Raw genomic sequence first — 62,939 nt, forward strand, 5'->3', positions numbered from 1 at the left:
GTTCAGATTTCTTATTTCTTTAAGGAATTAAATGACAGTGTTGAAAAGAAAACAGAACAAGAGGCAATTGACTTTCAAAACAAACAAACAAACAAATGAAAAAAAAAAACCAGCCAAGCGATCACAACCCAACAGAGTATGTGAATTAGTGAGAGCAGCCCCCAGAGTAGAATGCCTATTAGCTAGGCTTCATCACTCATATTCTAGTCATGGAAAATTTCTATTTTCAAAAATTTCCACCACTGTTTACTATTGTTATGGCTTTGCTTAATTCAGTGTATCTTTGCCTGGATCTCTTTGTGGTTATTTGTTTTCCTTTCTTCTAGGTAAGCAACCAGGGCTAGAATGGTTAGGGCACATTGTTAGGCACATATATGGCTATATGTAAAGGAACACCAACAGACTTCTGACCTTATTGTGTCAATTTACACCTTTATCACAAAGGTTCTCTCTTCCTGGGTTCTCCAAAGACATTTACAAGGTCAGCTTTGAAATTGGAGCTAATCTGTTGAGTGATTCATTACAGTATATTACTGTTGTACTTTATTTTTAACATTTTTGTGACTGTGGTATTTGTGTGGGCGCTAGTATTTGTGAATACAGATATATACACACATGGAAGCTGAAGAACCATATCAAATATCTTCCTCATTTTCTCTCCACCCATTTTATAAATTTTAAATAATTTATTTTACAGTACAAGTCTTTTCTATGCACAAATTTTTGTGCACCATATGTATACTTGTGGAAGTCAGACTAAGGAGTCATATCTCCTGGGAATACAGTTAAGAATGTTTGTGAATCACCCAGTGTGAGTGCTGGAAACTGAACAGGGATACTCTAGAAAAGCAGCAAGTAGTCTTACACACTGGACATCTACCCAGGCCTAGCACCACATTTTTTTAAACAAAAGCTTTCTCACTGACCTGGAGCTCAATAATTTGGTTCAATGTCCAGGGCGTTCCAGGAATTTGTCTCTATCGCACTGGTTCTGATATTTTAGGCCTGGACAGCAGCACTAGCCTTTTCCCATAGCAGCTAGAGATCCAAATTCAGGTCCTAATTACCTTACCTTATCATACCTCTCTCCTTTCTTCTTCCATTGTCCATCTAAATAGGCCCATTTCTATCACACACTTACATACACACAAAAACACACACACACAAACATATGTGCATGTGCATTGTATAAATGACATACACTCAATCTAGAATCCATATATATATTTGCTACTTGGCTTATTTTACTTAACATGATTATCTAGAGTGTCACTCAATGTTATTACTTTCATTCTTCATTGTTGAATAAAAATAAGTTGTGTAAATAAGCCACATTGTCGTTATTCATTCATTGATCTGTTGATAATCATGTACGCTGATTCCCTATTTTGTCTATTGTGAATAAGGTTACAATAAACAGGAATGTATGTGTAGGTACCTCTGAAGTGTGACGACTTAGCAGGAAGATGGTATGACTGTGAAATCAGGCTTAGCTGTGAGGTCAGCTTTTCATGATCCTACAAACATGATTTTGATAATGACACTATTACACTGCCAAGAAAAGTTTCTGAGGATAATTGGATTATCTAAATGTATTGTTACTGATGTGTATGTGCATGTGCCTGTTTATCAATATGAATACCATTTGCATGCAGTGCCCATGGATGTCAAAAGAGGGCACTGATCCCCTGGGACTGAAAATACAAGTGATTATGAGCCAGCTGCTGTGGGTGCTGCTGGGGAGTGAAGCTGGCTCCTCTAAAAGGTCATCACGTGCTCTTAATCTCTTAATGTCTTAATCTGAGACATCACTTCAGTCCCCTGTTTTCCCAGAAACACTATTAATTCTTCAAGTATTTCATACATTATAGTGTATTTTGAACATTTTGTCTCCCTCCCATCACCTCTCAAATCCAACCCAACCTTCAAACCCAGCCAACTCTGTGTCCTGTTTTTAACCCATCCAGACACAGTAGTGCCGACTCTATACAATCAGGTTTGTGGCCAGCCACTCACTAGAGCATATCAGACCTATCATGGGACAACACATGAAGAAAGCTAACTCTCCTTCTCCCAACAGCCATCACTTACCAATAGCTCCTTAGTTAGGCATGGATCTTCATGCCCACCAGGCCCCTACAGGCTGTGATTTGGTCTGGCTTGAGATTAATGGGTGTAGTTCATGCTGTCACAATTGTTGTGAGTTTACTGGAGCAACATGTCTCTTATGTTTAGGAAAGAGTTTCCTTCTAGTCATCTACTATCTCTGGATCTTATACTCTTTCTACTGGCGGGCCCCCCACCCCCCAATGGTTACAAAAACTGGGTCCCATTGCAGAGAACCCAGGTTAGATTCCTAGTATATACATAGCAGTTTACAGCCATAGATGAGTCCATTTACAGGGGGATCTGGCACACTCTTGAGGATTTGAGAGCCAACAGCCATGAGCATGAGACACAGGCATACATGCAGACAAGCCACCCACACTAAAAAATCAGGTACAATAAAAATAAACAAGTGGGCCTAGGCAGAGCCTTCTAAAAACCTAACCTAAAAGTGCGTTGATACCCTGGTCAGATTTCCCATCGCAGGTCATTTGCAGTGTGAGTACAGCCAAAGGCCTGACCCCCACACACACCAGAGTCCACTACTTTCTTCCTGCTGGCTCCAGCACTTTCATGTTTCCCAGGAAGCTTCACTTACATTTCTGCACTAATAGGGCCGAGCCTCGGTTGGTGGGCAGGTCCAACAGGTGCAGAGGAGAGCTCAGTGAGAAGTAATAGTTCCCCCACTGACACAGATATCAGGCTGTGTGCAAACATCAACACTCTGGGACAATTTCGCTGAAAACCTCCTTCTGTGGAGGACATATCTGGTCTGCATCCCCTGCAAGGGCAAGTGCTGTAGGCCTACTTCTTGTGGTCCATGCTGTGCACTATGACAGATGTGGTGTCACTACACGGGGATGACTTTCAACTGAGTGCCCAACCAGCCCAGCACCCTGGCATTACCTGGAATTACCCTGACCGAGTAATTATTTTTCTGTCATTTGTGAGCTGTAAAACTCACCAAATCAGACACCTGTCACCTACTGCCCGTGACTTCACCTCTGGATACGCAGCATGACTGCTTTGTACAGCAGTGTGTGTGTGTGTGTGTGTGTGTGTGTGTGTGTGGTCTCTGTAGGTGTCACCACAAGCAGGGAAATGCTCAGTAAAGAGGTGAGAATAAAAACTCACCTTTTTGAGATCCACTTTGTCAGCTGGGATCAAACTTCAGGGGACCAGGGGTCAAGTAGATTGTTGCCAGCACATTCAACACGGTATAAGTAGGAAAAGAGTTTCCTGGTGTACCACAATCTCCAGTCCACAAGAAGCATAATTACACCAAAATGCCACCCAGGGCACATGTCATTTCTTCCAAGAAGATGGGTTCTGAGGCTAGGCTGTCTGTGCTAGCTTTAGGGCTTCAGGAAGGATCCCTCATGGTCTGAGCCACACAGATAGCTTAGAGGTCATTTATGCTATTATTTATATACAGTCCTGGTTGTGGCAGCATGGGTGAGCCTGTGCCTCCGCAGGTAGTATAACAGTCATTTAGACAATTAGGTATCTCCGGTCCTGGTTGTGGGAGCTGGGGGGGGGAGCACCTTGTTGTACAGATAGCAAAAGGGTCATTTAGAATACTAGGTATCTCCAGTCCTGGTTGTGGGAGCTAGGGGGGAGCCCCTGGTTGTACAGATAGCAAAAGGGTCCTTTAGAATACTAGGTATCTCCAGTCCTGGTTGTGGGAGATGTGGAGGCCCAACACATAACTCAGACGACCAGGCTTTTTATCACTTCCGGTTTCCAGCTTTTTGGACCCAAGGACAGGTTTTTACATCTTTTCCATTGAAACCATAGCCCTGCTTGCTTAATATTCCTGGTTTCCCTGGAGACCTGTGGGTGAAGTACCTTGGTGCTGCCAGCAGAGTGGGACACTGTGATAGGAGTGGTGGTGCGACAAGGGAGGCAGACACACATCTATGTACACATTTAGACTCTGCACAACGTAATAGTAAGGGTCACAGGGTATGTTCCTATGCATCATCAGGGTGGATAGTGAACAACCACAACAACATCAACTACAACAACAAATATCTGAGCTCAAACTCGTAAGAAACAAATATGCACCAGGGAGATATGGCTCAGCAGGTGAAAAGCTTGCTGAACAGCCCTGAGACTCTGAGTACAGATGCCCAGAAAACTTTTAAAACTCTCACCACAGGGGCTTTAGACACGGGTCAGTAGTTAAGAGCACTTGGTGCTCTTGCAGAAGACCTGAGTTCAAATCACTGTACCCAACAGGTGGCCCACAGGAACTCTACCTCTAAGGGTCTGACACCCTCTGTGGGCATCTGAATGCATGGGCACAGACAGACACAAGCAGATCCACATAAATAAAATAACCAAAATAAAACTTTAAAGAAAAATCTCAGCACAGCAGTGAGTGTGTGTAGCAGGAGTACTAGGAGGCAGAGACAGGTGGATCCCTAGAACCCAATGATCTAACACCCTAGCCCAGTTGATGAGCATCATGTTCAGAGAGAGAGAGAGGGAGGGGGAGGGGAGGGGGAGGGGGAGAGAGAGAGACTGTTTCATAAAATAAACCAGATATCAGAAGTATCTCTGCCCCCTACATGCAAAGGTACATGTGTGCAATCACACACACACACACAGCTGTGCCTATACACATGAAGGCATATACATAAGTACCACACACAAAAGGAATATTTATACACACACACACATACACACACAGCGAGAGATAAACAGAGAGACAAAGACAGAGACAGAGAGAAAGAGAAATAAAATAGAATTCAACACTGGAGAAACACTATGGACAGTATCCATATATGGTAAAGATAGGCAGAATATTTCAAGTAGGAGACATTCAAAGCTGGTAATAATACAACATTATATTATGATTATTAATTATTATTAAAGAAATAATAGTAAAGGCCCACAGGGTCACAGGTAGTTTGCACAAAGGGGGAAGTTCTTCTAGATAATGCAAACTTTAGACAGTAAAATGATCCCAGCAGGGAAGCCCTCATTCAGTCTGGAGGAATGCAATTCCACTTGGAGAAAATGGGGGAGGCTGAACACAGCCTGTTTTCAATGCTTCTACACAACGGGACACAATGAGACAAGTGGCCTGGACTACACTGGCCTCATGCAGGAACACAGGTGACAGCACACCTCCACATGGCATGGGGCCATGTCTGTCTGAGAAGGGGTGAAACGTCAGGGATGTCAGAAAGAGAATGCAATTAAATGACTCATGCCAACAAGTCTGAAACTATTTCATGTTTATTAAATCAAACGTTCCCAAGTAAGGATTTCCCAGGGTATCCATACAGGAAATCACAGGACGCGAGCTTTAACTGTACACGAGACCTCATATATAATATCCCTGATGATCCCATACTACATGTGCGATAAATTCCACAAACAAAACATTCTCAGTAAAGTTTTTCTGATGCCTCAGAGATGTGAACAAGGAATTGATAATCACTACAATAACAGTGTCATGTCACCATAGATTTAGAAAATATCATCAAGTCATTTCATGGTGGTTGAGCTTCTTTCTTCCAGGTGTTACGAGATTAGCAGGGATAGAAGTGATGATTGAACACCATCCTTTGCTTCCTGCTTGTTTACGTGAACCTTGGTGGTATTAAACATCTAATTAATATTTGTGTGTATATATACGACATATATTTTAGGAAAGAAATTTAATGCTCAAATTAATCCTAATACTCCATTTAAAAATATTCTACTTACAGTTTCTTCAGTAACTGTCTTTTCCAAGTAGTCCATTAGTTTTCTGGCTTCCTCAATAATAGCTTTTCGGCGACAACACTTAATGGCCTGTAGATTCTAAAACCAAAAGCCATGTTTAATTAGAAGCCATCCCTGGTCATCTTGGTTCACAGTTGTGAACAGTTACAGTTTAAAATCAGTATGTATTACAATAAATGGAATGGTCAGTAATTAATCTAAAGTAAAAATACACTGTATACTACATGAAAATCAGAGCATCCACCACAGAAGTATGGAACTGCATTGCTGAGTACAATATTGCTACAAATGGAGATACAGAAATTTGTGTGATCATGATGAGAAATGTTTATGACCATGACGGAAGGTTCAACAATGAATGGATTAGGACACACTACATCAAACCTGTTGCACTAAGCAGAGTACCTTGGTGAAATGTACCTGTAATTCCATCACTCCAAAATAGTGGCAGGAGGATCAGTGCAAGTTCAAGTAAAGCCACTGCATAGTGAGCTCCAGGCTAGCCAGGGCCACAGAGAGAGAGATACTTGCTATAAACAAACTCTTGTGACATGTGGTATAGAAAAATGATAAAACTATTTAATTATTTCTTTCATATTTCAATAACTTTAAGTGAACGCAGAACCAGAAACAGCCCAAAACTTTAGCATTAGAACTGATGACCAACTTGCTGAGCTATGCAAGTGAAATGAATCTTAATGCCTATGGCGCAGTAGAAAGACTAATATTTTGGTAGGAAAACAAAAGAAGAGACTGGAGAAGCATGACTGTATGGTGATGCTATACTGTGCAATCTGGATATAATAACAAAATCTTATAGGCAGAATAGGAAATGCGTACACATTGGAGTGGGTGTGGGGAGGAAGGGGAAAAGGAAGAAAATATGAAGAAGTTAAAGATGATGACAGAGGAGAAGGAAGAGAAAGGAAGAGGAGGGAGGAACAGAAAGTTGGAGGAAGACAGGGGCGGGGGAGATGTCTGAGCAGTCTGCAGTATTACCATACACAGAGAATGGAGAGTACTCAGGAAGTGCAGCCCTGACTGAGGATTAGACTAACAGCTACCTCAAACCTGCAGTGTGATTTTGAAAAGCTTCCCCCCACAAGGACTACAGCCTGATACCCACGACTCAGAAGCACTTCAAATTGGCTGCTCTGCATACATGTATCCCAGTGTACACCAACTATTACAGAACATGGAATAAATTCTTTCAACGCGGCTGTTTGGACCTATATCAATTAGCCTGGATGAAGGAAATTCAACAGGAACACAAGGCATTAAACAACAACCCAGAAAATGAATCTGAGCGTACAACAGCTAATTAATTCCAGAATAACTATATAAATGTACTTGGCCAAGTTCAATGAGGCTGAGAAGAATTGGATAGGATGCATTGAAAACAGTAGCTAATTCTCAATATACTGTTATCTTCACTTACAGTTTTGCTTCATCATGCTGATGGGCCTTGTCTTACCATTGTAATTGTCCACAGGAAAAAATATAATTACAGTTCAATAATGCAGAAAGCACAAGGAGTCAAGAAACAAAGGGCATATAGACTTCCTACATTGATTTGTCACTGTCCAAAAGAAATCTGATTATGGGAGAAAGCCATGCTATAAAAATCAGAACTTCCCCCAAAACAGTAAGTATAACTTTGGGCAATGTTACCAATGTACCAACTCCTGCTTTGAAAGGAACCCACAACCATGAATGTATCCTTAAAGGAGACGCTCATTTAGTAGTTAGGTTTACCTGACATGGTAACACTATCAAAGAAAGAAGAAGTTTAAAGGTATGAACACTATCAATGAACCCCAGTATGGAAGGAAAGAGAGCCAGTGTTTTTATTTGCCCTCACAAGAAGATGACCAACACACCTTCAAGTGTCGATCACATAACTCCTTAAATTCTTCTATTTTCTGCATATGAATACTTTGAAATTGTTGAAAAAGCTTTTGTTGCTCATCAAGTATATCCTACAAACATAAAGCAATACGGGACATTTCATGAAAATGGCAGCTTAGCAAAAATAATTCAATATTTCATCTAGACACGATATTTTGAAACAAGTATTTTTGACATTTTGACATTTGATTCGCTTCATATGAGGGGAATGCTAGGGCAGTGAGGCAGGAGTGGGTGGGTGGGTGAGCACTATCATAGAAGCAGGGGGGGGGGCATTTTGGCCTTTCCAGAAAGACTAGAGCACACAGTGCCACACTAACAGGGTTATATTCTTTAAGACTGACTTCAGATACTGCCCTGTACCAATATAAGGATACACATCTAAAACAAATCTTTGACAAAATTCTTTCAGATACATATGGACTTCTTCTCTTCTTCCACTTCCAAGAAACTAAGGCACAGATGTAAATTATTTTTTCTGAGTTAGCATAACTAGCAAGAAACTGGAAGGTGACTGCGATCCACTTGGTGGGATTCCAGAGTCCACGCTCCTGACCTGAGCTGGGCTGGACAGCATCTCCATACCCCTCAGTAGTTCCCCTTCTGCTTCCCCACCTTTGGAAGTCAGAATCCCCAGGGAGCAGCTCCATCCTCCACCAGGAAGAAAGTGCCCCCAGAGACAGCACTGAGTCCAGTTACCAGTCCCCCAAAGCCCATTCTCATCTCCAGGCTAAAGGTGACCCTGTCACCACCGCAGGTCCATCCATCACTGCATGGGAACCTTTCCCTCTTCTCCTCTGGGACAGGGCCGGTCTGAACTCCAACCACACTGGCAGCTAAGTCTCCACCTGCTTCTCCACAGCCCCATGAACTGCTCTCACTCCGCATCCCTGATCACTGTGTCAGAAGGCTATGTGGGGCCCTCCTACTCTTTGGCATCTCCACTGTGTCGATCCTGAAGGGTCCCCTCTCAGGATACAATCCCATACCTCCTCCTGCACTCTGCAGACAGTACCTGCTCATCCCCCCATGCCTGTACCATGCGGGCTCCTAACCCATCATTACCCTTGTCATCTTCCCACAGAAGGGAGATAAAAAACCAAGTCAGGGAGGATGGCCAGTCTCTCCCCTCCACATCAACCACCCTCCTTGTCTCCCAGAGCTCATGTGCTGCCCCTTCCCTCCAGACCTGCTGCAGGAAGCCTGTGTTGCTACCTCTGATGCTGAGGAAATGGACTCCTTTAAAGGTAAGCCTGATACTCACAGAGAGTTTTCCAGCCTGTTTCTTGATTTGGTCTACATCTATATTCCACATCATAACCAAAGTCAAAAACTGATGAGAATAGTCCTTATAAAGTTCCTGCCTGTAGAAGACAACGGTGAACACTGTGATATTCCTTCTCGACATGAAGAAAGCCCATCCAAACCAAGCATGACTGACGTGCCCTCACTAAAGCTTCAGAGGGAAGACTGGGAAAGGGCATCTAAAATATTCTGACAGGGAAATGGAAAATGAGGTGGATCATGTGGTTTTACACTAACAGTTTCTGTTTCCTGTTGGATTAGAAGGAAGTCACTTCAAATACCTTAGGTTTATAAATCTTAGGGAGAAGTGTAATTAATTAGTATCTGAGTAACATTCCACAAGTATTCATCTTCCTGAGAAGCACAGCTTCTCCTTTATTTTCTCCTGCTGAAGAATTGGTTCTGTGAGGATGCATACCCATGACCATCAGAGAATTCTGCAGAGGTTTACCCACTCTTCCTCACTTTAAGGCAGGGCATACTTTTGCATATTTGTAATTTACTAAAGGGTCAACTCTGTTCCATAAATGTATAGATTATTCTTCTACAAGATTCATCTCTTTTTTTCCATATGATTGAGTATCTGCTATATGGAATGTGTTTTGAGATACTCAATGTTAACCTGGACATCACATTCAAGGGTCAGACACAAATTCTTTATGGTGAATAAGTTCAAATATATTAAATTGACTAGACCAAAAAAAAAAAAAAAAAAGGTCATCCTTACTGACAGCTAAGCAATACAGTTTACTCTGGCTATAATGTGGCAGTATAAGCTAAAAGGAGTACCCAAGCCGTACGAAGTTTTGACCAGAGGCTCCAACAAACAGAAAATATCAGCTAGTCCTTAGCAACTGGTTTATTCCTAAGTACTAAGAAATGTATAAAATAGGAAAGCCCAGAGTCTTACCTTCGCTCATGCTGGACTTTCAAGAAGTGGTCAACATTCCACTCAATGTTTTGGACAGTTTTATTTACACTCACCCCATACTTTCTCTTCCTTTCATTTAGAGTTTTCTTACTGGGCCCTGTATTGAAAATCCTTATAAATATTTATTGTTCAGTTAATAAGGTAAATACTACTGCACTCCTGTTAGAAAAATCTTTGGTACCAACATATAGCCACCCTTTAAAAAACCAAGGGTATTCCACTCCTTCTTGTTAGTGGAAATTTATAGCAGCTACCACTGTAATTTGAAAACCTGATACTTGTACTTTAAATGTATAACACAGTTAGAGAGATTTTCCAAAATGTACAAAAATATTTTCAAAAGTATTGCTTGATTTCTCTACAAGAAATCATTTAAAGCCTCAATTTAATCAATGCACAAAGTATCCTCCAGTTCAAGGACACATTAAGCAGAACTGTTGGGCTGATTTATGAAAAATATGAGAGCATTCCATTTACATAGTCTTCAAATGTTCACAGATTACTGCAGGGTGAAAAGAAATGCTGTATTGAACGTAGTCATTGAGGTTTTTAGAAAAACATAACAGAAATCTAGACATTTGAACTGTTTAAGGAACAAAATGAACTGACTCATGGATAACTCTATTGCCAACCTGAGGACGGAAACCAGAACCTTGAGTATAGTAGGCAAGTGCTTTCCTACTTAGCTAAAACCCTGTATAAATCCTGGACAATTTCTAAATTGAGGTCTATCATATCAAAAACTCTAGATTAGTTCTGAGTTTGACCTTTACCACAGATCATCTGACATAGCAGGTCAGAGCCAGACTCATTCTGATTATACAGTGCTCACATATTAACATTTGACTTTAACTCTGCATGCACTGTGTGTGCTATTTATACAATGTAAGCAAACAGTAGTGAGCTGTTTCAGAGTCCTTGGTCCTCACTACCCCACCACACAACAAAGAAATGAGATAAGCACTTACAATGACTGACATTTAAAAAGTAAGAAACAAACAAACAAACAAACAGATTTTGTCACTTACTTTTGACAAAATCTGGAATATAGATAATTTCACCCAGTTTTCTAAGATTTCACAGTATATAAATAAACAAAACAAAACAAACAAACAAAACAAACCGCACCACTTTTGGCCATGATGATACATGACTTTAACCCAGCACTTACAGGGCAGAGGCAGATGGATCCCTGTGAATCAATAGGCCAGCCTGGTCTGATACTGAGTTAGCTAGGGCTACATGGTGAGACCCTGTCTCAAAAGCAAAGCAAAGCAAAGCAAAGCAAAGCAAAGCAAAACAAAGCAACTGCCACCATTTGTAAGTACAATACTCCTCACCTTGCATGCACAATCAAAATCTCTCAAGTGAATTAGTAAAGAGCACTGAAACAGGGCGTATATAAGAACAAGTTATGAAACTCACTCCTATTACCTACTGATGAATAATGCTTCCTGGTATCGAAGCACTTTAGTTTTAAACAACTTTCTAAAACTACTAATGGGTCCTAAAGATACACCAGGATATTTTTTTTGCCATCATTTTCTGTATTTTTAGCCTGAAAGCATTCCTACTGGCTTTGAATTCAATGTAGATAATATACCATGTTTCTTGTGGAAAGGAGTGTCCTCTGTCTCAGAATTTACACGGAATATGTGTTACAGGAGCATTAGTGTGCTTTTCTGAAGTACGTTACCAACAATGAAAATTCCCTTCACATCACCTGGCTTTGGTCCACCTGTTCCATGGGAAGAACTGCTTTCCCCACAAGTTTCAAGGGCCAGATTGTTTCCTGCATTGAATAGAAAAAAACAAATTACTTTCAAGTTATGTCTGCCATTTTGATCATCGTACATGAAGAAATTATGTGCACTAAGGGGTTTGTGCTAAATGTATATATACATCAAAGTTTTTAGAACACATATAAACTGAATCATGTTTGTGTATGTGAGAAACAATGGGACACTGGGGACAATTATGGAAAAGACCTCCAGTTTCTAGTCATTATAAACCATGCCCTTACTATGAGACATGTTGGCACAGGCCAGGAGAGGCTCTATGATCCTTGCAGCTCCACTAAGGGTAAGAACACCACTTGGGAACTATAAGTCCCACAAACACATTCTGAAAATAGTTTTCATGTATGAAATGTCATGTGATTCTCAAGAAATTACCTGTGCTCCACCTAAATGCATCAGACTATACTTTGGGGACAGGGCAGAAATGATCTTGCAAGCATCCTGACGTTTTGTGTTTTGTGACAAGGTCTCACATAGTCTAGGTTGGTCTTGAAATTGCCATGTAGGTGAAAATGACCCTGGGCTTCTGATCTTCTTGATTCCACCTCCTGAGGATTAGAGGCTTAGACTACCACATGTGGTCTTATACAGTGCTGGGAGCTTCTTGCATATTAGGGAACTGATCTCCACTCTTGGGGCCTACTCCCTCACCCCCACCCTCACCCTGTGGTATTTTACCTGGGTTATTTTCATGAAGCTGCTGTGAATCGTCAGATGGCAGAGCAGGAGTCACCTTTGGTTGCTTGGGAGGTCTGCCCTTGATTTTGGAAGCCATGACTATAGTCTCCCTGCACTAGACAGGAATCCTGAACATTGTATGTGCAAAGACATATTAAAGATACAAGAAGCTAATGAAAGCCACAGGAACAGGCATCAGGTTTCCACAGGGTTGGGCCTGAGTGTCCCTTTCTATTTGTCCTGGAGGAACGAACTGGAAGGGATGGAAAAAGAAAAACAAACAAACAACACCCCCCCCCCAAGTGCCTCCAGTCCCACCCCTTATGTTCCATCCTTCCCGTGCCAAGCTTAAAATTGGGGCTTACTCTACTCTCCCACCCCCAAACCCTAGTCGCCTCTGCTCCTCACTGCTCAGGTGACACAGGCCAGGGCCCCACCCCCTCTCTCCAGATATTTGTTGCTAGTACCTGGTCAGAAACAGGGTCACTGTATGAAAATGACCTGTTCTTACCTGTAGGCGGCACTTCCGTTTGAGAGCTGTACTCACCAAGTAGATTCCAGGTGCACCTCAGGGCACCCAGCGATCCATGAAAGCTAGTGACAGGCAAAGGGTTACGAATTGTAGGTACACACTTCACCTACCACCCTCCACACTGTCCTGCTCAGTCCTCCCGGGACCGTTGGCCCTCGGGTCCTTTCCCAACCACCCTTGGGGGCTCGTCCAGTCCTAGGTTGAAGTGAGAGTCCAGAACATCACTTCACAGGTTAGCCTGGTTCTCACCTCCTCCCTCAACAGCCTTGAATCAACTCTAGCCTCACTTGGATTACCCGGGGGCTCCTTTAGAACCTTTACAACGGCCTTGAATCAACCCTTAGCCTCCTCACTTTGATGAACACAGGGTCCTTTACCACAGCGTCCCTTTGTTCCTTCGTTCCTTCGTTCGGGTTAGTACTTCCCTTCCGCGTCACCTTCCTCTGACACTGCCTCACCACAATCTCCTCAGAACCCTTTACCTCCCAGGAAAAAGCCCCTTCTTGGTTAGGCCCTGCCTTCCGGCGCATATGCCTCTCTGATTGGCTGGGACAGTGCGCATGCCCTTGAGGCTGACTTGACTTCGCCTGCTTAACCCCAGCCCCCAGTTGAGGTATTAGGCGCTATTGCTGTAGTCTTACACGCCTATTGCCCACCAGATTTTCTGTAACAAGTCTTCACAGACTCTCAGTTTGGCACATGATCCAAGGACAAGGAACACAACAAGACTAGCCCACGGCCCACGCTTCCTTCTCTATTGATAAATGGGACAGTACCTGTCTCCTGCATCCTCCTTTAAACCACACTTCCTGCCAGAGGAATAGCTTTACCGCTTAGCCCTCCTGTCTTAAAAGTCCCTTTCCTGAGGTGGAGAGATGACCCAGTAGTTAAGAGCACTTGTAGATCTTATATAGGTTGCGAATTCAGTTCCCAGAACCCACATAGCAGCTCACAACCATCTGTAACTCCAGTTGCAGGAGATCCACGCCCCTTCTAGCCTCTTCAGGCTTCTGCATACATGTGGTGCACACACATTTGCTCAGGTTTATATAAAATAAATACTTTTTAAAACGTAAGAAAGACAAAACACTGGTTTGTGTGTTTATAAAAAGGTAAAGGGGGGGATGTTCTATTGAGGCGTGGCAAGGTATCGGGGGAAAGTGGTGCTTCAGTGGGTCCATGCTGAGGCATCCCTTACCCCTGGAGGGACCAGCCACACGATGGTATAGTATAGAATACAGTTTATTCAGGGCATGGGAAAGGGAGAGGGAGAGGGAGAGGGAGAGGGAGAGGGAGAGGGAGAGGGAGAGGGAGAGGGAGAGGGAGAGAGAGACAGAGAGAGAGAGAGAGAGAGAGAGAGAGAGAGAGAGAGAGAGAGAGTATGTGTGTTTGTGTGTGTGTGTGTGTGTGTGTGTGTGTGTGTGTGAGAGAGAGAGAGAGAGAGAGAGAGAGAGAGAAGGAGGAGGAAGAGGAGGAGGAGGAGGAGGAGGAGGTGGTGGTAGTGGTGGTGAGGGAAGTGGAGGCCAGTCATGAGCACATGGAGAAAGAGCAGGTAAGGAAATGGGGACGAGGGAGCAGAAAGGGAAGAGCAAGAGAAAGAGTAGCAAGAGCAAGAGAGCAAAAAGAGGCAAGCAGTCCCTTTTATAATGGGTCAGGCCTACCTGGCTCCTGCCAGGTAACTGTGGAGTAGAGCACACCTGGATGTTGCCAGGTAACTGGGGGCTGAGCTTGCACAGAATGCTAACACTGGTTACTTGTGGGAAGGTTCGAACAGACTTGCCTGAGTCAGTATATCAGATTGCATCCTTTCTGTAACCTCTAATAATATTGAGTTGATATCTTCTGTTATGATTGTTACCCACTTGTTCTTCCTTTATAGTAAAAGGTCAATGTGGATGAATTGACTCGTCTTCAATTTAAGAAGCTATGTGCCCACCCAATGGCTAATTTTCAAAATATATAAAGAATGAAAAAAGTAGATATCAAGAAAACAGACAACTCAATGGTACAGATCTAATCAGAGAATTCTCACTAGAGGAAACTCAAATGGCTGAGAAATGCTTAAATGTTCAATATCCTTAACCATCAGGGAAGTACAAGTCAAAACAACCCCGAAATTCCATTTTATATTCATCAGAATGGCTAAGACCAGAAACACAAGTGACCGCTCATGCTGGTGAGACTGTGGAGACCAGTCAGATTGTTGCCAGCACATTCAAATGGTATAAGTAGGAAAAGTGTTTCCTGGTGTACTACAATCTCCAGTGCACAAGGAAGCATAATTACTCCAAAATGCCACCCAGGGCACATGTCATTTCTTCCAAGGAGATGGGTTCTGAGGCTAGGCTGTCTGTGCTAGCTTTAGGGCTTCAGGAAGGATCCCTCATGGTCTGAGCCACACAGATAGCTTAGAGGTCATTTATGCTATTATTTATATACAGTCCTGGTTGTGGCAGCATGGGTGAGCCTGCGCCTCTGCAGGTAGTATAACAGTCATTTAGACAATTAGGTATCTCCAGTCCTGGTTGTGGGAGCTGGGGTAGGGGGGAGCCCCTGGTTGTACAGATAGCAAAAGGGTCATTTAGAATACTAGGTATCTCCAGTCCTGGTTGTGGGAGCTAGGGGGGAGCCCCTGGTTGTACAGATAGCAAAAGGGTCATTTAGAATACTAGCTATCTCCAGTCATGGTTGTGGGAGAGGTGGAGGCCCAACACATAACTCAGACGACCAGGCTTTTTTATCACTTCCGGTTTCCAGCTTTTCGGACCCAAGGATAGGTTTTTACATCTTTTCCATTGAATCCATAAACCTGCTTGCTTAATATTCCTGGTTTCCCTGGAGACCTGTGGGTGAAGTACCTTGGTGCTGCCAGCAGAGTAGGACACTGTGATAGGAGTGGTGGTGCGCCCAGGGAGGAAGACACACATCTATGTACACATTTAGATGCTGCACAATGTATTAGTAAGGGTCACAGGGTATGTTCCTATGCATCATCAGGGTGGATAGTGAACAACCACAACAACATCAACTACAACAACAAATATCTGAGCTCAAACTCATAAGAAACAAATATGCACCAGGGAGATATGGCTCAGCAGGTGAAAAGCTTGCTGAACAGCCATGAGACTCTGAGTACAGATGCCCAGAAACCTTTTAAAACCCTCAGCACAGGGGCTTTAGACACGGGTCAGTAGTTAAGAGCACTTGGTGCTCTTCCAGAAGATCTGAGTTCAAATCGCTGTCCCCATCAGGTGGCCCATAGGAATTCTACCTCTAAGGGTCTGACACCCTCTGTGGGCATCTGAATGCATGGGCACAGACAGACACAAGCAGATCCACATAAATAAAATAACCAAAATAAAACTTTAAAGAAAAATCTCAGCACAGCAGTGATTGTGTGTACCAGCAGCACTAGGAGGTAGAGACAGGAGGATCCCTAGAACCCAATGATCTAATACCGTACGCAAAATGATGAGCACCATGTTGGAGAGGGAGAGGGAGAGGGAGAGGGAGAGGGAGAGGGAGAGGGAGAGGGAGAGGGAGAGGGAGAGGGAGAGGGAGAGGGAGAGGGAGAGGGAGAGGGAGAGGGAGAGGGAGAGGGAGAGGGACTGTTTCATAAAATAAACCAGGTATCAGAAGTATCTCTGGCCCCTACATGCAAAGGTACATGTGTGCAATCACACACACAGCTCTGCCTATACACATGAAGGCATATACATAAGTACCACACACAAAAAGCAATATTTATATATACAGAGAGAGACAGATACAGACACAGAGAGACAGAGAGAGACAGAGAAATAAAATAGAATTCAACACTGGAGAAACACTATGGACAGTATCCATATATGGTAAAGATAGGCAGAATATTTCAAGTAGGAGACATTCAAAGCTGGTAATAATACAACATTATATTATGATTATTAATGATTATTAAAGAAATAATACTAAAGGTCCAAAGGGCCACAGGTAGTTTGCAGAAAGGGGGAAGTTCTTCTAGATAATGCAAATTTTAGACAGTAAAATGATTCCAACAGGGAAGCCCTCATTCAATCTGGAGGAATGCAATTCCACTTGGAGAAAATGGGGGAGGCTGAACACAGCCTGTTTTCAATGCTTCTACACAACGGGACACAATGAGACAAGTGGCCTGGACTACACTGGCCCCATGCAGGAACACAGGTGACAGCACACCTCCACATGGCATGGGGCTATGTCTGTCTGAGAAGGGGTGAAACGTCAGGGATGTCAGAAAGAGAATGCAATTAAATGACTCATGCCAACAAGTCTGAAACTATTTCATGTTTATTAAATCAAACGTTCCCAAGTAAGGATTACCCAGGGTATCCATACAGGAAATCACAGGACGCGAGCTTTAACTGTACACGAGACCTCATATATAATATCCCTGATGATCCCATACTACATGGCCGATAAATTCCACAAACAAAACATTCTAAGTTACTCCTATCCATACAAGTGAGGGATTAATAAATGATGGCGAATTAAGCTGTATTCATGTTCAGAATCACCTCTTAGTGTGACAGATTCATTTAATTGAAAGACCTTGTAAATGTTGTCTGCAAATGGCATTTCCACTGATTCAAGCCACGTTACTCACATCTTTCTTACTCGGGAGGTTTGATGAATTCTACTACTTTAACTATTAAGAGCACACTGCCTTTGGAGGCTGAAGGTCAGTTTCATAGGCTCCATCACTGAACACATTTCAGAGCAGAATGTCAAAGAAAGCCTGTATCTTCTCTAATTATTTATCTGGACACGACAACAATAGCCCACTTGTGTGCCTTCCAATTTGGGGAGATGATGTTCAGGTATGATAATCTACTGTATCAACACCAATGTGTGCTAACCAGTAATTGCGATGCTACCAAGGAAAGCCTGCCATCTCTACCCGAGGGCTGGAGTTCCCTACAGACATATTTGCACTGCTGTCACACAAATCCCAGGGTTTATTTGGATTTTAACAGAACGGGGCATCTTCAGGAACAGGAGGAAGACAGGAGAAGATCCAGGCACCGAAGCTGCAATCATCAGCACTAGCAGCTTCACCCAGATGATTATACTGCTCCCCTCATATCGGCTTTTGTGCTCCAAAGTTTTATGAGAATAACACATCCAGGAGAGACTGTGGAGGAGCAGCAGTGTTTTGCTGGTTCTGTTAAGTAATGAAAATATTAAATGGACGTAAAATAAATAGCACTCAAGGTTGGCCTTATCCCCATTTTCTATGGAAAGGCTAGGTACTTACATGCAGCATCAGAAGTTTGATTTCCAAGGTGGCTATGAGACGTCTCAGCTCTTCAGCGATGGAATTTCCCCGAGAATCCCTCAGTACCTCCAGTTTCTGAAGCAAAAAACATGTGAGGAAATCAGCCCTGGTCATCTTGTCTTTCAAATGGGAACATCAACATTCTAAAGAAAGCAAGTGTGGTAAAAAAAAAAAAAAAACATGGTTTAATTACTCCAAAAATTACTCCAGAAGCAGCGAGCACGCACCCTGTACAAGAAGAAGATCAAAACATCCACCAAAGTGACACCGACTTTGCCACTTCTCAACCCACTGCTGAATGGTCAAATTGTGAGGGATCAGCTATAGGGGTGGCCCAGGGGAAGGGTGCTTGCCTACCATGTCTGAGAGTCTGGGATAACTCTCCATGCACAGCACAAATGAAAGCCCATGAAGCCAAATGCAAACAGAGCATGAAGCATGAGCCCATTCATTGCCACTCGCCCACTTCTTAGCAAGATGGAATAGCTTGTCCCGTACTATGACCACTGTGCACCAGGAATTTAAAACTCAAGGTTTCCACCTCCACATTCCCTTTAGCACTGAGTGAAACAGCACACACTACAACTACAGTCTTGCTAAATACTGTGGAGGCATTATAAAACTTGGCAGGACCTCTTCCATAATCTTGTTCAGTGACCACAGAAACTGGAACAACACAGAGATCTTAACATTGGAATGGCTGAGCAAGTTTCTAGGCTACTGAGTACTTAAAGAATGATATTTCAGCAGGAACACACACTGGCCCCTAATCCCCGCCCCGTGTGTGTGTGTGTGTGTGTGTGTGTGTGTGTGTGTGTGTGTGTGTGTGTGTGTGTGTGTGTGCTGGGGTAGGGTTTTTTTGTAGGAGACAGGCATTATGAAAGCAAGGATGAATTCTGTCAACTTGGTTGTTTTGGGTCATCTGAATTACTCTGGATGAACAAAATTTTAACTGCAACTTGAACAAGCCAATTCACATTGAGTCTGAAACAAAAGTAGAGCGTCCAGTATTTAATTGTCTTGTAGAGAGCTACAAACCTGAAGACAGCATAGGACAATCAACATGCCTAGCAAGAACTTAGAGAGACTATTATGGAGGACAACTCTCAATTCACAATCTCTCTGTCTTCCACTTACTTTCTTACTGAGCGCTATACCTGGGAGCTGTCTTATGGTTCTAATTGGCCATATGAAGCCATGTTTCAGTCCTACAATGATAGGAAATGTAAATGGACTGAGCAAGGGAAGTAAGTACAAATATTCTTGTCACTAGTCTGCTTAAAGATGGAACGAGAGGGTCTGGGACGACAGCTGCAGTGTGTAAAAGTAATTCTTGGGGGGTAAGAATGCAGCAGTAGTGGAGGAGCTTGCTCCATAAGCATAAAAGGCCAACGTAAGCCCTTCAGCATAAATACTAAAAGTCAGGCATGGTGACACATCGACCTGTGGCAGCAAAGGAACTGCTGAGCAGCCAGCCAGCATAGCCATAGTTCCAGGTCCAGGGAGTCATACTGTTTCAAAAGGGTATCATGGGAGTCCCGCACAGTGGTGCACACCTGTAATCCCAGCACTCAGGAAGCAGAGGCAGGCAGGTAGATCTCTGTGAGTTTGAGTCCAGAGTGGTCGACATAGTGAGTTCAGGACAGCCAGAGCTACACAGTGAGACCCTGTGTCAAAATTAAAACCAAACAAACAAAAAGCTAGAGGTAAGAAAAAAAAAGATATGATGAAGTGTGTCTGTAAGAGTTGTCTTCCGACATCTACACACCCATGCACAGACAAGTACGCATGTGTGCATGTGTGCACATACATACCCAATGAAAAAATGTACTGTGAGTCAAGATGGGATGAGCTGAAGAGCATTAGTGCCCTGTACAATATGAACAGCTCCAGATGAAATGACCAAGGCAGCAAGTCCTGCTTTGAATGATTCTCCTAACCATGAGTGAATGCTAAAATTAAACTGACTTTGTACTTAGGATTACATGGAGCATGAGGAAATGGTGGGAGGTGTTTGCAGGTAACTTTCATAAGCTGTTATCCAAAGCACAGAAAGAATACCAGGATATTCAGTGTCCCCTGTAGAGGTTGTTCAACATACCTCCAAGTATTTTTCACACAGTGATTTAAATTCCTCCATTCTGTTCTTCTGGAGAGTGAGAGTTTCATGAATAAACTTCTGTTGCTCCATAAACATATTCTACAAACAAAGGCAGTGTAAGATGTAAGAACAAGTGAGGGGGGGGACAGGAAACTCATAAAAGGCAATTTTTTATTTTATTTATGCAAAAGAGATGGAGTGAAAAACATTTACAATTGTTTTCAATTAAAACAGTGACCACATTTACAGGAGTAACCTAATAGTAGAAAAATAACCTTCATTATGTGAAGCTCACTCATTGAATGGGAAGGGTTCCTATTTAACACTACTCAAAACACTGCTAGTAGTTCCTGTAGTCTTGATAACCTACCTACTAGAGGCCTTCAAATCTGCTGGACTCTCTGTATTTTTAGAACCTACCTTGAGTTATCCCCATCATTTGTCACTCCTCCACATAGGGACCCACTCCACTTTGGCCTTTCCAGTAAGAGTAGAGCACACAGTGCCACACTAACAGGGTTATATTCTTTAAGACTGACTTCAGATACTGCCCTGTACCAATATAAGGATACACATCTAAAACAAATCTTTGACAAAATTCTTTCAGATACATATGGACTTCTTCTCTCCTTCCACTTCCAAGAAACTAAGGCACAGATGTAAATTATTTTTTCTGAGTTAGCATAACTAGCAAGAAACTGGACGGTGACTGCGATCCACTTGGTGGGATTCCAGAGTCCACGCTCCTGACCTGAGCTGGGCTGGACAGCATCTCCATACCCCTCAGTAGTTCCCCTTCTGCTTCCCTACCTTTGGAAGTCAGAATTCCCAGGGAGCAGCTCCATCCTCCACCAGGAAGAAAGAGCCCCCAGAGACAGCACTGAGTCCAGTTACCAGTCCCCCAAAGCCCATTCTCATCTCCAGGCAAAAGGTGACCCTGTCACCATCCCAGGTCCATCCATCACTGCATGGGAACCTTTCCCTCTTCTCCTCTGGGACAGGGCCGGTCTGAACTCCAACCACACTGGCAGCTAAGTCTCCACCTGCTTCTCCACAGCCCCATGAACTGCTCTCACTCCGCATCCCTGATCACTGTGTCAGAAGGCTATGTGGGGCCCTCCTACTCTTTGGCATCTGCACTGTGTCGATCCTGAAGGGTCCCCCCTCAGGATACAATCCCATACCTCCTCCTGCACTCTGCAGACAGAACCTGCTCATCCCCCCAGGCCTGTACCATGCGGTCTCCTAACCCATCATTACCCTTGTCATCTTCCCACAGAAGGGAGATAAAAAACCAAGTCAGGAAGGATGGCGAGTCTCTCCCCTCCACATCAACCACCCTCCTTGTCTCCCAGAGCTCATGTGCTGTCCCTTCCCTGCAGACCTGCTGCAGGAAGCCTGTGTTGCTACATCTGATGCTGACAAAATGGACTCCTTTAAAGGTAAGCCTGATACTCACAGAGAGTGTTTCGGCCTGTTTCTTGAGTTTGTATGCATCCGAAGTTAACTTCCTACTCAAATTTGTAAACTGAAGAGAATAGTCCTGACAAAGTTTCTGCCTGTAAAAGACAACAGTGAACACTGTGATATTCCTTCTCGACATGAAGAAAGCCCATTCAAACACAGCACGACTGACCTTCCTTCACTAAATGCAAGGCTGAGAAAGGAGATCTAAAATATTCTGACAGGGAAATGGAAAATGAGGTGGATTAGTTCCTACCAGGCTAATAGCATGTGTTCCTCCTTGGCCGAGACAGGAGTCACTTCACAGCTCTTAGTGCTAGAAAACTCAGGATTGTCTTAGTAGCATTCCACAAGTATTAGTCTCTCTGATGAGCACAACCCCTGCTTTATTTTCCCATTATAAAGATAGGTCCAATGAGGATGCACACCCTCGACCATCAGAGAATTCTGTGGACACCTACCCACTCTTCATCACTGTACCTGTGAGGATTTCAGCATACCTGCATGGTGAACCGGGCTCCTCCGGAAACCTGTACCTTATTGGAGGCTAGAGATTTTCATCTCATTTCACACTGAAGAGATGAAGGACTCCAGGATGGATGATTCGAGGATTTCAAGCTCAATTCACCAGCACTTTCACACAATGCCCACACCTTACTTACTGTTACACTGATTCAACTGCCCTGTGTCAAAACATCTTAGTTCATCCTTAGGAAATGCAGATGACTGACTTCAGTACAACGGGAGGGTATAAGACAAAAGAAAGTCTGTCCTACAGAAAAACCAAGGCAAGTTCACTTGCCAACAAAGCTTCTAGCCAGTGGGGCCACTGGCTATTCCCCCTTCATTGTGCTCACAAACCAACTGTCAACAGCTCTGAGATCAAAGTGACAAGAAGCAACACCCCTACCTCTGTTCACACTGGGTTTTCAGAACATCCTTAATTTTGACCTCCATGGCACTGAAAGATGAGGTCATGATCCTTGAGAATTTTTCTCTGTTTTCCTGAAGAACTTTGTTAGGTGGCTCTGTAAGGGGACATAATCTTGTAGGCATTACTGTGAAGGTCCCTCAAGGGTACTGGAAAGACACTTGCTATCAATAGGTGGAGATGATCTGACGATGCAATGGTTATTTGCCTCCTTTCTTTCCGTTAAGAATTTCAGTGGCTCTGACCTGACCATGAAATTGGACAGTTGGACTTCAGTGTCTAGATATTACATACAAAACATAACAGAGGGGCCTTAACAAGACTTACAAAAAGGGTATCAAGTCACTGTGTGATTTCTTTACTAGATGTCATTTATAAAGTATGAATGTAATCAATGTACTAAGAATGTTCCAGTCCTAGAACATGCTAGGAGGAACTGTTGGGCTGCTTGATGCAAAGTACAAATGTCCACTTACAACAATCTCCAATGGCTCAGAGATCACTGGACAGTGAGATGAAAAATATAGTAACCATTGTAGCACTTGAGGCTATTTGACAAATTTGATAAGGTAGACATCCTGAATTTTTCTGGGGGGGGGGTTTGAGACAGGGTTTCTCTGTGTAGCCCTGGATGTCCTGGAACTCACTCTGTAGACCGGGCTGGCCTTGAACTCAGAAATCCACCTGTCTCTCCCTCCTGAATGCTATGATTAAAGGCTTGGGCCACCACGCCCGGCTACATCCTGAATAATTGAAAGGGAAAACTTGACTCATGGAAAACTCTGTGGTATTGGGGATGGAACCCAGAGGCCTGAACAATATGAGGCAATGGCCTCCACATGACTACAGCCCTATCCTGAGGTTCAGGATAGTTTCTAGATGTAACTCAACATCAGAAAAGCCTGCAGACCTCCCAGCTGTTTCTCAGGTTGATAAGTTTTGTTTAACAGTTCATGTGACTAACCTCTGACAGCAATTTAATGCAGGACTCAACTGATCATACTAGAGCCACAGGCTAACAGCACTGACTTCAGCTTTCCACTTCATGTGCTATCTCTTTGCATTGTAAATTGTGGGCAGCTATTTAACCAGGATTGGCCCTCTTCAAGCATTGCCGCCCCCAACCAAATATAGAAGAACAGGACTAGAATACAAATGAGAGAAGTAAAATGTGGTATCAAAAACAGATGCATCACTTGTGTGAATCAAAAACTGGGAGACGGATACTTTCATCCAATTTGTAAATATCTCACAGAGAGTAGGCATGGATCGTCCCACTGCAGGTGCCAGGATCTTCACATGGACAATTAAGGTGAAGTAGAGACTTGGTGAGTAATAAACACTATTTCCACATTGTGTGTTTGAGAACAAGGCAGTAAGCCCACTTCTCTTCTCTGCCAAGTGACAACTCCCTTGCCTTGCAGTTCTTTGGCTCAAACAATTTTCTCAAATTCGAATTGTCTCCCAGAACATACCTTCGAATTCTTGGACCAAGTCCTGTTTTTCCTTCCTGCAAAGAAATCACATAAACTCTTTAATTCAATGTATACCAAAGGCCAACTTTGTTGCATGAGCAGGGAAGTAGAGTGTGCCCCACACAGCCTCTATAAAGTTCACAGTTCAAGAGCAAACACTGATTCTTCTCGATTTCTCTGTATGCAACAGAAATGCATGTGTATAAGTGTGCAGCCATCAGAGGTAGTAATGTATATGTGTGTATGTGTGTATGTGTGGAGGGGTTCCTCCTCTACCAATTTCCAGCTTATTCCTGTCAGACAAGTTCTGTGACAGAACTTGTATTTTGCTGGTAGCATGAGATTTTCATTTTGTAACACACTGAACATCTGATGTACTGCAGGACAAATGTGTTGGAGCCTTTAAACTCAATGCATCCAGGACATTCCTGTGATTCACACACCTTACCCACCACTGCATTTGTTTGTTTGTTTGTTTGTTTGTTTATCTCTCAGTTTATTTTTGGTAGGTTGGCATGCAGAAAGAAGCTCTCTGCCACACCTCAGCCCTCAGTTCTGGGCTTCAAAGGTGTTAAGTGGCCACGTGTGGCCTTTTCTGTTGGGGCTGAATATGACCTCAGATTCTCATGTTTATACATAGAGCACCCTTTCACTGAGCCACCTTTCCAGCCTGACTTTTCTAAACATTGTTTATGAGTGGGCAAAAGGAAAGAAAGAAAGAAAGAGAGAGAGAGAGAGAGAGAGAGAGAGAGAGAGAGAGAGAGAGAGAGAGAGAAAGAGGGAGGGAGGGATGGAGGGAGGGAGAGAGAAGGAAGGAAGAAAAGAAAGAGAAATAGAGAGAAAAAGAGAAAGAGAGAAAGAGAAATAGAGAGAAAGAGAGAGAGAGAAAGAAACAAACAAAAAAGGTGATCACCTGGCCTGTTGCCTCTCTGTTCCTGAGGAAATAATGTCCTCCCTACCAGCATCAAGGACTTCTCTGTTAGCTGTATTTAAAGACAAAGATGAAAAATGTTTTGAGACAAAGTGAGCTTCTCCCATCATCTCCCATTGAAAACTGACTCACTGTGGGGTTTCTAGAGCCAATAGCCACCTACAGTAACTTTCACTTTTAAAAGAAGTCATGCACACACACTCCCATTCTTACGCATGCATGCATGCAAGCACACACAAGCACGTGCAGGCAGAGAGTGAGTGACAGTGGGCACAAAAAGCATGGGGAGAGACAGAGAGAGAGAGAGAGAATATTAATATCACACAGAAGTACAGACACACACAAAATTCATTAGGCTTGAGTGATTCTTGGACCAGATGTTGGAGGCATATGCACTGTCCTTCCACATGTGACCCATGTGTTCCCAGAGAGGCACACTGCATATTGCCTGCAGAGAACTGTCTTATGAGCCTTGCAGGATTCTTGTGTGGTGGGAATTTCAGGTGGGGAAAGCTAAAGCCACAAACAAGCTTGAGTAGCAGTTAATTGCATCTGAACCTCCCCCCACTAGTCCAAGAAGGAAATGTCCACACACCACCACATCCACTCAGTGTGCCACCTGCCAAGGGATTTTAGGATGTCTGCTGGGGGTGGACACAGCCTTCTGGCAGCCCCTCTGGTTTGTTTGTTTGTGGGTTTTTTCATGATGTTGTTTTGGTTTTGTTGTTGTCTTCTGTTTTTTTCCCTGCTGCGACTGCACCTGGGTTCTGGCTGTCATCTGAGGAGAGATTTGGATCCATCCTTGAGTGCCTGCCAGCAGTGTCAGTGGCCTTCCTTTCCCTGCTTGACATAGCTAGAATCTTCTTGTGTTAGATAGGAGTCCTGGAAGTAGAGATACCGGGAAGAATTGGAAGAAGGAAATAGGAACAGGGAACAGGACACCATGGGTGTGGCTGAGTATCCTGGCACTTGTGCTGGAGCAAAATGAGGACAAGAGCATGCCACCAATGTCCTGACCTGCCCCATTTCTCTATCTGGACTTGGAGCTCCCAGACACACTACCTCTCTAGATCAGTACCCTCTGCTGCTCTCCTACCCCTATACCCTCACCCCGTATAATACAAGGACCTAATGCTGATGTCTGGTGGTAATTCCAACTCACTAAGGTCCTACTCATCAGTCAGGGAGGCCATGTCTCACAGCCCACTTGCTGTCCCATTTAGCCCTCCCAATCCATGCAGCCCCATGACTGCTCCCTTGCCTTGCCCTCTGTGGCCTTGCCAGGCCTCCTTTGGAAAGTGAAGGTCCTAGGATGGTCCCACTGGTTTGGTTTGGACCTGCCTCTTTGTGATCCCACTGCCCTACCACACGAGCTAAGGCTCCTTTCTGAACCCCGTATCAACTGGAGAGCCCCTAAACAGAGTTCCCCAATAGCCAATCATCCACCCAGGGTACTCGTCTACCCCTGGAGCCTCCTCCTTTTCAGAGGGTGGTTGGTCATACCCATATAGGAACCACCTCCCAGTGCACATCTCTCTGACTGGCTGGGAAGGTGTGTATACCCAGGGTTAAGTGGTTTCAGCTAGTATAGTACTTGTGGGATTTGGATGGAGATGCTGCCCTTTGGTGAAGGGGACCAGTCCTGGCCCATCCCCTTCAACATTCAACACAGATTTTAGGAGTACCTCCTATGGCCCACCAATATTCTAGATCTTGACCAAATCTTGACACTTTGAGAAAAACATACAAAAACACAGGCATTTGTGTTGAGGGAGGCAAGGCCCATGGCTGCAAAGAAGCAGGACCCAGATGTGGCCACTGAGGACCCCTGGAGGACATGGGAGAGACACTACTTCCTTTTCTCTATGTCACTGTCCCAGCCAACTCTCTTCAAACCTGCAACCCTCCTGGAACCCTTTTCATCAACTGGTCTCACTGGTCTATTTTACTACCAGGTGCAAAGTCTTCCAAACATCTCATCACAGCTAAACCTGGTCCCTTCTGCCTCAAGACCCTGCTTTGCTCCCCAAAAGGCCCGATACACCAGGCTGACTGAGCTTTCTCACCATCAGAGGCTCAAGACTGACTCTGCTAATTCCCTGTCACTCACCCTGGTGACCACACTTCAATACATTCCTCTGAGAGGCTCCTTCCCCCGCCCCTCAGATAGAGGCCCCATATTCTGGAGTAGGTCTCTGATTAGCAGAAACACTACTGTGCAGGCATGCCTGAGGCTGCCTACAGGTACTCCCAAAGGTGTGGGGCCTGCCAATCAGGTACCCATTCCCAGCTTGGTCCCTGTCGTTGCCCATGTGTTTGTGCAAAGTGCCCAGGGTTTCCCCCTTCCACTTCAGACTAACTATCCTGCTCAGATACTGCTTATGGAAGTGTCACAGGAGGATCCAGGTGTGCAGTCAGGAACCAACCAACCAACCAAAAAAACAACCAAAACAAACAAACAAAACAAAACAAACGAACAAAAAAAAAAAAACAAAAAACCACCACCACCACAAAAACCAAACAAAACCAAAGAACAACGAAAAACAACCCCAAACTGGGAGTTTTTCTCATTCCTGGCTTCTCATTCTCAGCTCTGGCGCCTCTTTCAGTAAAAGAAAGCTCCCGAAGTCACCTCACAGGCTTCCCGGGACCCTCATGTTCTGTGATCCCACTGTCCCACTACAACGACGATGAGAACAACAAGGGTGCCTCCTAACCACCCCCGGAGTCCCACCGTGGGACGTCCACACCCCCCCCCCCCGGCAAAACTCGTCACCCACCTAGTCCCCTCCTCTCCACAAGGCAGCCTCCTTCCACACAGAGGTTCATCCCACTTGGTCGGGTCTCGGCTGATATAATGTTCTCTGATTGGCTGGTGTACCAGCTTGCACATGCGTACTGGGTACCAGCACTCTGCGCATAAATCAAGGGGCCCAGCATGCCTCATCCACTCACCTGCTTTCCCGTGGCTTCATTTCATTGGGCCACAGCTGCAACCCATCTCCTTTTTGCCCAGCACCTTATGTAAGTATCTCTGATTGGCTGCAACAGAAAGAAGCCTAAACGTGTGTCAGAGAGAGGTCCATTGGGTCCTGTGAAGCAAAAGAATACACATGCCCAAAGGTGAGATGCTCCTGCAAGCTTGTGCAAACAGAGCTGAGCCAATGCTCCAGGGATAGGAAAACCTACCAGTCCCAAGTGTACGCTAGGGTGCATGCCTGAAGGGTCCTGTGTCCTTTTCTCTCCGATTGGTGCTCCCATTGCGGGATGCCCTGGGCTGTATCTCAGAGGCCTCGGGTGTTCAGTCTGGCCCTAAACAGTACAAAACGGGCAGATGTTGGATACTATGAGCCCATACCTTGACCGCAGTGTCCGGCTCAGACATCCCAGGCTCTCTATCTCTGCAACTTCTGCACTGACTCTCCAGGGGTTACTAGTCCAGTCAGAGGCTAAAGCCAGACTCAGGCACATTACATCACAGGCCCTCTTAGGCAAGTCTCCTAGTGATCCACACCATCCTCCCCCAAAGACTGTGGTCCCAGCATTACTCTTCTTAACTCAGCTTAGCTGAGGATGCCCTTTCACCCAGTACTTCACCTCGGCAAACCAAACCCACCACACCACTGAGCCACTGACTGCATCCTTCCCTTGAGAGAGCAGTCACAGCTACTTAGTCCCAGCCTTTCCAAAGAGGTGCATCCTTTCCGAGGATGTGGCTGACCCCTACAAGTTGGGGCGATGAGAACAAGACAGTATTGGGAGACTTCTGGTTTTCTACAGCCAGGACATTCTAACATCTACACAACAGGGGATACAGTATTCAAATGTCCGAGTCAATGGGACACATCTCATACAAACCAGCACACAGGTGAAGCTGTAGAGGAAATTCCACAAAGGTCCCTAAACCTCTGCCTCAACCCTGACGGCCCACCCCCACATTGGCAGAAAACTGCTATCTATTTCTCCTTAAAACAAAAACCAGTTAACACAGTAACCAGTAAATACCACCTATGCTGACTGAATGAGCTTAAAACCTGCACTCATGCTGCCCTCTAGTCCATTGCAGGATACTGTGACAGCCTTGAGGATGCAGGAATGCTCTTCATAGGACCTGCATTCTCTTTACTTTTCTATCATGGGAAATATCTTATCACTGGGGGAGGGGGGGGACAAAAAGAAAAAACAAAAACCTCATATTGGAAAAATATGGGCCCTCTATAAACCCCCTATAATAAAACTCACCAGAAGCCAAGTGGGCCTTCATCCCCATCTGATTCCTCACCCCAGTCCCCAGTGGCACAACAGCATTCTCTGCACCACTCCAATACAAGGCTAGACAAACCTCCATGCCAGGACATGGCTCCTCATGCCTCTTTTATACAACTCCCTGCCCCCAGCAGTCCTATACTCTCCAGGACACCTGAAAAAAAATTCACAAGAAATGCCTTTTAACCTCTTGTCTACTTCTCTCCCAGTCAAAAGTGGAGAAAAAGCCAATTAATCTTATGGATAAATCTGCCAACCCCCCTAATTCATGACTCTGCCAAGGAGTCAGGAATTCCACGCATTTCCAACTAATGTCCACCCCACCGGGGCTGAATAGCCCCAAAATCAGATTGCCATTTTAAAAGTTATTCTCCCCCCCCCCCGCCCTTACCCACACACCCTGACAGCTCAGCCAGCAGGTTGTTGCAGAGGAACACACTTCCCACCTCCACAGGCTACAGGCTTGAGACAGAGTCTCCCTGCTCTCTGGCTCACAAGACTCTGCTCAGGGCCCTGGTGGCACACTTCCACCACCCTACATGTGTCACCCATCCTCTCTTGGTCTACTTTCCAGGGTGTGGGGGTGAAGTGGTATGTGGCCCCCTCCTCCTCCAGAGGCTGCTAAGTCCCCTTCTGCCAAACAGGCAATGCCAGAACACTGCCAAAAGGCAAGGACAGGGAGGAGAAAGGTCCTCTCAAGAAAGCTCAAGTGCACACACAGTCCTGGGACCAACAGGGATGTGCCCTGAGTCTCCCCCCCAAAAAAAAAGTGACTTGGCCTGGGGCAGGGGCACCAAATTTGACAGCTGAAGTGAGTGGCTGGAAACCACAGGGTGGGCCAATCCCCCAGGCCAGGCATGGGTGGCAGTTGGTCATCAAGTTAAAGCTCCAGGGCAGAGCTGGCCAGAGTGTGCCTACTTGCTGCTTAGCAGCTTTTCAGCTAAGGGCCACACAACTGCAAAACCTGAATTACAAGAATAATGGGCAGAGTTTTGCTGATGAAGATACAGCTCGAGATGACATAGCTTAGAACAATGCAGCTGGCCAAAAACTTAGTTTTCTTGTTCCTTTGTATGGATGTGTTTAAATGGTTTTTTGGTTTGTCCCTAATAGCAGAAACAAGCAACTGTCAATGGTCTCCTTATGACACATATTGACTAACTGGTTGCGGCCCACAATCAGATTAACCATTGGAAAGCCAAGTAATTTATGTCAAACCTCACTAGGGGATTCACACTCAAAAACACCAAGAAAGTTATCACCTGAGCCTAAAAGAGAGTTGTCTTTGGAGAAATAGACATTACAGAGGACACAGATGGGTCACGTGGATCCAGAAATCAATTGTATTTTGATTTTCTTCCCTGCAAAAAATTATGGTTATGCTCTCTGTCTTTACTCTTACAAGGGTACTTAATGTTACAATATCACATTTAGGAGATTTTAAACATCTTTAAATTTAAAAAGTTTATATCATTAGAAAGGTTAAAAATCAATGGCTTAAAATTCTTATTATACATCCCTGTAGACTAAGAAAGCAACAAGTCTCAATACTTTACCTGACAATGATAGAAATCCAGAATTATTTGCTACAACATACTATATAAAGTTCAGAGACTTTATCCACCATCAGTGGATTTCTGATAATATCTTATTCACAGGCTCCCTTGGTTGCCTTTTAAGTATAGACCCATGATGCTTCTCTTTATTCTAAATGTATATACACCCAGTCTTTGGATAGAGAAGAGAAAAGCCCTTCTTTCATGGATTGCAGTCAAACTAAAGAATGTTCCTGCTGTTAACCCCAAACTGTTTCCCAAGCTGCTACTATGCAACAAAGGTTTGAATCTATTGCCTTCTCTAAGCTGTGGGTTTCAATATCTAAAAAAAATTTTGTAAGCTTCAGAAAATCATCTTGGATCCACATCTCACTGGGTCTAATGGCATACAGATTATCTACCTGTAGAAATTCTATACATCAGCAGCTAGGATTTAGGTCTGTCTTTAAGAAAGGACTGAGTAGCACTCACATTAATCTGATCAGTACACCTTGGTTAATATGAAACTGACATTTTGCCATTTGGATAAACATACTAGCGCCCATGTAAAATTAACCAACTAGCTGGTACACGTCCCCTTTTCCAAGTGCAATGCATAATTTCTGAATTAACAAAAGCACAGAATTCTGATTGATAAAGGGTGCCAAGTTTCTATTCCACTCCATAATGCTCTTGGGAAACTCTCTGTAAGCATGCTGTTATAAATAGGTTTGCTTCTGGAAACAATCAACCTAATTAAAGGTCTCTGTTCTTTAAAAGTGCGATTTAATAGAAGGAAAATGTAAACTATGTATAATGGTATATTTTCCAGTAAGCACATTGAAACCTAACAAAAAAGGTGAAAGACATTTTCGTACATTTCTTCTTCTTCTTCTTCTTCTTCTTCTTCTTCTTCTTCTTCTTCTTCTTCTCCTCCTCCTCCTCCTCCTCCTTCTTCTTCTTCTCCTTCTTATTTTTGTTTTGTTTTGCTTTGTTTTGTTTTGTTTTGTTTTGTTTTTTGAGACAGGGTTTCTCTGTGTAGCCCAGGCTGTCCTGGAACGCACTCTGTAGATCAGGCTGGCCTCAAACTCAGAAATCCTCCTGCTTCTTTTTCTCAAGTGCTAGGATTAAATGTGTGCACCACCACTCATACATTTTTATTTGATTCACCAATCAATATATCTGATGTGTCATTTCAATATGAAATCGGTACAAAAATGAATAGAGCGGTGTAGGCATAAGTTTTTTGCAACCTACTTTTGATAAGGGTCTAAGCTCTCCTCCATCAGCAGTAGTGGAAGAGAAAAGTCATTAGGATAAGGGGGAAGTGGACGTGTTTAGCAATACTTCTTTGGGGCAAGCTCCATCTTCTTTGGCAGCAGTTCAGTCTTATAGCAAACAATAAATATCACCCAGCAGCTGCAGACCAGTCCTTTCTGCAAGCAGACACCAGGCCTGAACCAGCAGCTACAGTCCAGTACTGTTGGCAGGCAGACACCTGGCAGGAGCACCAACCACACTGAGGCAAGGCCACAGAAACTGGAAGCTGCTGCAGGAACCTCACAAGCAGTTTCTGGGTGAGATTCCTCTCTGGTGTCACCATGAGTGGGGATCAACAACTCTATGTAAGGCGAATGGACACATGCTTGTTATTAGTGGAGAATAGCCAGGTGGAGAAAACCAAACCAATGCTCAGTGCTCGTCTCCCGCCATCTGTGCGGTCATATTTATACTCCTTCGTCCCAGGTCCTATCACGTGTTTGCCATATGAAAACATCCTTTCACCTGTGTCTGCTTCAGGAAAACATTCTTCCCTGTGACTGTAGGACCACGAATGGCAGCCTGGTGCCTGTCTGAGCCAAGGCTAGAAACCCCAGTGACCCTAAAAGGGATGGGAGGCATTTTCGTCCAGCTCCCAGGGAACCAGGCTCCTGGCACAAGGCTTTCTGTCATAAGGGCAACACCCTGAGCCCCTCCATAGCCTCAAGACAGATCTCCATTTTCATGAGGTACCTAAAGGCCTGGAGGCTTAGCCAATAAACTCTTCTTCCAGACATTCCTCCCTGCAAAAGATATTTAACCTCAGGCTTGCCCTGAGAAATGGGGTACAGTCTTACTCATCCACTTTCCTCCATGACAATTAATGCCTTAAAACCACTGACTGTCTGTCTCTTTCCATCAAAATCTGCCATGGTGAGCCATGGAGAAGGCCTTTACTTCAAGAGCTGCTGTCTAATCTCCAGTAGAACGCCTCTCTGCACTCCCAGCCACAGCAGCCAGCCACCAAGCCCAAGCCAAGCCAGCAGCCTGCCAATGAGCCAAAGACTCTCCTGGAGGGATCCAGCCAGCTGCCAGCTACCATCCTGAGCTCTCCCCTCTTTTGATTCTCTAGATCCAGCCCAAGTGGGGGAGGGGAGAGGAGAGAGGGATGTCACTCCATCCACAGCTCTTCCACTGCATCTACTAGTGCCTGGGTATCCCAGAGCCTAAGAACCAGATGGCCCCAGCCTCCTTGCAGGCCTGAGGGGCCCCCGTGCCATCTCTGTCTGTCCTGTGCCTCAGACTGCACTCTGTCACCCCCAGACAATGTGGGGTAAGCACAGTCAAAACTCCCATGTGCATCCTGCCTCCCCAGGTGGCTGAGCTTGGTGGTGGAGCAGACACAGGACCCTGTGCTTTTAGCAAGACATCATTTCACCTGTGTGCCCCAGCAAAACATCATTGGACATAACTAACTGTCTAAAGAAACTAGAAGTTTCCACTTCAGGGAGATATGTTTTGCCCCTTTTAATTTGGTTTTTATTATTTAATCTTCAATTGATGTAAAAAAAGAAAAGAGGTGAAAAGGCTGTGTATTTGAGATAGTTTATTTTACACAGACAAGACATTACTGACTATTCCAAAAATATTGTATATTGGCATCTTACCATCTCTCGTATGAAAAATGTCTAATAACTAACACTGCCTATGACATGTCCTAGTAGCTAGCAGTCTCTAGACTAATATTTTTCCTTCATGGACGTGAAGTTAATTCCAGGGACTTAAGTTTCTAAAGTGTCTGAGTTTTGTGCACTCAATTTTAAAGGATTACCAAAACCCACCACCACTCCCACAAAATGTTGCCTCTTAACTAGGCCTCTCCAGGATTCTACAAACAGGTCACACAGGTTGGCACGGTGTTTCCTTTCTCAGCCACTCTAAGCAGGAGGGTCAGTTGATGCTTTATTGACTTCGTATGTTCTTAAGTGAGACAGGTAACACAGCTGCTAAAATTCACTGGGTTTTTAGAAAGGACTGAGGAATTAACTCAGCTAACATACCTTAAGGATGTGTGAACCTCAGAATCAAGTCAAGAAACTTGTTGCTTTAGGGAAGAGAGTTTGTTTTTTTCTTCTGTTGTCCCAATGGGAAGTAAAGGGCAGCAGATCTCTTCAAAGCTAATAAAAATTAGATTTAACCAGGAGGGACCTCCTGAAAATCTCGGCTACAGACAGGAAGATATCCAGACATGCAAACAAAACCCAACAGGTGATGTAAATACTGTTATTTCTACATGGGAACAGCTCGAGAGCCCCGCTGAGACATGAATGCCCCTACATAGCCAACAAATCCCTTTGGCTACCTGTCCTCATGACTTTTTATATATGCCATCCTTTCAAATACGGCACAGATATATATATCTTTTATATATGCCATCCTTTCAAATAAGGCACAGATAGAGATTTATAGTACAGTCTGCTTATGCAGTCCAGTGGACTCATGGATTTTGATACCTTGTACTTCTTCAAGCACATAGCAGAGAATCATCATTAGCAGAACTGTGCATACTGTACATTCCATACATGTGCTAATGCAGAAATGTACTTACAATGTTACCTTTAAAGTTTGTGTGTTTCAGAGCAAATGGACCAGACACAACACCTGGCCGACAGCTTCCAGGACAACAAGCTTCACCGGGCCGTGGCTTCCCCCGCAGACAGCCCTGAGTCCCTCCAGCAACAGAACACCTCCCTAGAGGGGGTTGCTCTACAAAATCAGAAAGCTCTGCACTTCACTGATTGCAGAGGGACTTGCATTTGGCTGGGGGATAAATGATGTTTCTATGCCAATGAACCTGGGCTGGTGGAATAAAACATACAAATGCTCAGAGATCTCCAGTGAGATCTCAGGGCTCCAGGGCAAGGTCTGCGACTAACATCCCTACCTCATGGTACTAAAACCCTCTGGTGCATTGGTATCTCCCTCCTTGGCCCATAACTGGTTAAGGGCGCCCTATTCCTCCAGGCACCCTGCCTCATCCAAATTTCTAAAAGGGCAGATAAGTAGCATTGAAAAAGAATCACTGCCAATCAGTTTCTGGTTCAGTACCAAGCCGTTCCCAGCATAGAGGCTGGTGTGTAAGATGCTACTTTCTCCTCTATAAAACCAAAGTGGGGAGGTGTGGGGCCGGAGAGCCTTTTGACTGGGGGAGCCAGTCCATAGTGAGGTGGAGACATGTCCAAACCCCAAAAACCTGGTCCTGAGACCATGTGGAGCAGGACTGTCTTCCTCCTTGCTCTGGGCCTGCATGTCCCAGGCGATGGAGACTGTGTGACCCCCTACCTTCCCCACCCTGGAGGTAGTCACACAGCCAGCAGGCCAAAGTTACAGGTCTAACTTCCTCTCTCCCTATAAGTCCATGTCCAGCATGCACCTGGAATTACTCTTCATGCAAATGAAGCATTCCCAGCACCTCAGACAAGGTTGTGCACTCAACCCCCAGACCCCTACCCACTCCCCAAGGTTTATATAATCCGTGTTGTTCACTCAACCCCCAGACCCCTACCCACTCCCCAAGGTTTATATAATCCTTGTTAGCCCCCAGTAAAGGAGAACTGCTTCACTGAAAAACTTCTCAGAGAATGCTGTTTGTGTGTCCATCCGGCACTCACAGCTGCTGACCGACCAGTTCTTTTCTGCTGAAATCCAACTGGCCCAGCTAGATAGACTTCATTCCTTCCAGTTCTGCCCAGTGCACAACACCTGCAACATACTGGTCATTTGTGTAGGTGTATGATGTGCCATGAAGGCACAAGTGCAAGCCCGTCTGGTCTACCAGGCCTGCATAAGTGGTGTGAGAGCTTCAGTCATTTCTCCTCCAACAAACAGATTTAATTTAAGGCTGCTGTGTCTGCTTTTTCCTGTTCCCTCCTTTCCACAGAGTTCCATTTGTTTTTCCTTTTGTTACATAAGCATTCTTGCAGGAAAGCTTTCTGGGATTCATGAAATTCTTGCACACCCAGTCATCTCTAATTCTGCATTCACCCATGTTTCTCCATTTCTAAATGTTTCACATTCTCACTTAAGAAAAGACTGGAAAGTTGTGCCTCAGCTAATAATGAGCAGCCAAGAACCTCCTGTGAAGGAAGAGAAGAAGCCACCTAGACCATGTCATTTCTTACTGTCTCCCCACACCTCACAAGCACCATCCTGCACGTCACTGCCTACTTTGAGACCTTGGCATCACTATTTTATTTATTTTACAGAAAGAAATTGCCTGCTAAGGTACATTCAGTTCGCTCCTTTGTTCCTTTATGAGATACCAGGATTATTCTATTACAAATGGCGGGCCCCTGTTTCTGTGACTGTGTGGTTCTGGCCCACCTGGACCTGCAAGGTGCCTGTGTGGCAATGAGCTTGCATTCGTTCTTGCATTAGGTAGGTCTCTCCAGAGATCTCTAACACCCCCCTGTTATGTTACTGAGCCATCTTTCTGAGGCCTATGTTTCAGCCTCCCGAGGCCTGGGCAGGTACTTGGTAGGCTTTCACAATTCCTCAGCTGGGTAGTTAACCCTGGGATCAGGAGAATGTGACTGGCCCCAGCCCCCACACCTGGCACGAGAGCTGAGGTGAACAGCAGGACAAACCACCTCTGGACTCTTATCATATGCCATCCTCAGTCTCGGTCCCTGGACTCTTCTACAGTCCCTTTTTCTTGGCCCCAACAAGCTTCAGATGCACAGAGCTACCTGCATCCAGTCACCCTTCTGGGCGATCCTACATAGCCATATTCCCCTTTGAGCCTCCTTCTCTCCCTTGGGGTGAGCAAACATACCTAGTTATACTCTACCTCCCTGGGTGTACATTTCTGATTGCCTGGAAAGAGTTGAATGAGCACTCCTGAGGAGCTTACCAGTGAGGTGGGCCCAGTGGCAGGCCTGCATTCCTGACATGGTCCTAGCATAACCCTTAGCATGAGGTGGCCCCAGCATGGGGGCCTGTCGGGTGTAAATGAGCAAGTAGGACCCACAATAAACATGGTGCAAGCTCCAGGTCCAGATGAAAGTGAAGCTCTTAGATATCACCTAGGAGGCCAGTGTGGGCCCTGCTTACTTCTGACCCCACTGTCACCCCTGAAAAGTTTGGATCCATCTTGGCCACTTGGACCCATCTCTGAAACCTCAGCAGATGGTACCCTGATATACAATTTCCCACTTGCCATTCTCACTCTACTGCCTCACACAGAACCTTCATCCTCAGAAAGGGAAGATATGCAACCAGTCCCTCTCTACCCCAAGAGTGTATCCCTCTGACTGGCTGGAACAGGGTATATCTGAGGATGCTCTAGCAGGTGGGGCTATCCTTGTTATGGGCCTAGCACATGGCCATGTGAGTGGCTGCGAGCGCAGGCATGTATGACAGAGGCTTATGTGTGAGCCATTCCTGAGAGAGGCCTACCAGGTGTGGATACACGAGGCAGACCAGATGAATGTGTGAGGGGACTCCATCAGGTGCTCACAAGGGAGGCTGTCTAGCATGTGCTTACATGCATGAAGCAGGGACCAGCAGGCTCCATGAATTAGGCCTTGTGCAGGCATTCTGAGGCTTGGCTATGAGAGTTTAAAGCAGCAGTTCTCCACCTTCCAAATACAGTTCCTCAGGTTGTGGTGTCCCCAGCATCCATAAAATTATTTCCATTGCCACTTAATAACTGTAATTTTGCTACTGGTATGAATAGTAATGTAAATCTCTGTGTTTTCCAGTGGTCTTGGGTAACCCCAAGAAGTGTCAAAGGCTCCTTCGATCCCCGGTGGGTCATGGCCACTCTCAAAGGGTGCCATCACCAGTTTCAACTCCCTAGTCCAGGCACCAACATCAAGGGCACCAAGTATCATCTACCACCCTGCCAGCCCCACCTCCCTCTTGCTGAAAGTTCCTTACATTCCAACACTCTCTGTAGTGACCTATATGACAACAGCTATCATCTGGCTCACAAGTCACAGAGCATTATGAAAGAAGTGTTGGCTCTTAGGCTAGTGAAAGGTTCTTGAGTTCCCCAAACATTTCCCATTCAAACTCATAGAACGGGAGGAATCCTCTTGCATATTCAATCACATGCCTGCTGCTAGGGATACAATAATTTTGACATTCTGAGAAATGAACTCACTTGCTGCTGTTCCAGAAGACCCAAGATCAGGTAGCATCACCCACTTTGGGTAGCTCAAGACCACTTTTAACTCAAGGCCCAGGGGAACTCAGGCCCTCTTCTGGCCTTCAGGGTACTGACACACACATGGGAAAGTGCTCACAGAGACTCAACAAGTACACACATTACAACAAAACCCCAAATACCTCATATGTGCTGAACACAGACTCTAAGCATTCATTTTAATAAATACAGCATAGGGCAAGGATAAGAGAATGAATGACTAAGGAGTTAGACAAACACACACATACAGGCAGAAGGACTTGATGAATAGTAGACTCTCTAAGGAGAACCCTAGAAAACACTCATGTAAAGACCCCTCCAAAACACTGGAGCCACAAATGCTTACACAGATACAGGCTGATAAAATGCTTTCATCCAAAGGTAACCAGTGTTGAAGACAGCTTTGAAAATGAGTCTGGGTGTCTTTGGGAAATGCCACAGCCCCACAACTAGCACAGAGTCAACACATTAGGAATGGCTCTGTCGTGGGAATCATGTTAAGAAGATTTTTTTTAACACTTCTGAGCACACAAACATGAGTGTGTTCAGCAAGTCTCGGTGGCATGTTGGGTTGATTTTCCCATTGCAATGGAACGGTCTCTGTGACCTCATGAGAAATGAAAGCATGCACAGAAAAATGGGTCCCATCTTTATTCACTTCTTCCTAAAATAAGTATGGTAACATTCACTTTGGAACAGTGACAGAGAATCAACCACAAAGTCAAATGACATTTGCTTCCAAAATATAATTGCCACTACTGGGCAGAATGAATCTCCCTTGCTGTCATGGGCCTGGATGATCCACACTTAACTGTCCTCGCTACTCACAGAGCTGCTGGGAGTTCACTTAATGATTAACAGTGTCTCAGTCTCAATTGTAACAAAGTAAAGAGAAAGGAGCTGCACTGGCTACTACCAACATCTTCTTAGCATGGCTAACGCTTCCTTCCCTGTGTATCCTATGTGTGATCTTCAGATGGTTTCTTCAGAGCTTTCATGGATCAGGGACTGAAGGTATGTTTCAACCATGGATATGTCTTGATCTTGCTGTTTGAAAAGAAAAAGGAGATTTAGAGGATCTTCATTACATCTCTGCTAATAGGAAGGTAGCCCAGGGCGTAGTGTTACAGACACACGACTTACGGTTTCCATGATTACTCTGTTCTGCACCTTGGAGATTTCCTTCTCCACAATAGTGTGCTGACCACCAATAAAGGTTTTTTGACGTTTACTCAAGTCGTTGGCTTTCTGTAACAAACCACAACAAAAGAAGGTACTTGAGCAGGAAGCCCCAAGCCCCAACTTGACACCTCACCTCATTTAACTTAAAAGTACAGACTTTGCGTATCCCAAAGGATCCTTGTTAGGAATCAAAGTAAGTAACAGTGGTTACTTCTTGTGCATCTATATGAACTCTCCACCAAAAGATGCAGTTCCACATTTGAGCTCACTATCATTATGAGAAGAGAACACCACCTAAGGCACTTATCTCAGAATATGGACAGATGGGCAGGTAAAGGCCATATAGACCAGGCATGGAAAAAAAGAGGCACAGGCATGTGCTGGAGACCCCCAAGGTTTCCCAGGGGAAGGAGCCATTCATTTGCTGTGTCCATGGAATGCAGTTTTCACAGAGAAGACAGAGCATGCAATCACATGCCCTTTTAAGCTAAGACAAGCTGAAGTGAGGAATGTGATCACATCTCTCAAGGAATGCTGCAGTGGTGGATACAGAGGAGAACAGACTGTGTCACCTGTCCATACACCACAAAATGCCTGTCCATTCTCTGCCCTATTGCCAGGGCCCAGAGGAGTTTAAGAGCATACGACATGTATGCTGGCTGAAAATGGGTGTGGAAGGGGAGCCTGCTGGCTATGTGACTGAAGAGGACACCCATGGCAACTTCCAGCGATGAAAACAGAGGATTTCCATAGGGAAGACAAGGCACGGGGATCTATATCTGGGCCAAGAGCAGCATGGACAGGGGACAGGAGTCGCTTCAGGGGAAGCTGGTGCATGGCGAGGAGGGAAGACAAGACAGAAGCAGCCAGAGGAGCTTTTGGAGGAGGGGTGTTTGCAGAGGACAGAGCAAAGAGGGAGAATTAAGAAGGAAGGCCACTGGGAACTATGGGAGAGGGAAAGGCCCTGTTTGAGGACAACAACTCAGCGCTGAGGTCTGGGGAAGTACAGAAGCTTGAGAGAAGCGGCAGAGGGAGATCGAGAGAGCAAATTCCCAGTCAGCAGCTCCCATGCTACAACACTCTGCACTAAACATCATCACTTTCCCAGGCTAAACAAAACCTAGCTTTTTTCCTACGTGTGGGGAAAATATTCCCATGAGAATGTGAAATTACTTTTCCCACAAACTGAGAAAGGGCCATTTATTCTGTCTCCTGCTTTTAGAGACACATAGTGTGACATAAATATGTGCTCTGTTCTCAAGTTCAATCTACCAGACCTTCAAAAATGTGTCACACATATCTTTAGCGTTTTTGAGCTTGGTTTCATGGTCCTCTATAGCCGTCTGTAAAATCTTCATTTGCTGCTGGGTTATAAACTGAAATAGAGGAAATCAATGATAAGATGTCAGCAAAACTGGACATCCAACCCAGCTGCTTACAGCAGTTGCTTCCCGTGCTGTTTTGTGGGTTCTATCATTCAAGATCGAGGTTGAAGACATGGCCTTCAATACCAAAAACAACCTGACAATGTCTGACGGGTCACAGAGGGAGACATTCTGTCCCATCTGGGCAAAATTCCCATGAAAGAACTACTCATTTTGAAATTAATCTAAGATCCATCCAATCTGTAGATTCCCACCTCAACAAAATAAAGTAAAAAATTAAGGTCTCTTGTGGCTCAGTTTTCTTAAAGGATGAATCTTCTTGTCCAACTCAATGGGCAGGTAGATTAGCTTCCAAGGGAACAACACCTCTTTCCAAAGGAGTTTTTCACCTAAACCTCCCTCATCAGTCAGTGACTCCCTACATTGTGACACCCCATGACTACAGTATCAACCAAATGAGGACAGAGCAGACCAATAGCAACCATATATCAGCTCCTGCTGTTGAGCATTCCACAGCAACAAAAATTTCAAGAGGTGAAACCATTCAATACACAGGTCTAGAAGGCAGGGTTTCTCCACCAGTCTGACTTTACTTCTACGAAACTGAGGCAGACAAGTTAATGATTTTCCTGAGTTTTCAAAATGAGCAAGCCTCAGGACTATGGCTGCATCCTAATCAGTGGGTTCTGGAGAACATGTTCCTCACCGCCAGACTGGAATCTGTCTCCATCTCCATCAGTCAGAATCCCCAGGGGACAGCTCCATCCTCCACCAGGAAGAAAGAGCCCCCAGAGACAGCACTGAGTCCAGTTACCAGTCCCCCAAAGCCCATTCTCATCTCCAGGCTAAAGGTGACCCTGTCACCATCGCAGGTCCATCCATCACTGCATGGGAACCTTTCCCTCTTCTCCTCTGGGACAGGGCCTGTCTGAACTCCAACCACACTGGCAGCTAAGTCTCCACCTGCTTCTCCACAGCCCCATGAACTGCTCTCACTCTCCATCCCTGATCACTGTGTCAGAAGGCTAGGTGGGGCCCTCCTACTCTTTGTCCTCTGTACTGGGTCAATCCTGAAGGGTCCCCTCTCAAAATACAATCCCATACCTCCTCCTGAACTCTGTAGACAGAACCTGCTCTTCCCCCCACGCCTGTACCATGCGGGCTCCTAACCCATCATTACCCTTGTCATCTTCCCACAGAAGGGGGATAAAAAACCAAGTCAGGGAGGATGGCCAGTCTCTCCCCTCCACATCAACCACCTTCCTTGTCTCCCAGAGCTCATGTCCTGTCCCTTCCCTCCAGACCTGCTGCAGGAAGCCCTGCCACTAGGGAAACTGACACAGCAGAGGATCTGTTGCTAGCTGAGACTGCTACTCACACTGAAGTATTCTTCTTGGTCCCTTGTTCTGTCCATCTCAACCAGCCAATTGTGGTACACCGACCCAAATCTTTCACAGTACAGAGACTTAAGCTCCTGCCTGTAAAACACAGTACTGATTACAAGCATGGTCACACTGGTTGAGGGTAAGGGAATGACAAACACTCATAATTATGAAACAGGGACTAGGAGCAAAAGAGAAAAGGGGCATGAATTACACGTGACTCTCAACCCAAGAACTTTGTCTTAAGCTGCTACTAGAGACATTGTTTCACATGTCTTCCCTCTCAAACACTGAGGATGCATTTGTGCATACCTCACCCGAGATCGCACTTCTGCCTTAAAATTAGACTCATCCTCCCTTCCCTTATGGAGTAACCTATAAATTCTGAGAGCCCAAGTCCTTGTCCTGAAGGCAACATACCCTACAGTGTTTTACAGACAGAAAGTGTGCACAGAACACTTTCCACGGTGGGACTTGCATGAGAGAGCTCTGGTGATATCTCCTAATAGGTACAGTTTTGTAGACCATAAAGGACTGGCCTTCTGTTATCCTAGAGGGGAGAAATGGCTGTCTTGCCAGTCTTGCACCTGACACATCTGAGTTCCATAAAAGGGGCGGGGGTTCCCATTGGTTATGAATAGGACCGGGTCATAGGGAAAAAGGCAGTGCTCCAGAGATCCCATCAGCTATTCCATTCTGTGCACGATCAAGATGGCAGACAGGAGTGACTCGGGAAGAAGAGGAAAGGCTCTACGGGTGCTCAGAATGTTACCTTGAATTCTGCTGAGCTTTCAAAATGCTCTGGAGGTTTTCATTCAGACTTCTGAAAGAGGCATTTACATCCTCTTCAAACTGCTTCTTCTTTTCCATAAGAAGTCCTGTACCATCATCACCTGTGTGAGAAGGGAAAAGGCATCATTTAAGTCAAATATACAGAGGAAGAAGAAGAGTTGGTTCATCCCAGACACACCACCTACAGGACAGCACGAATAACTATGCATCTGCATAGGTTGTCTTTTTTTTTCTTTTTTAAGATAGGGTCTCTTGTAGCCTAAGCTGGTCTCAAACTTGCTACGTAACTGAGGCCAACCTCAAGATCCTGATTCTGTCTCTACTCCCTAAGTGCTAGGAATACAGGAGGAGGCATCCTGCTTGACTAAAGAATGCCACTGACAAACAATTTTCTGGACATGTCAAACCCAAGCAGTTCCTCTGCAACCAGAAAGAGCAATGCTGTCAGACTTCCTTGCTTGTATGAGCTGGCTCTACACTCTGGCTAAGAATTGATGATGGCTCTCTAGTAATGCTGTCTGGGTTCGCCTATAGAAGTGAATAAAACCTGCCTCAGTTGGAGGGGCATGTGGTACACTGGGGTTGTTACCGTGGACGACAGAAAACAAGCTAGTGTGGCATGCATGATGTGCACAATACAATCTATCTCGCTTTTCTTCCCAGTGCTGCCTTCAGAGTTCCCTGACAGGTTCCTAAATGTCTACAGACTAAAGGCTATTTTACCAGCTCTCCTTTTGCAGGGGTTCCTGGAGGAGAGCAACTTTGGAAAGGCATAAGAAATGACTTGCTTCAGAACTTGAAAGAAAGCTGTAGAAATCTGACATACCACTCCTGCAGTAAGTTAAAGAGCAGAGATATATCTGCTTGCCCATCATCTCTAGTGACAGTCTCCAGCCATGCAGGAAGCAGGAAGCAGCCTGGGCTACAGCTCCAACCTTTCCCCTGCTCACATCAGCATGTTAAAGGTAAAGGAAACCCCCGAAGGCCAAAGGACAACTTAGTCTTCAGAAATAGCCTCTGAGCCACAGAACTGTTCCAGAGTTCTCTTGTCTCTCAGCGACCACATTCTCACTGTGCGTAAGTCAGAGGGTTGGAAAGAAAGTTCTGGGACTACCAAGGTCTGCTCAAACCTACCTTTGAAATCCTGCATCTTCTTCTGAACAGGCTCCCTGTGGGTAAAACAACACAGAATTATTTTTTTTAATTAGGTATTTATTTCATTTACATTTCCAATGCTATCTCAAAAGTCCCCCACCCACTCCCCCATCCACTCCCCCACCCACCCACTCCCACTTCTTGGCCCTGGCGTTCCCCTGTACTGAGGCACATACAGTTTGCAATACCAATGGGCCTCTCTTTCCACTGATGGCCGACTAGGCCATCTTCTGATACATATGCAGCTAGAGATATGAGCTCTGGGGGGTACTGGTTAGTTCATATTGTTGTTCCTCCTATAGGGTTGCAGATCCCTTTAGCTCAGAATTCTTAATTGAGGACAAGCATCCTAAGTTTGCTTTGAAGGAAAAGGAGAGGCGTGCCGTTTTGCAGAGGCTAGAGCTCATGTGGGGTAAAGTCGGGTTTTCCTCTCTGGGTCAATAATTTTATTACTTTGTCCTTGTTTTCGTACTGAGCCAAAGCGTCCTTTGCAGATAGATACATATGGGTGCATGGCTAAGGGTTACTTCTTGTAGCACAATTGACTGAGAGCCTACTGTAGTCCCAGGAATCCCACCCCAGCTGGGTTTGGGTGACTCATGGGAAATCACACCCCAGGTGTTCCCTGCCCAACTGCAGGCAGCTGCACAGAAGTAGGGGATTTTATAGTAAATGTTCACCAGGATCCTTTCACAGTGCAGCACAGGGTTTCATAAAGGCATCCTCACCCATGTGTCCTGCACTCCAGCCACATTCACTCTCCTTCTTCCTCAAGCCCCTCCTGCAGCTATTCCTCCTACATCACCCAGACAGTGTCTCCTTAACTTTTATCCCAGGTGACCGTGTGCCACCCCCAGAGTCTGCCTCGAACCACCTCCCCTCAACTCCTGCAAACCTTCCCCTCAACTGGGTATTGCCTGCCTCTTGCCACTCTCCCCTCTGAGTTCAGGTTGTATCATTTTAGGGACCTACTTGTAATCCAGGATCCTCAGAGGAGAGACAACAGGAGGCAGTATTCTCTCTGATGCTGGCCTATTTCACTTAATAGCAGACCCCGCCGTACCCCAGCCCCCGCCACTTAGATCCACTTCCTGGGAGAGGGAACTTTTTGCTTTCTGTATCTGCATACAACCACACTGAAACTACCTCACGTGGGGAAGGCTAACCCTTGAAGACCTCACCTGGCCTCTTGCATGTCTGATCCTGAAGAATGGCTGCCCATCCCACTGGTACCAACTGCTGGTTTGTCAGCTGCACGGAGGGGGAAGGAAAAACCATTGCAAATGAAGCATGCTGCTCTCATCATACTGCATGGGAAACGGCTCCACTCAAGAGTTGGTTGAGCCCAGATCCAACACAAAGGTTTAGAAGCAGTCTTCCAGGAACTCACACCATTCCCCCACCCCCACAGGTGACACTCAGCTTGGCCCCAGTCTAGGGACAGCAGATACATGTACGTGCATGAGCCTTACAAGAAAATTCCCTGTGACCCCTGGGCTTCTTCAGAGGCATGTTGGTCTCTGTGAGCCTTGTATCTATCTCTGCCACGGGCTGAGAATGTCACGTGGGGACCAAAACCCAGAGAATGCATGAGAATCAGAGGTCAGAGTCTGAATCGCCCCACGCCCCACCCTGTCCTCCATGCCCGCCCAGCTTCAATACCATGGAATAGCCTGATGAGTATCGGACTGCCCCCATGTTCCCTGTGCCAAGTAGTAGAGTGTCCCCACGGTGGGGCCCAGCCCCAAAAGCCCCATATCAGTTGTTACCAGGGTTAACTTCATCTGAGTTCTTGAAGTCATCTGATGGGAGGGTCTTATGTACCCTCTGGTGCTTGCCACTTTTCTTCATGGCCTTTTGTTCCTTGTTTGACATGGCTGGAACCTTCCTGGGTCAGACAGGACTCCTGAAAGTAAAGACACTGACCTGCATGGGATACGGCTCCACTCAAGTGTTGGCTGAGCCCAGATCCAACACAAAGGTTTAGAAGCAGTCTTCCAGGAACTCACACCCCTCCCCCCACCCCCACAGGTGAAACTCGGCTTGCCCCAGTCTAGGGACAGCAGATACATGTATATGCCTGAAAATTTCATGACCCTAAATGAAAACAGGGACCAGGACTCCACAGGATGTGGCCACGTGTGCTGGAGCAAAGAGGAGGTGGGAGTGTGACATCAATATCCCGCCAGGTCCAATCACGTCCTTTCCCATTTTTCTGGCTGAACGCAGATCTGCCACAAGCCAGTAGCCCTCAGTCTCAGCTCTTTCCCCTGATTCCTTGTCACCAGGTTAGGACAAGCTGGACTAGACCCCGAGATCCAATGTTGGTGTCTAGTCACAAACACCAATCCACTGGTGGCCAATGAGGTCACTGGAGCCGTGCCCTGGCAAGCAATGGTTGAGCCCTGCTGCGCAGTCAGGTGAATTTCGAACCACTCTCAGTCTAGATGCTTTGGAAGAAACTCAGGGACCCAAGCCTCCAGGAGAGACCCAAAAGAATACACCAGAGGCAAATGCAGAGATTCCCTGATGCAGTCACCCAAGATGACACACAGCCTGTGGAGGGCATGAAGTCTCTGTGCTCACAGACAAGGAATATAGAAACCAGGGATGTGAAGCATGCAGGCAGGCTTGTCTCTTCAACAGAAGGGATGTATATGCCTCTTTTCCACCCAGAAGGCTGGGAGTGGATTTTGTTAATAGCCTGGTGGTCTGTGCCACCTGTGTGGTCAGGTCACACCCAAATCCCCCTGACTTTTACATTTCTCTCAGCCTCTCCCCTTCCTCCCCCACCAGACCCTCATCCTTAGTTTTGTTTGTCAGTCAGTAGAGCCCTGTGGGACATGTGGAGCTGTGTCACCAGACAAAAACTGGGAAGGCTGAGCGCATACAGAAGCCCCTGTAAATTCTCATGTAGGAGAGTGGGAAACGTCCACCGGGTTCCTGTACTGGAACACGTGATCACAACACCCCCACGTGGATATCATGAGCACTAGTCACATAGCCCAGAACACTCAGTGCTCCATGCTAACGAGGTATCCAGATGGACAAGGCCTCAGAGTGTTTAGCCAATAAGCTGCCCTTCACCGACATTCCTTCCTGCGAGATGTATTTAATCTCTGGTCCACCCTGAGTGAGTTGCATGCACCCATCTTCCACAATGAACAGTGAATAAATAGTGTGGACAAGCAGAGATCGTCTCATCAGGAAGGGCTGTGGGTGGGGGGAAGCCTTCTTCATACAGAGTCCTTGCCTTCTAAGTCTCCTGCAGAAGGACCCTCTGACCTTTGGACAAGGATACTCCGTGGCCCTGGCCCTGGGCTCATCACTGGCTTGTGCAGTTCCCTCTTTCCAGACTCTAAGATGTTCTCAGCGGTGACTTGATGACTGGGATTTGGGGGACCCCTTCTCACTGGCCTCAGCCTCACAGCAACTCCCACCCCCCTCCAACCCCCCTCTTGCCCTCGAGGGTCCTCACAGCTGGTGAGATGCCACTTTCTGGAGTGTATCACCATGTGTCTCGGGATGCAGAGACACTAAGGAAGGGAAATAGGCTCAAAGCAGTGCCCGGGAAGACCCTCTTCCCCTCGAAGGTAGTAAAAGCTAAGGAGACATCTTTCCTGGAAGGGTTCTATCAGAGGTCTCGCGATACCTTGTGTCTCAGCTGGGAAGAACCTCCCCAAGGCGGTCTGTGTCAACCTTGATACCAGCCAGGGCAAAGTCACTTGCAGAAGTGACTGCTGAGGGTTCCTGATACCTTGCCACCCTAGGTAAGTACACCTCCTAAAATCCCCCAAACCAAACCCGTTACCCTCCAGAGTGGGTACGGACATTGCATGTTACTTCCGGGAGGGTCTACCTTGGGTCTCGAGACATCTCCTCACTCAGCTGGGGAATTAAACCTCCTCCAATCCTCCCCCCCACCCCACCCCACCCCGCCGTCAACCCGTTTCCCTGGAGACTGCTTGCAGTGCTCTGCCATCACTTAAGGAAAGGTTACCTCCCATGGGGCCTATGATAGATACCAGGTCGCTCTGCTAAGGACATACACCTCTTCCAACCCCCTCCCCCCACGTCCCTTTGACCCTCCAGGGAAGGCTGACACATTCCAAGTCAATTCCGGAAGGGGTTTCCCTTCACTGCTGTGATACCTAGTCACTCAGATATGTAATTACACCTCCTACAATCCACCCACAATCCTCCCCTCCATCCCCTCCTCCTTTCCTACCCTCCTACCCTTGGGCCTCTCCTGGAGATACCTGGCCGCTCAGCCAGGGAACTAAACCTCCGAAGATCCCACAAAGCCCACTCACCCTCGCGGGTGGGCACGGTCATTGGACATCACTTCCGGAAGGGTTTTACCTTGAGTCTCGCGATACCTTGTTCCTCAGGTAGGGAATCGCGCCCCCCCCCCCCAGTCCCACAGAACCCCTCTTACTCTCGAGGGTGGGCTGGCCATGGCATGCCGGGGAGGGGAGATGATGCTTCCGGAAGGGCTTTACCTTAAGTCTCGAGATGCCTTGTCGCCCACCTAGGGAATCGCACCCCCCACAGTCCCACCGAACCCCTCTTACTCTCCAGGGTTGGGCCGGCCATGCCATGCCGGGGAGGGGAGATGATGCTTCCGGAAGGGCTTTACCTTAAGTCTCGAGATGCCTTGTCGCCCACCTAGGGAAATGCACCCCCACAGTCCCACCGAAGCCCTCTTACCCTCGAGGGAGGCCACAGCCAGGGCAAAGTCACTTCCAGAAGTGCTGTGCCAGGATGGAAAATGTGTGCACAATGCAGGAGACTCGCCAACTTGGTTCCAGGCAGAGGCCCGTCCAGCAATCATGCATGTGTGACTTGGGGCTCGGGGTTACGCGTATGTCCACCAAAAAATCCGCTGTCTTAAGGTTTTCAAGGGACCCGAAGAACCCACACTGTTTTCAAATAGCCCAGCTGCAGACACGCGGACCCAGAGAACTTGTGCAGTACCCAAAGACCTCAGAGAGACCCATGCAGAAGGTCCCAAGTCTTTCCCCACGCACCCCTGCTGCCCGGCTCACTCCTCTCAGTCACTGCGACCCTCAGAGGACATTGTTAGACAGTGTTCCGGGGGCCTCGGCCCCTCGCTGTGGAATTCGGGCACCAGACATTACCTCGCAGAGGCTATCCTGGGTCCTAATATCTGCTCACTCGCCTAGAAGACACACACCTCGCCACGGTTGCCCAGAGCCCTGCTTCCCCTGGAGGGTGGTCACAGCTGGTTGGCCCTCATTTTCAGAGAGTATTCGCCCTCTGCAGACAAGCGTGGGCACATCCGTGCTCCTGTCCAGTCCTTGTCCTTGGTTAGGCTTGTTGGAGTTCAAGAATCGGCACACAAACCACGTGAACCACTGACCTCAGTTAAGTAAGAATAGTTTACGGAAAGCACACCACAGTGCTGGTCAGACCAGGGACATAACTCAGGGTTATCTGAACTATGACAACGGATATATTTTTCTGTCAGCTCATAAAGGAAAAGAAAGCACACAAAATCCACAATGAGTTCATATGCAGGTGCAGGAAGTGCTGCCTGGTGGTCAGCTCTGACTCAAGATTTTTCACATAACAGTTCATATTGACCTTTGATTTGATGGGGCCTATGTAAAGCTTTGTGGAATTTCTTCAGATTAGCGGATCTCATCCAGAACATCCAGAACAAATCTGGCTATGTGGCCAGCCTGTCCCTGCTCTGAGCCGAGTCGCTCCTCCGTGTCAATGACTGGCAGGCATGTTAAAGCCACAATATGAAATAGCTGGCAGGCATGGAACAAAATGGCTACAGCTATTCTGGGCATGGGGGATCAGACCATAACAGTCCCACCGACCACCGCGCATGCATGCCTGGACAGGAAACGGTGCCCTTGAGGCCTGGGAGGACCTGAAACACCCACACACCTACCTGTTTTGAGTAGGCCCAACTGTGGTAGTGTGGACCTGGATGAATGTCTCCTGTGCCCAAGGATTTCAGACAGGGCCATGTGGCAGATCCCTAGTCCTTCTGCAAGCACACGGGCTGTTCTGCCCACCCTTCTCAGTCCCTGCTTCCTTGTATCAAAGCTTTCCCACACCACCCTTCCCCGCCTCCTCCACTCCTCCACTCCTCCACTCCTCCACTCCTCCACTCCTCCACTCCTCCACTCCTCACTCCTCCACTCCTCCACTCCTCCAGTCCTCCACTCCTCCACTCCTCTACTCCTCACTCCTCCACTCCTCCACTCCTCACTCCTCCACTCCTCCACTCCTCCAGTCCTCCACTCCTCCACTCCTCCACTCCTCCACTCCTCCACTACTCACTCCTCCACTCCTCCACTCCTCACTCCTCCACTCCTCCAGTCCTCCACTCCTCCACTCCTTCACTCCTCCACTCCTCCACTCCTCCAGTCCTCCACTCCTCCACTCCTCCACTCCTCCACTCCTCCACTCCTCACTCCTCCACTCCTCCACTCCTCCACTCCTCCACTCCCTGTGGAATTCGGGCTCCAGAACTTGACCTCAGTCAGGACTCTCCTGGCTCTCCATATGTGATCATTTCACCTACTTCATCTACAGGGACACATGTAGCTCACCACAATATCTAAGACCCTCTTTCTCCTCCAGGGTGGTCCCAAGTATTCCTCACTTCCTCTTGCCCTGTGGAAAACCATGTCTGCCCTGTGTGAGCCTGGCAATGTGCACCTCTGCCATAGCCGGCACGGCCTGTAATAGCGCACGAGTGACTTGGAGCTCTCAGTTGTGCGTGCATAAACCTGGAACTCACCTAGGAAGAGCCTAGTGTGTCAGGAACATCTCCGCTCCCTGCTTTCAGTCACCCTTAAAGTCTGACTTCATGGAACTTGTGTTCTGATCCCCCAAGCTTCGTGCATTCGCATCCCATGATGTGATGATGAAGCATGGTCAATATGGGTCCGCAGCCCTTGGGTGAGGACCGGGACAGTAGGACCATGAAGTGTTCCTGCAAGACAGCAGGAAGCATGGACCTGTGCAGAATCGAGAGAGTACACAAAGGGTACCGGAAGGGTCATGCGGAAGGTTCCTTGTCTCTGCAGGGGCAGACATGCTGTCCTACATGCACTCACTCCTTAGAGTCTCTAGCACCTTGACAAGACTTTCCAAGGGTGGCCCTCTGGGCTTTGTTCACTCCAGTGTGGGCTTGAGGCCCGTGGCGTCACCTCATTGGCCCTAATAACTAGTTGCTCACCTATACAGACATCCTTCACTCAATCACCCAAGACCCTCCTTTTCCAGGTTTAGTCCTCACACCCAGAAAGTAAGGGATGCTAGCCTCTCCAGAAAGGCAGAAAGGTACTTCCGGCCTTTCCTAGGCGACTTTCCAGTTCACGCATGCACAACTGAAAGCTCCACGTCATGCATGAGACTGGATGAACTGATGCCCACCAAACAATCACACGACTATAACTTGACACTTGAAGATGATGTGCATGCTGGACTGGTGTCTATAGCTATGCCTGCACACTGGGCCGCAGTAAGCCCCTCCTGTCTAAGTGTCCCTTGTGGCTGCTTCTCCGGAGGACTCGGGTGGCCAGTGACGACTGCAAAAGTACACAAGGGGCAGAAACAGGAGGCCCCTCGTCCCATGCCCACGGTACCGACTCCTGACCAGCCTCTTTAGGACTGCAGTACTCAGGGCCCCCTTTCTGATCGCCTTCCAGAGCTTTGTGTTATCTACTGTACAAGTGAGACACCTGGCTATCACAGTATTGTTCAGCTCTGGCTCTGACACTTCATGGTCCTACTGTCTTCTTCCAAGGGCTGTGCATCTATGTCGACCACACTTCACCGCCACATCATGTGTGCATGCACATCTGTGTGTGGGGGCTCAGAACGCACATTCCATGAAGTCAGACCTTTGAGGACGCAGGAAACAAAGAAGGACAGGAGTTAAATCCAGCCAGCCGCCACTTGACTATTTAGGAAGGGAATCAAGAATAACTGTGAAGGCCCTGTTGCTGTGGGAATTTTCAATGTTTTATCTACTGTGAGGAGGACCTCTGTGTTCATCAAAATGGGAAATGCTGCATCAGCCCATCACAGGGTCCCGCCACCTCTAGGTAAGTGCCGCTTCCCCATATAGAGGCATCCAAGTGAATATAGGCGTGTCAAAGCTCAAGACAGCTGAAATCACAGTGGGAAAGTCCCGATTTAACCCTGCACGACGAAGAGATGGGCCAAGCACTCTACAACCACACAGCAGGATATTATCCAAGCCCTCAGAAGGAAATGCATTGTCTCTTTATGGACATGAGAAGCATTTTCAGTGAAATCGCTCCAACAAAAGTCACTTTGTGTAAGGATCCATGTATGAGCCATGAGCAGAGTAGAAGAACCCCGAAGAACTGTGTGTCCAAACTGGTGTCATCTAATCTGGTGAGAAAACATCTCACTGGATGAGGGCATGGCTGCCTAGAGTGGCAGGCATGCCTTGGGACAGCTTAGTGGAACACAGTTTCCTCTATGCCTGTGAATGAGGGTGGGTGTATGCATGTATTCCCCTCTCCTCCCCTCCCTCTCCCTCCCCTTCTCCCTCTCCTCTCTCCCTCTCCCCTCTCCCTAGCCCTCTCCCTCCCTCTCTCTCTCCTCTCCCCCCTCTCCTCCCTCCCCCTCTCCCCCCTCCCCCGTGTCTCCCTCTTCCCCTCTCCCCCTCTCCCCCTTCTCCCCCTCTTCCCCTCTCCCCTTCCCTCTCCCTCCCTCTCCCTCTTGCTCTCCTCTCCCTCTCCTACTCCCTCTCCCTCCACTCCCTCTCCCTCTCCCACTCTCCCTCCCCTTCACTCCCTCTTCCTCTACCTCTCCCTCTCTGTCCACTCCCTCTCCCTCTCTGTCTCCTTATCTCCTTCTCCATCTCCCCCTCTTCCTCCCCCTCCCCTTCGCCCCCCCCCCCCCCCCCGTGTATGTGTGTGTATGCACATGGGTGGTGGTGGTAGTGGTTTGAATGAAATATCTTTTGCAGCCTGGGGCATTTGAATTCTTCCTTCCTAGTAGATGGTGCTATTTTGGTTCGCTTGGGAGGTGTGGCACTGCTAGAGAAAATGTGTCACCTGGGGGGGGGGGGCAGCAGGCTTTGAGGTTTCCAAAGCCTCCTGCCATTTGAGATGCTTTCTCCCCTTCCTCAATGAGATGCAGGGTAGGGTTGTTTTATTTGTTTGTTTGGTTTGTTGCTGCTACCACGTGCACTCCTCCTGTACTGCTTTCTATCCTGTGCAGGTCCATGGTCCTCCACGTTTTCTGCCCCAAGTGACCTGGAAAGCTTGTTTGCATCAGGAGAAACAAACAATGTGCCTGCCTTCCGAATTCTGGCAGGGGAAAAGGTGGCCTTCTCAGATGTGGGCCCTGGTCTTATTATTTTAGAAGGCAGGATGGAACCTGTGATCGCTTTTCTTGCCTTGTCACAGACCCTCTGTGGTCAAGTCAAAGGCCTGGCACACTGGAATGGCAGTATCATCTTTGTACTGTGTGCACCCTTACTTACTTTCATGTGTGCAGCTGCAGGGGGTGGTGGGAGAACCAGGTGACAGGGATGTAAGTGAACAGTCAGCCTCCTGGGTGGGTGGATTAGTACTTCCTGATTTCCTCAGCGAACTGGCTAGTAGGAGAGAATGTTTTCTGATGACACTGTGGTTGCCATGACAACGGGGACAAGCCATTCTTTCCTGGTTACAGATACATTTGCGAAGGACACTCACAGGCTGGAGAGGTGGAATGACTAGACAGACACGCAAGGCATGTAGGTAGGTGCCTGCAGCCAACCTGCTTGTGTGTGAGAGCTGAGTCTGCGAGTGTGCCTTGCGAGCTTGTTTGCTCTACCCCACCCCCACCCCGGACAGGGGAGGTTCTCTCACTACTACTGTTTGGAGAGAAGCCCCAAGGACTGGCTGCTCACTCAGCCCTGTCTCTTTGTCCTCAGGTAACACTTCTTTGCTGCTAGCTTTATCTTTTCAGGCCCTGAGAGCATAGTTCGCCATTGTAAATGGACACCTCCTTTCAGTTTGGCAATGATTGTCACATGTGCTCTTCTTGACAGGATGACCCTGTTTGTGTGACAGCACCTTACCCTGGATAGTTGCCGCTTGCTCGCTCGTGTTGTCTGAGAGAGAAGCTGGGAGGCATTTGAGGAGGAGGTAAATGGGGCTGGGGGTAAGGTGTGGGTGGGGGAAACCTGCAATTCCCTTGGAGAATGGTTGAAGCCCAGTGGTGACAATACTCTCTTGGCCCGGAGGCCTGCCTGACACAGGAAGTAAAAAATGCCTCCCAAAGACAGCTGTCTCTATCTGACCACTAGTCTCAGTTAGACAGAAGGAGATAAAGATCAGTGTGGCATGAACCCCCAAGAAAGGGGCAGAGTCTGTTCCCTAGGCAGGTAATTAGTTTGCTTCTGTGTCTGACTGAGTCTTTACCTTGCTCACTTCACACAGTTGGGTGGAGCATCAGCTGGGTTTTACCTGGTGTGTGGCAGGGGCTGCTCTCTGAACCACCAGCACATCTGGATCACCCTGTGTATCTCTGCCCCCCCCCACCCCCCGTGTGAGAGCAATAGGCGTTGTACTCTTCTTGCACCCTCTCATCAGACTGTCCCCCGCCTGTCTGTCTTACTGCAGGGAGGGAAGCCATTGTTCCCATCTGGAGAAAATGTGAAAAGACACAGCACAGAGGGAATGTGTGCAAGTTCTTGATAGAAGGCTTTTGGTCCCAGGGCCAAAGTGTGTGTTGAGACAGAGATTTCAGGATTCCACCTCCCAGACTTCTCTGTGTGCCCCTGGGGAAGTTAGTGTGCCCTTTTCACCAGAAAGGCAACTCTCACAGAAATTTCGGAGAACCTTTTGAAAGTAGTGCGCCGGAGGCGGCGCCTGGAAACAGTGGAGGCAGGTGGCCATACTGCTAACGTCTAACCAAGATGTAGGAAGGATAAGGACTTTTATGTACCCAGGAGCAGTAGGCATGCACAGATGGAATACACACTGGGGAGAGCATGGCCCTATATGAGTGCAGACACATTTCTTTATGACTGAGTTACAGATGCTACACGGATACCCTGGTTTGTGGGCTTGAACACATACTTGGTATTCCCAGTTATGCTTTCTAACTGAAATTAGAATTATGTGGGGCTGAGAATGAATTATGTGGGACTGAGAATGCCCCACGGGAGGGAAGCAGAAGCATGTACAAGCCTGAGAAGGGTAGAAGGCATCATGTACTCTATAAGTGTGCCTCGGGCATCCGTGGTTTCCAAGGGTACCCTCTGAGGGGTGGGTGGGCTCTCACGTGCTCCGGGCATGGTTCCTGGATGGTGGAGAGGCATGGTTGGACTTGATGGGGGTTCATTTAGCCTTGCTGGAAAGCATGCGCAAGGAAGGTCCAGCAGAAGGCAGCCTAAAAGTAACTGAAGCGTTCATGTTTTCCTCCATTTCCTCAGGAGATATCCGTGTGACAAGGGCCAGGACTCCAAGGGGGTTGGATCAGAGGAAACCAGCCCCGGGAGATGACACAGCCACCTAGGATGAAGAGCCACTGTCGTCTGTGATCCCTAAGTTGAACTCCATACCTCCACAGTACACGTGTGCTATTGCGTCATCCAGAAGGTATGCCCTGAGACATTCCTAGACTGCTTTATGTAGAAAGCCACTTTAGGCAGCGTGAACTCGGATTTGAAGTCAGTAAGACATGGGTGGGAATACAACAGAAGGGACACTGCACGTTTGTGGAGTGAATTGGGAGCTAGAGTGTACCAGCAGGTGTTTGTGGATACAGAGGGAGGGAAGGGAAGGACCGAGGGGATCACGAGAATATCATCTGTCCTCCCCGCCCCCATATTTCTGTATGGTTGGAAATTCCTACAGATAAGGTCTGGAGTGCCATGATGAGCTCCATTGGCCCATGCTCACGGAAGGGACAAGGGGTAACAGGAGTTCACAAGAAGAGCAGCGTCCTTAGGAAGCTGTTTCAGGAGGCCAGAGTCCACCAGTGCTCTGCCTCACTGTGCTTGCTGGGGCCCAGGTCATGACCTGGATCGCTTGCTTCCTGGCATAAACAGTGAGCAGCGGTGGCATGTGAGCCCATCCTGATCCTTCCTCCGTGTTGTAGTCCATACCTATCAGCAAGCACAGTGGGCCTCTTTTGAGGATCAGACAGGTGAGGAATTTGTTTCACACAGGCATGCATGACATACACACTGCTGATAGGAACCAGACTGGTTCAAGGCAGAGGCAGTCAGTAACACAGTAGCCAACCTGCCCTTCACACCCCCATACAAACCAGACACAACACACACACACACACACACACACACATACACACACGAGAGAGAGAGAGAGAGAGAGAGAGAGAGAGGGGGGGGGGAGAGAGAGAGAGAGAAATGGGCCAAGGAGAAGAACGTAATGAGATTCCACTAAGATGGCTGTGAAGGAGGAACTCTGTTGAGAGGCAGAGTATGGGGGAACATGAACAGAAGAGCTATGTTACAGATGAGTGTGAACACCCCTGGAGTTAGGGATGGGCAAGGTACCATCCAGGCCATTAATTTTCTATGTGTTTAAGACCGTGTGGATCAAAATTAGGCCACAGAGCTCGTGTGCAAGAGAGCTCTGTGGTCTGGGGTCTCTTGTTAGAACAGTGCCCATCACAGGCAGATAGGGATGTGCAGGGTCTCCTGCAGACTTGAGGTTGCAGCATGCGGGTGCACAATTCCAACAGAGGCACTGGCTTATTCTGTTGAGCTCCACCTGATCCTGCTGAGAATGCCAATTAGTAAGCATTTCTCCACAATGAAGTGCTTTCTCTTTGGGGCTCTCCCCGGGTGTGCCCTGCGAACACTTGATCCCATAGTGAGGTCCATGCTGGAGTAGGGAACAAGAGCTCTGACCAAAAGATTGGCGTCACAGGGGTGGGGATTGGGGTCGGGGACTGGGACAGAAGGAAGCCAGCAGCTATGACAGCAGCCACACTTACTTGCAAATCACCATGAACATTTCCCCAGCCCCATTGCTCTTTAACCTGCTAACACACTGGCCTGGAAGGCAAGTTCCCTAGGAGTCCAAGGGCTCCTGGTGTCAGCAGCACAGGGCTACCTCCCTAGGAAAGAAAACAGTGAGGATGGCTCCCCCACCCCCAGGGAATCCCAGTGAGCCCCAAGACACTGACTGGGTGGGCAAGAAAACCACAAGCCTTGTAAAGACACCCATCTCTCTGGGAGGATGTTCGCCACCCCAGCCTCAGGTCGAGGAACAAAATTGTTGTGACTGTCTCCCACAGATGCTCTGGAACCTTCCATACCTTCTCCCACATCCTCCATTCTGTAGAACAGACTCTGTCAGCTCCCTTGATTTCTCATGCCTTGCCTCACTGAGGTGCTGCTTCCTTGTCCACTAAAGGCAATCTCCTTCCTAATGCAGCTCTGCTTCCCTCTCCCACCCTACAGGATAAGCGCGTACAACCCTGAGCGACTTCAGTCAGTTCAAACTTCTCTACCAGATTCTGGAGGGAGAGCAGCGCCACAGGCAGGAGAGCAGAGCCAGAGAGGACCGGCGGGCAGTCACAACAGTGCCCAGAACAACCAAAGGAGTCACCCTGTCCTGATCAGCACAGCCCCAGAGTCCAGTCGCCATGGACTCTGCAGAGTATGTACTCTGTGGCTGGAAGGGCCAGCTGTGGCCTGCAAGGGTGTTGTCCAGACCCAGGACCCCAGCCAATAGTAAGAGGAGAGGGGCGCCCTTCCTGGAGGTCCAAATACTGCCTGTGGGTGAGAAGATGAGAGTGAGGAGCTCCGAGGTGAGGCCCCTAGACAAGTCTGAAATCATAAGCATCGCCTCCTTGGCAGGAAAGGAGTCACGGGGCAGGGGCTCGCCAGGTCAGACCAGGGCATACAGGAGAGCCCTCAAGGTGGCCCTGGATGTTCTGGGCGAGGGAACCAGCTTGTTTCAAGGAGGAAGAGCAGGTGGCCAAAGAACCAGCACCGTGGCTCCAAAGGTTCCAAAAGAGCAGGCCAGCTCCAGCAGCTCCAGCCTAGGTCAGCGCCTGTGCCTCCAAGGGCGCAACCAGAAAGGCCAAGGGCTCTCCCAGAGGAGTCCTGGGAAGCGGGGCCGCCCGGGTCAGAGTCCTGCGATGATGGGCTCCCAGAATGTGCCTGCAGTGCGAGCAGGGGAAGCCCAGGCTCATACTGCTGTAGGCCTCCCGCGCTCTGAAATGCAAGGGGATGTGTTAAGAGGCACCAGAGTGTGGCCAAGTTACTCGGAGACACCCTTGGGAAAAGCTGGCGGTAATCCAGGGAAGAGAAAGCCAGGTACATCCAAGCTCAGGTCTTTGAGTGCCCCAGCCTCCAGGGAGGGTACCCGGGCTAAAAACGAGCAGCAGGCTGCCTCTGGACCACTGAGGCACATCTCTATCTCACCCAAAGCTCTCAAAAAACGAGTTCAGTGTGCTGGCCTAGAGATCCGGGCAACTGGAGCCCAAAGGAAGACCGCCCTCGCAGAGAACAAGGACCATCCTGGCCCGGGGACCCCGAAGCCAGACTCAAAGGGGGCATCGGCAGCCTACACGCCTCCAGTCCCGAAGCTACGCAGGTCACTCCGCATAGCTAGTCAAAAAAAGAAGCCCCATGTGCTGTGTGCACTGTGCGGGCTCCCAGAACGGGAACCCCAAGTGCATTCAAAGGTGACCAACACCAGGTTCAAGAGGAGAGGGGCCCGAGTTCAAAAAGATGCCAAAGCCACCAACGTGGCTTCTGCCCAGGGGCCCAGCACCATTGAGCGAGGAACGCTGGTCTGGTTCAAATTTCAGGACCTTCCTTTCTGGCCAGCGGTGGTCAAGAGTGTCAGCGAAAATGACAAGATGGCGAGGGTGCTGTTGATCGAGGGCAACATGCAGTTTGAGCGCAGGGGTATCCGTGTCCCTCTCCGCAAGTTGAAGCACCTGGACTGTGGGGAGAAAGTATCACTCGTGAGGAGAGCCAGCAGACTGTACGCCCAGGGCATCAACTGGTGCTTCTCAGTGATCGACCACTACAGAGAGGGCCTTGCCCATGGCTCCTTCCTGGGCTCCTTTATGGACTACTACACCACCCAAGCCAGTTACCCGCTAAGGAGAGCCGTCCAGGAGGGCGACCTGCATATCGATTTCCCCAAGGTGAGCTATGCTGAATTGGAAGATTGGGAGGAGGAGACCGCCCTGGGTGGGAAGGGGCCCTACAAGAAACTCCTGCCCGACCGCATGAGGGCCGCTTGGGACAGAGCCAACCAGAAGCTCGTGGACTTCATCGTGAAGAGAAAGGGGGCCGACCAGCACCTGCTGGACATCGTGAAGGGCAGAAAACCGTCCAGGTGGCTGGACGATCTTTGGAAATCAAAGAGGGAAGTCTTCTGCATTGAGACCTACCTGGAGGACGAGGACCAGCTGCATCTCGTGGCCAGACATTTGCAAGAAGTGGCCAAGGAAGCAGACGAGGCCCTGCTCTCGCTGGCAAGAGGAGACAAAGTGAGGTTTACCATGGAAGTTCTTTTTCCAGAAGCCATCATCTGCTCCATCGCTGCCCTGGATGAGCTCACCTACAAGGAGGCAGAAGAGAAGTACCTGCGTGGCCCACCCGTGCACTACCGTGAGAAAGAGCTATTCGACAAGACCATCTTAAAGGCGGCCAGGAAGAGGTCAGCAGCCAGGATTCGGGCTGCCAGGGACCCTCCTGTGCCCACTCCTTAGAAGGGATCGTCCTCCTTTCAGCTGTCACCCCTGAGTCTCCCAAGACAGGAGACAGGAAGTGCCTCCAAACTGGAACATCTGGGAGACCGTGGGGGCACACAATGGCTGCTGTCAAAGCTCCTCACTAAGTGTTTCTTTACCCCCTCGAAATAAATGTTCACGTTCCTGCTTGACAGTGTAGATGTCTAAGACAGCTCTACTGATCCTGTAAGCTTCAGTCCAGGCCTGGCCTTTTGGCTCTCTTTCGCCGGTGCCCCAACACGCACAAGTCCCGTGGGGGTGCCTCTCTGGAAAGTCATTAGCCCTGTGTGGAGTGTTGGCGAGCTAGAGCACAGGCTGCCGCCTCTCTGCACGGACCCCATGCACCTAGACAGCACACCAGGTTCCTGACGACACTGGGTCTCTGGCACGTGTTCCCCTCTCCAATCTTCTTTCTCTCTAGGGTGCTGCTATGGATGGGGCTGGGCTCCACTCTTTTCTCCATTACTTCCTCCTTCACTCACTCATGCAGAGGGAGAGGAACAGATGTGTGATTTGAGGCTGTGCTTTGAAGTCATAGAAGGGGTTGGAAATGTTGTGACCCTGGAACAACAACAATGCAAAGAATAAGAGGCAACAAAAACACAAGAAAACAGTCTATTGTGCTTTACAATGTCTCTCTCTCTCTTTTTCTTGCTTCTCTCTCTCTCTTTTTCTCTCTCTCTTCTCTCTCTGTCTCTCTGTCTCTCTCTCTCCCTCTCTCTCTCCTGTGTGTGTGTGTATCTGTCTGTCTGTCTCTCTCTCCCCCAACTGTCTGTGTGTCTGTCTCTCTGTCTCTCCGTCTCTCTCTCTCTCTTGTGTGTATGTGTATCTGTTGGTCTGTCTCAATCTCCCCCCCAACTGTTTGTGTATCTGTGTGTGTTGGGGGGTCTGTTTTTCTGTCTCTCTCTGTATCTCTCCGTATTAATGTACAAGTGTGTGCGTGCACAAGTGTGCGGGAGTCATATGTCAAGATCTGATGTCTTCTTCAGTTATTCTCTTGAGTTTTTGAGACAGGATCTCTGACTGAACCTGCTGCTCGCTGATTTTTCTAGAATTATGGCTTGCCAGGCTGCTCTTTTGATCCCCCTGTCTCTGTTACCCCAGTGCTGAGATTAAACATGCCTGTCTGCATACCTTTTTTTCCCCCTTTTGTATGAGTACTGGGTAATGAACTCAGGTTTTCACCCCATGCAGGAAGCACTTTACATTCTCAGCCATCCTCCACATGCCAGAGACTTCATACTCTTTTTTTTAATATATTTCTTTTTTTTTTAATTAGGTATTTTTCTCATTTACATTTTCAATGCTATCCCAAAGGTCCCCCATACCCACCCCCCCCAATCCCCTACCCACCCACTCCCCCTTTTTGGCCCTGGCGCTCCCCTGTACTGGGGCATATAAAGTTTGCAAGTCCAATGGGCCTCTCTTTGCAGTGATGGCTGATTAGGCCATCTTTTGATACATATGCAGCTAAAGACAAGAGCTCCTGGGTACTGGTTAATTCATATTGTTGTTCCACCTATAGGGTTGCAGTTCCCTTTAGCTCCTTGGGTAATTTCTCTAGCTCCTCCATTAGGGGCCGTGTGACCCATCCAATAGCTGACTGTGATCATCCACTTCTGTGTTTCCTAGGCCCCGGCATAGAGAGACTTCATACTCTTAATCTGTGTGTGTGTGTGTGTGTGTGTGTGTGTGTGTGTGTGTGTGTGTGTGTGTTTGAGAGAGAGAGAGAGAGAGAGAGAGAGAGAGAGAGAGAGAGAGGGAGAGATTTGTTGACCTTGTGGGCTGACTGTCTGCAGCCCTGCACCAGGCATTGGTATCTCAGCTTTTCTCACATTTCTGAGATCAGAGACTTCTGGTGTTTGCAGGTAAGGGAAAAGGCCTGCCTTTCTTTGGAGTCACTGTTCCTGGGGTGTACTGATGAGAAGAAGCCCTGACATGCCTCCCACAAGACCCTGTTTCCTCCTCTTATGGTCTGTATCCTTGAATTTCCTTGGGAACATGGGACTCCATTCTTGTCCCAGGGGTCTCTGAAGTCCTCTCCCCAGTAAATTAATTTTCAGTGTTCCTCTGCTTATTTTTAACCCCGATGACCTCTGTATTGGTGGTGACTGGTATTAAAGTCACTCACTATCTGCGTACTGGTCTTTAACTGTGGCTTTTCATTTTTCCATGAAATTATGTATGCCTGTATTTGCTATAAACAGGGGTGGGCTGTTTAGCTGGGTTGTCACAGTGACAGCAATACTATCAAATCTAGGTGCAGAGAAGAATGTCAGTAAAGCAGACCAGTATGCATTCCCCAGGACTGTAGCCTGTGCCTCATGACCTCATGACCCTAAGCCAATTCCACGTTTGTGTGTGTGTGTGTGTGTGTGTGTGTGTGTGTGTGTGTGTGTGTGTGTGTTTGTTGTTGATCCCTGGGCCATCTCTCCATCTCAAGGAAGCTAATTGAAAAATAGCCCTTTTTGTTAGGTGGTGGCTTGGAGGCACAGAGGAAAAAGATATTGAAGCACACACCCCAGGGACCAACAGCTGTCATCACAGTACTAAATGTTGTTACCTACACTGCAGAGTGCATCTTGATTGGGTGGTGGGAAGTGTATTTGTGTTGGAATTACATGGTATTAATGGAAGTAGAAATGTCATGAGTAGTAGCATGAAGTGAAATCCATACACAGGCTGCAAGCATGTGCCCTCAATCCTTAAGAAAGTTTGACTAGTAGTGTGAGCAGAATTCACACCCCTGCTACTAAGTGTTCCCAGAGGTGTGACCCAAATCAGTCCAGGCCTTACAAAGAACCCCCTTGAATCATGTCCAACCCTATTCCTGAA

General features: G+C 47.1%; 4 protein-coding genes across 33 annotated transcripts; 1 reads left to right on the forward strand and 3 right to left on the reverse strand.

The window, feature by feature from the left end:
- Positions 1 to 5,334: 5,334 nt before the first annotated feature.
- Xlr4a (X-linked lymphocyte-regulated 4A) lies at positions 5,335 to 13,519 on the reverse strand. 8 transcript variants are annotated; one of them, XM_017318541.2, is made up of 9 exons: positions 13,375 to 13,519; positions 13,013 to 13,059; positions 12,466 to 12,580; positions 11,712 to 11,780; positions 9,968 to 10,085; positions 9,017 to 9,116; positions 7,725 to 7,823; positions 5,827 to 5,922; positions 5,335 to 5,709 (listed from the first exon to the last, which is right to left on the reverse strand). In XM_017318541.2, exons 3-9 carry the CDS (start codon positions 12,560 to 12,562, stop codon positions 5,641 to 5,643), a joined length of 648 nt encoding a protein of 215 aa, XP_017174030.1. In that variant the 5' UTR covers positions 12,563 to 12,580; positions 13,013 to 13,059; positions 13,375 to 13,519; the 3' UTR covers positions 5,335 to 5,640. The 8 variants fall into 8 exon arrangements, with proteins under 8 accessions (XP_017174030.1, XP_017174031.1, XP_006528183.1 ...); XM_017318542.2 differs by having other exon boundaries at positions 13,351 to 13,519; XM_006528120.4 differs by having other exon boundaries at positions 12,977 to 13,059; positions 13,351 to 13,519.
- Positions 13,520 to 17,284: 3,765 nt separating this feature from the next.
- On the reverse strand, positions 17,285 to 28,087 carry Xlr3a (X-linked lymphocyte-regulated 3A). Of its 5 annotated transcripts, none has more exons than NM_001110784.1 (9): positions 27,973 to 28,087; positions 25,953 to 26,074; positions 25,175 to 25,244; positions 24,262 to 24,296; positions 22,766 to 22,883; positions 21,851 to 21,950; positions 20,392 to 20,490; positions 18,270 to 18,365; positions 17,285 to 18,176 (listed from the first exon to the last, which is right to left on the reverse strand). In NM_001110784.1, the coding sequence occupies exons 2-9, from the start codon at positions 26,041 to 26,043 to the stop codon at positions 18,120 to 18,122; spliced, it is 666 nt and encodes a 221-aa protein (NP_001104254.1). In that variant the 5' UTR covers positions 26,044 to 26,074; positions 27,973 to 28,087; the 3' UTR covers positions 17,285 to 18,119. The 5 variants fall into 5 exon arrangements, with proteins under 5 accessions (NP_001104254.1, XP_011245858.1, XP_011245859.1 ...); XM_011247556.1 differs by having other exon boundaries at positions 25,938 to 26,074; positions 27,973 to 28,077; XM_011247557.1 differs by lacking the exon at positions 27,973 to 28,087 and adding an exon at positions 27,825 to 27,926 and having other exon boundaries at positions 25,938 to 26,074.
- A 10,525-nt stretch (positions 28,088 to 38,612) lies between these two features.
- On the reverse strand, positions 38,613 to 49,709 carry Xlr5a (X-linked lymphocyte-regulated 5A). Of its 9 annotated transcripts, none has more exons than XM_006528208.4 (9): positions 49,499 to 49,709; positions 46,127 to 46,263; positions 45,539 to 45,608; positions 44,337 to 44,371; positions 43,183 to 43,303; positions 42,407 to 42,506; positions 40,921 to 41,019; positions 39,605 to 39,709; positions 38,613 to 39,508 (listed from the first exon to the last, which is right to left on the reverse strand). In XM_006528208.4, exons 2-9 carry the CDS (start codon positions 46,230 to 46,232, stop codon positions 39,434 to 39,436), a joined length of 711 nt encoding a protein of 236 aa, XP_006528271.1. In that variant the 5' UTR covers positions 46,233 to 46,263; positions 49,499 to 49,709; the 3' UTR covers positions 38,613 to 39,433. The 9 variants fall into 9 exon arrangements, with proteins under 9 accessions (XP_006528271.1, XP_006528272.1, XP_006528269.1 ...); XM_006528209.4 differs by lacking the exon at positions 49,499 to 49,709 and adding an exon at positions 49,068 to 49,423; XM_006528206.4 differs by lacking the exon at positions 49,499 to 49,709 and adding an exon at positions 48,671 to 48,737.
- On the forward strand, positions 48,022 to 60,261 carry Gm14685 (predicted gene 14685). Of its 11 annotated transcripts, none has more exons than XM_006528182.3 (7): positions 48,024 to 48,127; positions 52,153 to 52,769; positions 53,604 to 53,707; positions 54,060 to 54,127; positions 54,421 to 54,517; positions 55,810 to 55,975; positions 57,811 to 60,261. In XM_006528182.3, the coding sequence occupies exon 7, from the start codon at positions 57,996 to 57,998 to the stop codon at positions 60,081 to 60,083; it is 2,088 nt and encodes a 695-aa protein (XP_006528245.1). In that variant the 5' UTR covers positions 48,024 to 48,127; positions 52,153 to 52,769; positions 53,604 to 53,707; positions 54,060 to 54,127; positions 54,421 to 54,517; positions 55,810 to 55,975; positions 57,811 to 57,995; the 3' UTR covers positions 60,084 to 60,261. The 11 variants fall into 11 exon arrangements, with proteins under 11 accessions (XP_006528251.1, XP_006528245.1, XP_006528249.1 ...); XM_006528181.2 differs by lacking the exon at positions 48,024 to 48,127 and adding an exon at positions 48,669 to 48,748; XM_006528186.3 differs by lacking the exon at positions 52,153 to 52,769 and having other exon boundaries at positions 48,043 to 48,127.
- The last annotated feature ends 2,678 nt before the right edge of the window (positions 60,262 to 62,939 follow it).

This window comes from Mus musculus, chromosome X (assembly GCF_000001635.26).
Source record: "Mus musculus strain C57BL/6J chromosome X, GRCm38.p6 C57BL/6J".
Lineage (NCBI taxonomy): Eukaryota > Metazoa > Chordata > Mammalia > Rodentia > Muridae > Mus > Mus musculus.

Bases quoted from the DNA above. Each gene is read 5' to 3' on its own strand.
- Xlr4a (XM_017318541.2), bottom strand. From the start codon at position 12,562: ATGGCTTCCAAAATCAAGGGCAGACCTCCCAAGCAACCAAAGGTGACT. The intron at 11,781-12,465 runs GTAAAATACCAC...TATTCAATGCAG, and splicing joins GCTTCATGAAAATAACCCAG to GAAACAATCTGGCCCTTGAA. The intron at 9,117-9,967 runs GTAAGACTCTGG...TGTCTTCTACAG, and splicing joins AAAGTCCAGCATGAGCGAAG to GCAGGAACTTTATAAGGACT.
- Xlr3a (XM_011247556.1), bottom strand. From the start codon at position 26,043: ATGTCAAGCAGGGAAAGGAAGGCCACTGACACTGCTGGCAGGCACTCA. The intron at 24,297-25,174 runs GTGATCACCTTT...ATTTCTTTGCAG, and splicing joins ACAGAGAGGCAACAGGCCAG to GAAGGAAAAACAGGACTTGG. The intron at 21,951-22,765 runs GTAGGGGTGTTG...TGTCTTTTACAG, and splicing joins AAAACCCAGTGTGAACAGAG to GCAGAAACTTTGTCAGGACT.
- Xlr5a (XM_006528208.4), bottom strand. From the start codon at position 46,232: ATGTCAAACAAGGAACAAAAGGCCATGAAGAAAAGTGGCAAGCACCAG. The intron at 43,304-44,336 runs GTAGGTTTGAGC...CTTCTCACACAG, and splicing joins GAAGATGCAGGATTTCAAAG to GTGATGATGGTACAGGACTT. The intron at 39,509-39,604 runs GTAAGTCGTGTG...CTTTTCAAACAG, and splicing joins ACAGAGTAATCATGGAAACC to CAAGATCAAGACATATCCAT.
- Gm14685 (XM_006528188.3), top strand. From the start codon at position 57,996: ATGGACTCTGCAGAGTATGTACTCTGTGGCTGGAAGGGCCAGCTGTGG.